The following is a 72,089-nucleotide window of genomic DNA, read 5'->3' on the forward strand; positions in this document are numbered from 1 at the left end:
CTAAACGCCTCCTAATTTCCACACCGCGAATTCTCTGCATAATATTTACATCACACACATTGCCCTTAGACACGACATCTCCACTGCCTCCAGCCACTTTTTTGCTGCAGCATTCACAACTCATGCTTCACACCCATATAAGAGTGTTGGTACCACTATACTCGCGTACATTCCCTTCTTTGCCTCCATGGATAACGTTTGTCTCCACAGCTACCTCAATGCACCACTCACCTTTTTTTCTTCAATTCTATGGTTAACCTCGTCTTTCATAAACCCCCACCTGCTGACATATCTACTCCCATATGCAGTGGAACCTCAGTTTTTGTCATTAATTTGTTCCAGAAAGTCTATCGAAAACCGAATTAAACGAAAACTGAAGTAATTTTTCCCATATGAAATAATATAAATCCAATTAATCCATTCCAGACACCCAAAAGTACGTATTAACAAAAAATACATTTTGTAGAGAATAAATATAGTTTTACATACAGAAAACAATGAGAAATAAATATAAAGGATTAATGAAATGGATAAATGAACATTTAACATCACTGTTACCTTTATTGATGACTCTTGTTGGCATATGGAAGACAGAGAAGAGGGGAAAGGGAGGAGAGTATCTCTACCACCCTCTACCACCATCACAACCACTACCACCCTTTACCACAATCACTACCACTAACCCTCTACTACAATCACTACCACCTTCTACTACCATCACAACCACCACCACCCTCTACCACCATCGCAACCACTACCACCTTCTACCAGCGTCACTACCACCCTCTACTGACAGAAACAAAGCCAGACTGACTCAGAATTCGTGGGATGCTTTGTGTAGGCATGGGTGGACATGTTCGGTATGGCGGACCAGTGTCAACTTGACTAAAACCGAGGTGATGAATGAAAACTGGGACAAATTTTGATGAAAAAAGGTGTTGAAAACCGAATTTGATGAAAACCAGGGCAAACAAAAACCAAGGTTCCACCTTATATGAAGACATCCACTTCTTCCATACTCTCTCCCTCCAATGTGATATCCAATTCTTCTTTACCTAACTTATTTGATACCCTCATCACCTTACTCTTATCTATGTTACTTGCAACTTGCTTTCTTTACACACTATTAGTTAAAGTACTATGTATTAAATGATTTTCATATAATAAATGTTTGGGGTCGATGAACAATCTGAAACTTCATGAAGGGGTCACTGAGCTGTAGAGTTTGGGGGACCCCTGGTATATACACAGTAATTACCTACATTATATAGTATGAATTTAATCGAACAATTGTGTATAGTTTAAAAAGCTCAGAAAGAAACTTGAAAGAATTTTTCAGCATGTGTAAAGCTCCATGGGTATGCAGCAAGTTTTTTATATAGGACTTCAAAAAAATTTGAAACTCTTATTATTATTATTATTATAATCAAAAAGAAGCGCTAAGCCACAAGTTGCTTTATATAGCAAATTAAATAAAATTCAATCTAGGATTTTAAACACAGTCAGTGTGACTCTTTTTACATTGGGGTCCTCATACTTTTTGATATTTTAAATGAAGGTTTTTTTTTTCAGAGGCAGAGAAGAATTTTTGGAAGAACTGATTGCTACTATCACAATCTTAAGTGCTAAACCCTGGGAGAACTGATGGAAAACTAAAAATGACTCGTGGCTGGCCACAGTATTCCTCTGGCAAAATCGAAATGCAAAAAAATTGCCATTATCTGAAGTTACTGGCAAAAAATGCTGTGTTTAAAATAATTTTTTTATAAGAGTGAAGTGGAAGGTGACACTGGTGGCATCTTATTGTTACTTCACGACCAATTGCAGCCAAGGTAGGTGAAGCTATATTTGTCAATTTTTTCTACTTTGTCAAATTCATTTATCTTTTTAATACAGTAATTTTATGAATGTGATGTGGGCTCATTTAGTGCAAATTAAAAAATTATTAATTTTTAGATGAATTTTATAATCAGTAATTTGCCATTTTTAATCACACTCATTTTGGTGCATGTTAATTTTATGCATGCATGGCCCACTTACAGTATGTGAAAATCAAGTACATTACAGTAATTTTGTTTTTTTTTAAGGAGATCCATAATGATTTTTTTTTAAGTTGTTTTCAGATGAAATACACTGAAATATGTTAACAAAATTACAAACTACATGTTCTATCCAGGTAATTAAACACATTTACCAGATAATTTTGTGCTGATCTGGAATTTTCCTTATCCAGAACATTTTTCCTTTCTTAGTTCAGTCATTACTGGTCACTGCACTATAGAAAAAAAAAAAAGCAATTATCAGAAGCCATTTGCCTGTCTAAATGAAAATAGTAGGCAACATTCTGTTCATCATGGGATAAATTTATTATCTTATTAAACTATATATTATTACAATCATAACTAAGCATTAAACTCATAAGGGTCATACAGTGCTGATTATTAAAGTATAAACTACATCCACAACTACTTGTGGAAGGGGGTTACTATGGAAATAAACAATTTACTTATTGCAGGATTTATTTGAGCAAGATCTGATGTATGTTACACCAGGTAAATATCTTCACTGGTACTGTATGTTAAACTTACATCCAGTTGAAAACCTGCATTGTACTTAACCAGAAATTTGCTTGTAAGAAAGTGGGCATCATAACAAGGAAGAAGAAATTTACAAGATAATACTGGTGTTATTGTGTAATACTGTATTATTCCAGGCAACTTTCATAGTGATACCAGTGATGATATTTACAGCATTTATTATGCTTTGAGGAAGTAAACAAAAAAGTAGACAAAAATTATAAAAGTAGCAGAAGCACATCTGAAAACTCCCAAAATGTGTGATAATGAGACATGGCTGGATCCTCCTGGGTGATGCAACGAAGTGCATATTGTGGCGATAAAATTGTGCACCCTCCAGGGTGACTTAAAAAAGTGCACATCATAGCAAGATTTGGTCAAATCCTATTAAGTGAAATAATGAAGTGCATACCATGAATGGACCCTCCCAAGTGATATAAGGAATTGCATAACAGCAAGCCATGGCTGGAGCCTCCTGGGTGATTAGTGAAGTGTCATAGCAAGACATGACTGGAACTTCCTGGGTTATGTAACAAAGTGCACATCATAGCACAATCATGTGTAGAAAACACAATAGTGAAAGTGATACCAGTGGTGATATATACAAATGTGATGGTCTGATGATGAATAACAAAATTGTGGGTAGTGTTAACAGTGTCACTCTGGATTATAATACATGTGGGCTGAAGTCTGCCTGCATGCCAACCAGTTCTCTAATATGGTAAGACAATATTTAATTGCTCCATACTTTTTGAAGAAAGTGTTGATCACATGGCATAAATTAAGGTGTTACAAATGCAGTTTGTTCTACAAATGAACAATAGGGATAATGTGCTTGACAGTGAGAGTGCAGTTTCTGTGTCACACTTTGCAAGTGGAGGTTAGTGTCTCTACCACTCCTTGCTCTGAATGACCCCACACAGGTATAATTTTTGCAATTTCACTGCAAAGGAACTGTGTGCATGTGTGTCTGTCTGTCTGTGCATGTGTGCTCTTAATGTTGCATCTTGAGTATCCCTGCAACGTAGTCACCCTCTGAATATACTGTAGGATCTTTATAAAAAAAAATAGTTTTCATAACTTGTATAACTTACGAATACTTAATTTATATAAAACGTCTGTATAAAATATTGTGCATTAACAAAGAATCCACGAAAGTTCAGTAGAATACAACTTTATTGTGATAATTAACCACAAAGTTTATTAACCAGGTATCATACTTCATAATTACTGTAGTTATATATATTCCTGTATCATCAAGGCTGATTTGTCTACTTTAGCTGTATTTCTACACCTGTTGAAGACATTAACGACTAATAATAGAATAAGTGTTTAACTGAGAATGTTAGTGTGGAGGTTAGCATGTCCTCACTGAGGCTCTGCCACGACACCAGCTAACTGCCCAAGCACACGACATATTCTTGAGATTCCTCACACTGTTATGCAAAGCATAGTAGTATTTATTTGGCTAATAAATTGAGGGAGGATGTACGAGCAAGTCTTTTGCCATTTACTTCCCTGTTGTATTATCACACAAGAGTAACTTTTTTTTTTTTTTCGAGGGAGTGGACGTGTGTTATTTTTCCTGCTGGCTCTGGCTTCAGCCTGGCCAAAGTGTGTGGTGTAACTGATTTATGAAACTTATAAATTACAGTGGAACCTCAAAAATCGAACTGCTCCCAACACAACCAATTTCTTTCAACACACTGGCCGTATCCCACCAAGGCGGGGTGGCCCAAAAGGAAAAAACGAAAGTTTCTCCTTTTACATTTAGTAATATATACAGGAGAAGGGGTTACTAGCCCCTTGCTCCTGGCATTTTAGTTGCCTTTTACAACACGCATGGCTTACGGAGGAAGAATTCTGTTCCACTTCCCCATGGAGAACACAACCAATTATGTAAGTGTATTTTTGTAAGTGCTTTTATAAGTGTATTTTTGAGGGTCTGAAATGGACTAATCTAATTTACATTATTCCTGATGGGAATAAATTCATTCAGTAAAGGCACTCGAACAGCCTTCTGGACTGAAGAAAGTTCGATATTTGAGGTTCCACTGTACTAAGTTAATGAATTATAAAGCTCCTAAGTTACAAAGCTCACAAATTTTGGAGTTTGAAATTCCTAAATAAGCAATTCCTTAGTCCTGCCAGGGTTCTTATGCTTAAAGTCTCTCTCCTGAAAATGTCTGATGGAATTTTATTTTTAAGCAAAATTATGAAAAGATGCGATTGATGTATTGTAATTAAAATATACACTGTTGTGGGCGCCTCTTTATTGACCGTGTAAAGATGATTTGGCAGATGTTACGTGCAAATGATTCTCAGTAACTATTAATTGTGTAGGACCATGAAAGATTATTTGTCCACAAGATTATATCCCCTTCCCAAACCACACACACTGTGCTAATTTAAAGTAATTTTGTAAATATTGCTAAATAAAGCCTGAGTCTTAAAACTCTTGAAACCAGTAAGTTGTAAAGCACTTTGGTTCCACAAACCATTTTAGAGCTTTGTTAACCCTTTGAGGGTCGGCAGGCCCTCTCCGAAACTCGTTCTCAGGGTCGGCCAAATTTAAAAAAAAAATAATAATAATTTTCTCTTATGAAAAGATAGAGAATATTTTCCCGATCATAAGGACACCAAAAGTTTGAAATTTGATGGAAAACTTACGGAATTATGCTCTCGCGAAGTTAGCGGTCTCAGCGATGTTTACGCATCGGCGATTTTGCCCACTTTGAGCCCCATTTTCGGCCAATTCCACTGTACTAGTCGACAAAAAACATGAATATTTCGCTAGAACTCCATTTTTTCTATCGAATGGGTGCAAGAAACCACCCATTTATGAAATTCAACTATCCAGTACAGTGGTCAGAATTTAGCAATTTTGCCAATTTCACACAAATTTCAAAAGACGCCAATTTCCGAATAGGGTCCAGAATAAACAAGACATTCCTGGCACTAAAATGACATTTCCTCTGGTCATTAGTCACGTCTCAAGGCCCCTCTTATATTCTTTTGCTTTCCACTTTGAATTTTTATTCTCACAAAAAATATAAGATTTACTGTTATGCAGACTACTGCATTAGTGTAAAAAATGGTATAAATATTATTGGCGCACTTGTGAAAGAATATTAGACTCACCAGTTGATGTGTATTGGACGCTTGGCACGATTTGTTTACTTTTGAAATTTGGTAAAAATCGAACATTTCTGCTACTTTGAGCTCAATTTCAAGGTACCTTTCATTGTAAAACCAGTCAAAATCATCTCAATTTCTGTAATATGTCTTCCATTCTATAAAATGAGACCAAGAAAACTAGAATACAACAATAAATACCATACGAAAATACAGTGCAAAGTCGCTGTTTTATTCCAAAAAAACGGTAAAAGTTTTTTTTTCTCATTATGCACTGTGTGCTGCAGGATTTTTTTTAGACTGTGCACACTGACCACATAGACCCATTCTTTCATATGAAGGCCTACCAGCTTTCTCCCACTAGATTTGAGGGCACTAGAATTTAGGCGTACTAGTACGTCAAAAACCCTGGGTCGTAAGCCGTACTAGTACGTCCGAAACCCTCAAAGGGTTAAAATACAAAAGCATAATATCTTAGCAGAGCATGGGGTTTTGTTTACATGCAAGGACCTAGTCACTTTGCTACTCAAGAACACAGGTCTTAACTCTGCACATTCATATAAAAAAAAATTTATTGCCGTATTGTACATAAAACACATTAGTTACACAATGCTTAAAAAGTAATTATAATAGCCAAGCAAAAAGAGTTGTACAGTGCCTGGGAAACAAGGGGTAATCAGAATTTGACCCATTGGAGAGATCAGTTGATTTCTCAGATAAAGAGCCTCTCACTAGCATCAAGGCACCCACTTTGAAGGGTCTAAAATAATAAGCATGAAGATCTATGAAATACACAGTATGAATACATTTCCTTGGAACTATCAATGCAGATGGTACATAACCTTGAGACCCCTCAAGCCTTGAAGGTGAAATGGAGTTTATAAAAAAATATATTCCATGCATTAAATGCAAGTTTATAATTAGCACTGAATTCACAAAAATTATTTTAAAGTCCTTAAATTATAATTTTTAGTCACGTAGAAATATCTTGGCAGAGGCATGTTGCAGGCCTCTTGCCTCCCTATCAAACCTGATCAATTACAGTTGATCAATACCTTTTATGCTGTATTAATAACTGCAACCTTACTTTGCCAAAATTACATCAAATGGTGATATACTGCAATATTTATAACTGAAAATAATCTTAGTAGTTATTTCAAAGTGTTGTCATTTGTTATGCCTATTTTATTAAATACTGCTTATAAATAATTTATTTTAATTTTACATAAAAATTTAATGTTTTCCATGTGATTTTAATATAAAAATAAGAAATAATAAGCATTCTTTTGTTTACACTATTGAAAACGTGTATTGTCAAGCCAAACAAAAATTATGAAGCCTCATTGAACTAAAATTTCCCAGATGACCAAAGTAGTCACACCCTAGTTTATTGGGATCAATGGGAGTTCAATGTACAGTATACTCTGTTTATATAATAACTTCTAAAATATTACCATTCTTATCCAAAAGAATTAAATCTGAATGTTTCATCAAATTATATCCCATTTCCAGGAAGTCTTTGCACAGACTCTCACAGTGTTCCAAGAAGGCAGGGACAGAAAACTAAATATCAATCCTGGGCCGGTAACAAAGCTTGAGAGGAGGACTGCGAAATCGCCATCGGGTAACCTGAACAAACTTAAGAGTGTGGTCCTTGCCTAACATCTCATCATTACACATGATGTCAATCTGAAAGAAAAAAGAAATGTTAATGAAAAAGCTGCAAAACTGGAATGAACTTTAGCTGTTTATCTAATGTCTCACAGCTCGCTAAGTTATACATGTATTACCTATAATACAAGCTGAGATTTAGACTAAATATGAAATTAAATATACACTGGGACCTCTACTTATGAGTTTAACCCATTCCGTGGCCTTGCTTGCATCTCGATTTGCTCATTTGTTTAGTCAGTTTTCCTCAATTAAATTAATTGAAATGGAATTAATCAGTTCCAGTGGAATTCCAGGCACGACAAAATACTTCAATATTTCCCTAATATCAACTCTACGGCTTATTTTTCTATCATAATTCATCTAATATGACATAATAAACAATACAGTGGACCCTCGGTATTCGATGGCATCGGTATTCGATAAATCCGGTATTCGATACATTATATCGCAAAAAAATTTCCTCAGTATTCGATTGAAAACCCGGTATTCGATACGATTCGTATGAGATGTGTCCACATGTGGCCTGAACTGCCCCATGTGTGCCAGTGTTTACAAGCCAGCCAGTGTGCGCGCATCTAAGGATACATTCGGTACATTCCATATCCATATTATCACTGTGTTTGGTGCTTGTTTCTGCAAAATAAGTCACCATGGACCCCAAGAAAGCTTCTAGTGCCAACCCTTCAAGAAAAAAGTCGCTAATGACTTATGAAATGAAGAAAGAGATAATTGCAAAGTACGAAAGTGGAGTGCGTGTGTCGGAGCTGGCTAGGTTGTATAATAAACTCCAATCAACCATCTCTACTATAGTGACCAGGAAAACGGCAATCAAGGAAGCTGTTCTTGCAAAAGGTGCAACTGTGATTACGAAACAGCGACCGCAAGTGTTAGAAAATGCTGAGAGATTGTTATTGGTGTGGATAAATGAAAAACAGATAGCAGGAGATAGCATCTCTCAAGCAATCATTTGTGAAAAGGCTAGGCAGTTGCATGACGATTTGGTAAAGAAATTGCCTGCAAATAGCGGTGATGCGAGTGAATTTAAGGCCAGCAAAGGTTGGTTTGAAAGATTTAAGAATCGTAGTGGCATACATAGTGTGATTAGGCATGGTGAGGCTGCTAGTTCGGACCAAAAAGCAGCTGAAAAATATGTGAAGGAATTCAAGGATTACATAGACAGTGAAGGACTGAAACCTGAACAAGTGTTTAATTGTGGCGAAACAGGCCTGTTTTGGAAGAAAATGCCAAGCAGGACCTACATTACTGAGGAGGAAAAGGCACTCTCAGGACATAAGCCTATGAAAGACAGGCTTACTCTGTTGACGTGTGCCAATGCTAGTGGTGATTGCAAAGTGAAGCCTTCATTGGTGTATCACTCTGAAACTCCCAGAGTGTTCAGGAAAAACAATGTCCTCAAGGCTAATTTGTGTGTGTTGTGGAGGGCAAACAGTAAGGCATGGGTCACTAGGGACTTTTTCTATGACTGGTTACACCAAACATTTGCCCCCACTGTGAAAAATTACCTAACTGAAAAGAAATTAGACCTTAAGTGCCTCCTGGTATTAGACATGCCCCTGGTCATCCTACAGACTTGTCAGAGCGACTTTCTGGGGACATGAGCTTCATTAAGGTCAAGTTTTTTGCCTCCTAATACCACTCCTCTCCTGCAGCCCATGGACCAGCAGGTCATTTCCAACTTCAAGAAACTGTACACAAAAGCTATGTTTCAAAAGTGCTTTATAGTGACCACAGAAACTCAACTGACTAAAAGAGTTTTGGAAGGATCACTTTAACCCTTTGACTGTCGCGGCCGTATATATACGTCTTATGAGGTACCGTGTTTGACATATATATACTCATAAATTCTAGCGGCTTCAAATCAAGCAGGAGAAAGCTGGTAGGCCCACATGTGAGAGAATGGGTCTGTGTGGTCAGTGTGCACCATATAAAAAAAATCCTGGAGCACGCAGTGCATAATGAGAAAAAAACAACTCCGACCGTTTTTTTAATTAAAATGCCGACTTTGTGGTCTATTTTCGTATAGTATTTATGGTTGTATTCTCGTTTTCTTGGTCTCATTTGATAGAATGGAAAACATATTATAGAAATAGAGGTGATTTTGATTGATTTTACTATAAAAAGAACCTAGAACTGGAGCTCAAAGTAGGGGAAATGTTTGATTTTTGCCAATGTTCAAAAGTAAACAAATGGTGCCATTGCCCAATAAATGTCCAATTAGCCATTCTAATATGCAGTCATGAATGGGTTGATGTTATTTATACAATTATTACAGTATTGCAGTAGTCTGCATAATAGTAAGTCTTCTATTTTTTGTTTGAACAAAAATTCAAAATAGAAAGCAAGAGTAATATCAGAGGGGCCTGGAGACATGACTGATGAGCAAAGAAAATGTTATTTTAGAGCCAGGAATGTCTGCATTGTTCATTGTAGACCTTATTTTGAAATTGTCATATTTTTTAGTTTTCGTGAAATTGGCCAAATTGCAAATTTCTGACCACATTATTAGGTAGTTGAAATCGGTAAATGGGCAGTTTCTTGTACTCAATCGATAGAAAAAAATGGAGTTCTAAAGAAATAGCTATGAGTTTGGGAGACTGGAACAATGGAATTAGCCGAAAATAGGGCTCAAAGTGGGCGAAATCGCCGATTTGTAAACAGCGCCGAGGTCGCTAACTTCGCGAGAGCATAATTCTGTCAGTTTTCCATCAAATTTCGTTTTTTTTGGTGTCATTACAATCGGGAAAAGATTCTCTATCATTTCATAAGAAAAAATAATTTTTTTTTTTAAATTTTGCGACACCAGGAAACACCTCAGGATTGGGGGTTGCGACAGTCAAAGGGTTAATATCCTCAATTGTATAAACCTGATAGGTACGGCTTGGGAGGGAGTGACTAAGAGGACCTTGAACTCTGCTTGGAAAAAAACTGTGGCCAGAATGTGTAGACAAAAGGGATTTTGAAGGATTTGAGGCTAACCCTGAGAATCCTATGCCAGTTGAGGAATCCATTGTGGCATTGGGGAAGTCCTTGGGGTTGGAGGTTAGTGGGGAGAATGTGGAAGAGTTGGTGGAGGAGGACAGTGAAGAACTAACCACTGATGAGCTGCTAGATCATCTTGAACAGCAAGAGGCCAGACCTGAGGAAACTGCTTCGGAGGAGGGGATAGAGAAATTGAAGAAGTTGCCTACTTCAAAGATTAAGGAAATGTGTGCAATGTGGCTTAAAGTGCAAACCTTTTTTGATGACAACCACCCTAACACAGCTATTGCAAGCCGTGCTGGTGACAGACTATTACACTAACAATGTTGTGAAACACTTTAGGGATGTCATAAAGGAACGGGAGGTACAGGCCACTATGGACAGATATGTGCGACAGAAATCCAGTGACTCTGAAGCTGGTCCTAGTGGCATTAAAAGAAGAAAGGAAGTAACCCCGGAAAAGGACTTGCTACCTCAAGTCCTAATGGAAGGGGATTCCCCTTCTAAACACTAACACCTCTCCCCTCCTCCCATCCCATCAATCATCACCAGATCTTCATTAAAGGTAAGTGTCAATTATTTTATTGTTATTATTCTATTGCATTAAACTTAATATTCCATGTAGTAAAAATTTGTTTTTTCATACTTTTGGGTGTCTTGCAAGGACTAATTTGGTTTCCATTATTTCTTATGAGGAAAATTGATTCGGTTTTCGATATTATCGGTATTCGATGAGCTCTCAGGAACGGATTAATATCGAATACTGGGGGTCCACTGTATTAATAACATAGAAACATGATATATACACTAGAATGAATATGTCATTACGTATGTGGCTAGTGATAGTGTGGCGATGGCTATTGTTGTTGGGGTGTACAGGGACACCACAGCGGCCATTCCTGCAACCCCCAATCCTGAAGTGTCTCCTGGTGTCGCAAAATCCCCCCCCCCCCCAAAAAAAAAAATTCTTATGAAATGATAGAGAATCTTTTCCCGATTGTAATGACACCAAAAAAACGAAATTTGATGGAAAACTGACGGAATTATGCTCTCGCGAAGTTAGTGACCTCGGCGCTGTTTACAAATCGGCGATTTCGCCCACTTTGAGCCCTATTTTCGGCTAATTCCATTGTTCCAGTCACCCAAACTCATAACAATTTCTTTAGAACTCTATTTTTTCTATCGATTGAGTACAAGAAACTGCCCATTTACCGATTTCAACTACCTAATAATGTGGTCAGAAATTTGCAATTTGGCCAATTTCACGAAAACTAAAAAATATGACAATTTCAAAATAAGGTCCAGAATGAACAATGCAGACATTCCTGGCTCTAAAATAACATTTTCTTTGCTCATCAGTCATGTCTTCAGGCCCCTCTGATATTACTCTTGCTTTCTATTTTGAATTTTTATTCAAACAAAAAATAGAAGACTTACTATTATGCAGACTACTGCAATACTGTAATAATTGTATAAATAACATCAACCCATTCATGACTGCATATTAGAATGGCTAGTTGGACATTTATTGGATAATGGCATCATTTGTTTACTTTTGAACATTGGCAAAAATCAAACATTTCCCCTACTTTGAGCTCCATTTCTAGGTTCTTTTTATAGTAAAATCAATCAAAATCACCTCTATTTCTATAATATGTTTTCCATTCTATCAAATGAGAACAAAAAAACGAGAATACAACCATAAATACTATATGAAAATAGACCACAAATTCGGCATTTTAATTAAAAAAAAACGTTCGGAGTTTTTTTTTTCTCATTATGCACTGTGTGCTCCAGGATTTTTTTTATATGGTGCACACTGACCACACAGACCCATTCTCTCACATGTGGGCCTACCAGCTTTCTTCTGCTTGATTTGAAGCCGCTAGAATTTATGAGTATATATACGTCAAACACGGTACCTCGTAAGACGTATATATATGGCCGCAACAGTCAAAGGGTTAAATTCCTTGTTCCTCTTACTTCTTGCTATAGAAATGTGAAGAGATTGGTTTGTGGCCTTACTAGGTCACAAATGTGAGGGGGGAGGGGGAGGAATTTCCTGTGGCCTGTTATCAGTCGATACCATAAGTGTCCCATACTCATGGTACGGGACACATCCACAAGGCAAATGAGAGTGTAGTTGCACATTTACATCAAGAAGCCAAACTGAGCCATGCCCTAAAGCAATTGCTGCTACCTAGGGAGGGAGGAGACACTGATTTAAAAGTCTTCCCCAACTCTAGTCAAATTAGCAAAGTTATAAATCTTACAAATAAATTGTAATATGAATCTTCTTTCAACAAACCAGCCATATCACACCGAGGCAGTGTGACCCAAAAAGAAAAACAAAAGTTTCTTTTTAAATTTAGTAACATATATAGCCAAAGGGGGTACTTGCCCCTTGCTCCTGGCATTTTAGTTATTTCTTACGACATGTATGGCTTACGGGGGAAGAATTCTGTTCCACTTTCCCATGGAAATAAGAGGAAAAACAAGAACTAGTAAGAAAATAGAAAAAACCCAAAGGGGTGTGTATACAGTGTCTCACCTAATGACGGAGCTCCATTCCTAAGACCACATCAGCAAACGAATTCATCGCTAAGCAAGGAGCATACTATAATGGTAGTGGGTTTGTATCAACCATTTTTGATATTGTTTTAACACCATCTTTGTACCATTTATAACATTTTGTCATATATTTTTAAATGTTTATACAGTAGTGTACCATATATTGTAATAAAAAGAACAGAGGAAATCAGCTCTAATATACATTATTTAGGTATGCATACTGGTCAGAGAGCCCATTGTAAGTCCAAGTCGTTGGTAAACGAGTATGTTGCTAAGTGAGGAGTGGCTGTATATATGCTTGTACATGCATGGTGTGGTGTGATCTAAGTGTAAGTAGAAGTAGCAAGACTTACTTGAAATCTTGCACGTTTATGAGACCAAAAAAAAAAAAAAAAAAAAAAAAAAAAAAGGCACCAGCAATCCTACCATTATGCAAGACAATTACAGGGTTCCACTTTACACTCACGTGGCAGGACAGTAGTACGTCCCTGGGTGGTTTCTGTCTACCAACCTACTATGTACCTATGTTGAATATGAATGTGGTACAGTATATCAAACACTAAACCAATACATGTAACCCAAGAGGTTTTACTGTAGTAGTCAAAAGCAAAATGGAGCTAAATCAAATTAAGATTTGAAAAAAAAAAAAAATATAGGCATCCTTCGTTCTATACAGATTTGGTAAAGGCCTGTTTGTTCTTATGTGATAACCGCATTTTTACCAATAATTCAGAATCTTTCTTTCTTTCAACACACCAGCCGTATCCCACTGAGGCGGGGTGGCCCAAAAGAAAAAACGAAAGTTTCACCTTTTAAATTTAGTAATATATACAGGAGAAAGGGTTACTAGCCCCTTGCTCCCGTCATTTTAGTCGCCTCTTACAACACACATGGCTTACGGAGGAAGAATTCTGTTCCACTTCCCCATGGAGAAAAGAGGAAATAGACAAGAACAAGAACTAGAAAGAAAATAGAAGAAAACCCAGAGGGGTATATATATATATATGCTTGTACATGTATGTGTAGTGTGACCTAAGTGTAAGTAGAAGTAGCAAGACATACTTGAAATCTTGCATGTTCATGAAACAGAAAAAAGGACACCAGCAATTCTACCATCATGTAAAACAATTACAAGCTTTCGTTTTACACTCACTTGGCAGAACGGTAGTACCTACTTGTTTTAATCCATATCTCTGGTTTATACTAGCATTCCTAAGAAAGAAGATAGAAAAAGAGAGGGATATATGTAGTCACAGGTTCATAACATGTACATCAACTTAAAGACAGGCTAGTTGGTGAAGAGAGGAGGGTGGGTGGTAATGAGGATTGACTGAATTCTTAATTAACCCTTAAACGGTCCAAACAAATCGGCGTTCAAATTCGTAGTGCTACAAAAGTAGATCTACTTTTTTTTTTACATACTTTCAACTGTAACAAAAAAAAATGTAGATAAAAGTTTTTTTTTTACACGTTTTCAAATGTAAAACAAAAAAAAAGATTACATTTTTTTACATACTTTCAGATGTTGAAAAAACGTATATATACGTTTGGACCATTTAAGGGTTAAATTTTATTCCTAGGTTTTTAATCGAATGCATTTAAACAGCATGCTCTTAATTTTTTTTTTAAACGTGTCACAAATGTTTCTTTATTCAATTTGGAATGTTAATTCTATGAAGATTATGACTGAATTTAGAAATTTCTCAATTTCTTTTTACCAAATCCATTTAATTTTCTTTGGGAATAAGTCTGCTGAGTATACCTGGTAAAGTGTATGGTAGAATTATTATTGAAAGAATTAAGAGTAAGATGGAGAGTAGGATAGCAGATGAACAAGGAGGCTTTAGGAAAGGTAGGGGGTGTGTGGACCAGGTGTTTACAGTGAAACATATAAGTGAACAGTACTTAGATAAGGGTAAAGTGGTTTTTGTGGCATTTATGGATTTGGAAAAGGTGTATGACAGGGTGAATAGGGAGGCAATGTGATAGATGTTGCAAATATATAGAATAGGAGGTAGGTTACTGAAAGAAGTAGAGTTTTTACAAGGATAGTGAGGCTCAAGTTAGAGTATGTAGGAGAGAGGGAGATTATTTCCCAGTAAAGTTGGCCTTAGACAAGGATGTGTGATGTCACCATGGTTGTTTAATATATTTATAGATGGGGTTGTACGAGAAGTGAATGCATGGATCTTGGCAAGAAATGGGGGGTTAAAAGAAAGAATCTAACACAATGTGGGAGTTGTCACAGTTACTCTTTGCTGATGACACAGTGCTTTTGGGAGATTCTGAAGAGAAGTTTCAAAGGTTGGTGGATAAGTTTGGTAGGGTTATGTAAAAGAAGAAAATTAAAAGTGAATATAGGGAAGAGTAAGGTGATGAGGATAACAAAAAAAATTAGGTGACAAATGATTGGATATCAAATTGGAGGGAGAGAGTATAGAGGAGGTGAATGTATTCAGATATTTAGGAGTGGACATATCAGTAGATGGGTCTATGAAAGATGAGATGAATCATAAAACTGATGAAGGAAAAAGGTGACTGGTACACTGAGGAGTCTGTGGAAACAAAGAACTTTGTCCATGGAAGCAAAAAGGGGAATATACAATGCTCGTCACGGCATTATGCCACGTGAGCACCCCTGCATAATGCCATGATGAAAATCAAAGGCCTACCATACAGGGGGGTCTTTTTTCATGAGTGCATTATGCCATTAGCATGATGTCATGGCCTGCCTCCATTCTCCACAGTGACTCCTCACTGCTCACGTGGCTGCCATGGTGAGAGGAAGTATTTTGTCTCATCCACCCCATCATTTGTCCGGTGTTCCCTTTGGTTTTGGGGCTATACACATTTGATTATGGGTAAAAGGGAGTCTTTAACACCTGAAACCATAGCTCAAATCATAGGGCTTCACCAAGCTGAGCACCAGATGAAAGAATACTGGAGAATGTTGGTGTGTATGAGAGTTCAGCGAGGAACTGGGTGCAGTGTTTCAAGGCTGGTGGCGGTGTCAAGATACCATCTGCTATACCTTGGCCTGGTCCCTCGAGGAAGACATCTGTTCGTACCTTAACTGTGTTAAAGAAGCAGTTAGAGAGTACAACTAAGGTAACTGTTAGAGAATTGAAAGAAAAGAACCCACATTTTCTCTCAGAGGTGTCTGTAAGAACTGTTAGCAGATGTGTGTCAGAACTGGGCTACAGTTGTCACCACCAGGTTAAGAAATCGATCCTCTCCAAGCCACAGAAATATCTTCACTGGAATCCTCAACAGTGGTCTGAAGTACTTTGGAGTGATGAAGCAACCTTCACTGTCACCTGTAACCGCTGTGAACACATGTACCGGCCCAGAGATAGTAACCCGTTAGACCCATGTTACACCTGTGAGACCACCAAATATCCAGACTCGTTCTTGGTTTGGGGGTGTTTCAGTGCTCAGAGTGTTGGTAAACTCTTTGTGCTTCCCAAAAACCAGTACATGAACCAGTATAATTACCTGGAGTTATTGTGTGACAATTTACCCAAGGTGTTTGACAAGTGTGGGGCTATGGTTCTTATGCAAGATGGTGCACCATGTCATACTGCCAAATCTGTAGCTCAGTGGCTTAAGAATTGTGAAGTGAGGTTCTTTAATAACTGGCCAGGCAATTCCCCAGACCTAAATCCTAGTGAGAACCTCTGGTCAATGCTGAAATGAAGTTTACTGGGCAAGGATATCAGTTCCATCCTGCAGCTGGATGCTGCTCTACACGAGGCATTGAATAATATACCTCCCCAAACCCTCAAGAATTTGTGTGAGAGTTCCTACACGGCTGAGGGATGTGATTAAGCACAAAGGATGCAGCACCAAGTATTAAAACCTCAGTAAGTGTGCAAATATATATATATTATAATCTTTAACAGTACGTGTTTGTGTTTTGGTACGTGTGTTGGGAAGGTGCGGCATAATGCCATGACAATCATTGTATAAGAGTACATATAGTTATACCACCACTCTTGTATGGGTGTGAAACATGGGTGGTGAATGTTGCAACAAGGAAAAGGCTGGAGGCAATGGAGATGCCATGTCTGAGAGCAATGTGTAGTGTAAATATATTGCAGAAAATTTGTAGTTTGGAAATTAGGTGATGGTGTGGGATTACCAAAACTATTATCCAGAGAGCTGAGGAGGGGCTGTTGAGGTGGTTTGGACATGTAGAGAGGAAGGAAGGAAATAGAATGATTCCGAGTGTATAAATCTGTAGTGGAGCGAAGGCGGGGTAGTGGTCGACCTAAGAAAGGTTGGAGGGAGGGGGTAAAGCAAGCATGCATAAGTGTGTTAGATAGGAGGGAATGGAAACAAATGGTTTTTAGGACTTGAAGTGCTGTTGGAGTGCGAGCAAGGTAACATTTATGAAGGGATTCAGGGAAACCGGCAGGCTGGACTTGAGTCCTGGAGATGGGAAGTACAGTATCTGCACTCTGAAGGAGGGGTGTTAATGTTGCAGTTTTATAACTGTAGCATAAGCCTGCCTCTGGCAAGACAGTGATGGGGTGAATGATGGTGAAAGTTTTTCTTTTTCGGACCCTGCCTTAGTGGGAGACAGCCAATGCGGTAATAAAATACAGCCTCTCCTCACTTAGCAACGTACTCGTTTACCAATGCACTGGACTTATGATGAGCTCTCTGACCAGTGTGCATACCTAATGTATATTAAAGCCGATTTCCTCTATTCTGTTTATTATACAGTGGTCCCTCGTTTTTCGTAATTAATCCGTTCCTGGAGCCGTTACTATAAACGAAATTTACGATTTACGAATCAATTTTCCCCATAAGAAATAATGTAAATACAATTAATCCGTTCCTGACACCCAGAAGTATTAAAAAAAAAAAATTTTTACATGAAATATACATGTAGTACATAAACAATACAATGGGAAATGATGAATGAAACATTAACAGCATAACACTTACCTTTATTGGAGATTCTTCTTAGTGTATGGGAGACTGGAGGAGGAGAGAGAGTGGATTGTTTATAGTTTGGAAGGGGAATCCCCTTCCATCAACACCTCAGGTACCAATTGCTTTTCTGGGGTTGCTTGTCTTCTCTGTTTCTTAATGCCACTAGGACCACCTTGAAAGTCACTGGAGTCCTGTCTCGCAAAATAACTGTGGAGAGAGCTCTGTTTCTGGCGTCTCTTTAATTATTTTTATTTTTTTTTTATCACAATGGCCGATTCCCACCAAGGCAGGGTGGCCCGAAAAAGAAAAACTTTCACCATCATTCACTCCATCACTGTCTTGCCAGAAGGGTGCTTTACACTACAGTTTAAACTGCAACATTAACACCCCTCCTTCAGAGTGCAGGCACTGTACTTCCCATCTCCAGGACTCAAGTCCGGCCTGCCGGTTTCCCTGAACCCCTTCATAAATGTTACTTTGCTCACACTCCAACAGCACGTCAAGTATTAAAAATCATTTGTCTCCATTCACTCCTATCAAACACGCTCACGCATGCCTGCTGGAAGTCCAAGCCCCTCGCACACAAACCTCCTTTACCCCCTCCCTCCAACCTTTCCTAGGCCGACCCCTACCCCGCCTTCCTTCCACTACAGACTGATACACTCTTGAAGTCACTCTGTTTCGCTCCATTCTCTCTACATGTCCGAACCACCTCAACAACCCTTCCTCAGCCCTCTGGACAACAGTTTTGGTAATCCCGCACCTCCTCCTAACTTCCAAACTACGAATTCTCTGCATTATATTCACACCACACATTGCCCTCAGACATGACATCTCCACTGCCTCCAGCCTCCGTCTCTTTAACACTTCCCTAAAATGGCCCAAGACTTTGTCACTGTACATGTTGCCAACCTGGCTTGCAACAACCTTGTTAGGGTGATGTTTCTCCATAAAGCTTTCCATCTTACCCCACATAGTAAAAATCTCTTTAATTTCTGAAGAAGGCACCTTCTTCCATCTCTCTTCCTCCTCCTCTGCAGCAAGATTCTGAGCTGCGATGTGTTGCTCTTCCTGCTGAAGCTCTTGCAGCTCCTCAGTGGTGAGCTCTTCGTTGTGGTCTTCCACCAATTCTTCCACATCCTCCAAACTCACATCCAACCCCATGGAACTCCCCAGTGCCACACTTGATTTTACAACAGACATAGGCTCATCAGGGTCAGTCCCAAATCCTTCAAAATCCCTCTTGTCGACACAATCTGGCCACAATTTTCTCCATGCAGAGTTCGAAGTCCTGGTAGTCACTCCCTCCCAAGCCATACCTATAAGGGTTATGCAATGGAGGATGCTGAAGTGTTCTCTCCAAAATTCCCTTAGGGTCAAGTGAGTGTCTGTGGTCACAGTCAAGCACCTGTGAAACATTGCTTTTGTGTAGAGTTTTTTAAAGTTTGCAATGACCTGCTGGTCCATGGGCTGGAGGAGAGGAGTGGTATTCAGGGGCAAGAACTTTACTGTGATGAACCCAAACTCCTCGAAAATTAGGTCATCCAAGTTTGGAGGATGAGCAGGTGCATTATCCATTACTAACAGGCACTTGAGATCCAATTTCTTTTCCAGGAGATACTCCTTCACACTAGGGCCAAACACTTCATTGAACCACTCAATGAAAATTTCCCTCGTGACCTCATGCCTTACTATTAGATTTCCAAAACACACACAATTTACTCTTCATAACATTGTTTTTCCTGAACACTCTGGGATTTTCAGAATGGTACACTAGTAATGGCTTCACTTTGAAATCCCCACTAGCACAGAACATTAGCGTCAGCCTGTCTTTCATAGGCTTGTGTCCTGGCATTGCCTTTTCCTATTGTGTAATGAAGGTCCTCTTTGGCATTTTCTTCCAAAAGAGGCCTGTTTCATCACAATTGAACACTTGTTCAGGTTTCAGTCCATCAGCCTCTATGTACTCCTGGAATTCATGCACATATTTTTCAGCCGCCTTGTAGCCCGAACTGGCAGCCTCACCATGCCTTACCACACTGTGTATGCCAGTACGGTTCTTAAATCTCTCAAACCAGCCTTTGCTGGCCTTAAATTCACCTACATCACCACTATTTGCAGGCAATTTCTTTACCAAATCTTCATGCAACTGCCTAGCCTTTTCACAAATAATCGAAGTCATAAGAGTATCTCCTGCTAATTGTTTCTCATTTATCCACACCAATAATAACTTCTCAACCTCTTCGAGTACTGGTGATCTCATTTTTGTCAGCATAGTTACCCCCTTTGCAACAACAGCATCCTTGATTTCCTTTTTCTTGGCCACTATGGAACATAAGGTTGTGTAGGGTTTCTTATACGTCCTGGACAGTTCGGCCACACTTGTACCACTTTCATATTGTTCAATGATGGTTTTCTTAAATTCAATCGTATTTCTCACCTTCTTTACCACAGGCTTGGCACTAGGAGCTTTCTTTGGAGCCATGGTAGCTTATTTAGTACTTGCAAGCACTAAAATAAATGGAATATTATGAAATATTTCGCTGGAGCACATGAGGGGACCTTCGCTCACTGGTAAACAATGCCAGACTGGCTGCCGCCCCAGCTCACACCGTGGGTATGTGTCCCGGACGAACTACGACTCGCGAGTCAACCTATGAAAAGCGAGTCCATGTTTATACGAAAATACCCCTATGATTGGCGAAATTTACGATTGCCGGGAACTACAAAAAGCGGGGGACCACTGTAATATACAGTACACTACTGTATAAACATTTAATAATATACCAGAAATGTTATAAATGGTGCAAAGGTGACATTAAAATAATATAAAAAATGGTTGACACAAATCCACTACTATTTTAGTATAGTCCTCACTTAGCAACAAATTTGTTTACTGACGTGGTCTTAGGAACAGAACTCCATCATTAAGTGAGGAGAGGCTGTAAATGTATTACTGTTTGGTAAATATGTGGTAAATTCTTTTTTTTTTTTTTTTTTGTAAACTACAGTGAAGAGATTTAAAATCTGCAATGCCTCAGAACATATCCCTTAACACATTCCAGTAAGTTTAGGTTATGCAACTATTGGATGGGCCATGGGCCTTCAACATATTAACACAAAGCAAGAGACACCTATATGTAAAAGTTAAGATACAGAAAACTGAGAAAGACAACAGTCATAATTAGAAATGCACAGGAATAAATACGCATGAAGGTCTAAATTTAGAGTACAGTGGACCCTCGGTTATCGGCTGTAATCTGTTCTAGAAGGTTGGCCTAAAACCGAAATAATACTTCCCATAAAAATGAATGTAAATACAATTAATCCGTTGCAGATACGCAAAAATATTAACAAAAAAATGCATTTTTTAAAGATTAATTATAGTTTTACATACACAAAACAATGAGAACTAAATAAAATAAATCAATAAACATTTAAATCACTATTATGTACCTTTACTGAAGACTCTTGTTGGCTTATGGAAGACAGGGAGGAGAGAGGGAGGACTGATTATTGTTTGGAAGGGGAATCCCCCTCCATAAGGACTTCAGGTATCAAAAGCCCTCTCTGGGGTTACTTCCCTCCCTGCCTGCTACACTCCCTGCCTTCCTCTTATACTCCCTGCTACACCCTGTCTCCCTACTACACTTCCTGCATGCCTGCTACACTCCCTCCCTACATGCTACACTTTCTGCCTCCCCGCTACACTCCCTGCCTCCCTTCCACAACATATATGTAAAGAACCTAGGATAACCCAAAAAAGTCAGACAGTGACTTATTTCCATTGGGGTCCTGCCTCCCTGCAACACTCCCTGCCTCCCTACTACACTCCCTGCCTCCCTACTACACTCCCTGCCTGCCTGCTACACTTCCTGCCTGCCTGCTACACTTCCTGCCTGCCTGCTACACTCCCTGCCTGCCTGCCTGCTACACTTCCTGCCTGCCTACTACACTCCCTGCCTGCCTGCCTGCTACACTCCCTGCCTGCCTGCCTGCTACACTCCCTGCCTGCCTGCTACACTCCCTGCCTGCCTGCCTGCTACACTCCCTGCCTGCCTGCTACACTCCCTGCCTGCCTGCCTGCTACACTCCCTGCCTGCCTGCTACACTCCCTGCCTGCCTGCTACACTCCCTGCCTGCCTGCTACACTCCCTGCCTTCCTCCTACACTCCCTGCTACACCATCCCTCCCAACTACACTCCCTGCTTCCCTGCTAAACTCCCTTTGCAACATTAGTTTCCTTGATTTCTACTTTCTTTGCCAGGATGGAAGTGATTGTTGATTTGGATTTCCCATACATCTTGGCAAGTTCTAGCACTCAAACACCACTCTCATACTTTTCAACAACTTCTTTCTTAAAAACTCCATCATGTTTCTCACTTAGGAGCTTTACTAGGACTTTCTTTGGGCCCATAGTTCCTTATTTCACAGTTGCACTCAATTAATAACCACAAAAAACAGTGGATTATAGTGAAATGTTTGGATGAATGAGCAGAAGTTTCCTCACTCGCCCAGACACACAACCAGACTGACTCATGAACACGCAAGCAGCTGGCAAGCAGGTGGGTGGAAGCATCCAATACGGCCGATAAGCAAAATAATAGCCGATAACTGGAATAAAATTTTGGCCAAAAAACCGGGCGATAACCAAGTTGGCCGATATAAGGAACGGCTGATAACCAAGGGGCCAATGTACTATGTAACATGTTTCATATATAATTTTGAAGAAAATATCCTAGATGGATTAATGAAAATGTTTATATTAACCTAAAATAAAACATTTAATGTTCTCAAGATTGATTTATTATACGTCCAATACGGCCAATCTCTGAAATAACGACCGATAACCGGGATAGAATTTCGGACAAAAAAGCAGGCGAAAACTGAATTGGCTGATATCTGGAACGGCTGATAACCGAGGGTCCACTGTATATACAAAAGAGGACAAATGAAGTTTATGAGAACCCAACACAAAACTGAAATGGGCACCACTGGATGAAACGAAAAAACAAAAAACAAAGACCAAATGAAATATCATCAGGTGTTGAAAAAGTTACAAGAATCTAAGAAGAAACAGACAAATCAGATGTATCAAATATCAATACTTCTGTACATGTATTAAAGATTCCAGGGACCATTGCTGTCACACCCCAGCCTTGGACCAGGCTTCCTAAATCTGAAAGGAAATATTACAGGTATGAGAAGTTTAAAGAATGTTGAATTTATCCAAGAGTTTGTCAAATTTCCCTATCATCTTACAGGTTCACAAGGCAAAGAAATGATCAGCACTCTTATGAGAGCAAAATGTTAAAGAGGCTTCCATTTCACACTCAAATGTCAGGATGGTAGTAACTCCTTTAATGGTTACTGTCTGCCAACCTTCTACCCACAGGCAAGTATGAATTAGCCAGAGCTTCAAAGGAATGAAACAGTACCTGGCTAGGTACTCTGTTGGACAGATAGCACATTGCCTTCTTTTACTATGTTAACCTACATTATTTTACATTCCTTAACCTTTTCAGGGATTCAGACATATTAGTACGGCTTACGCACCAGGGTTTTTGACGTACTAGTACGCCTATATTCTAGCGCCCTCAAATCTAGCGAGAGAAAGCTGGTAGGCCTACATATGAAAGAATGGGTCTATGTGGTCAGCTTGCGCAATATAAAAAAAATCCTGCAGCATACAGTGCGTAATGAGAAAAAAAAAAATTGACCGTGTTTTTGGATTAAAACAGCGACTCTGCACTGTATTTTCGTATGGTATTTATTGTTGTATTCTAGTTTTCCTGGTCTCATTTTATAGAATGGAAGACATATTACAGAAATTGAGATGATTTTGAATGGTTTTACAATGAAAAGTACCTTGAAACTGAGCTCAAAGTAGAAATGTTCGATTTTTACCAAAGTTCAAAAGTAAACAAATCATGCTAAGCGTCCAATACACATCAACAGGTGAGTCTAATATTCTTTCACAAGTGCGCTGATATTATTTATACCATTTCTACACTAATGCAGTAGTCTGCATAACAGTAAATCTTTCTATTTTTTGTGAGAATAAAAATTCAAAGTGGAAAGCAAAAGAATGTAAGAGGGGCATGGGGATGTGACTAATGAACAGAGGAAATGCTATTTTAGTGCCAGGAATGTCTTTCTTGTTTATTCTGGACCTTATTTGGAAATTGGCATCTTTTGAAATTTGTGTGAAATTGGCAAAATTGCTAAATTCTGACCACTGTATTGGATAGTTGAAATTGGTAAATGGGTGGTTTCTTGTACTCATTCAATAGAAAAAATGGAGTTCTAGCAAAATAGTTATGATTTTTGTCGACTAGTACACTGGAATTGGCCGAAAATAGGGCTCAAAGTGGGCAAAATCGCCAATGCATAAACATCATCGAGATTGCTAACTTTGCTAGAGCATAATTCCGTAAGTTTTCCATCAAATTTCATACTTTTGGTGTCATTATGATCGGGAAAAGATTCTCTATCTTTTCATAAGAAAAAAATAATTTTTTTTTGTGGAATTTGGGCAACCATGAGAACAAGTCTGGGAGAGGGCCTGGAGACTCTGAAAGGGTTAAATATCTTTGGTGCTATCTTCCTTATCACAATAACCAGTATGAAGAAGATATATTCTTGGGAAAGGCTAAACCCACAGGGGTCATACAGTACCCTGGAAACCAGTAGGTAATCTGATCTCATCCAAGGAAGACGGGGAGGGACAGGAATAACTCCAATTCCTTGGATCAAAAGTTTTTAATCAGAATAGAGATATTCTCCCTGAATGAGCAGAAGAGAGGTAAACTACAGATATCGATCAGAAAGCACAGTGCAGTACACATACGTATGTATAAGCAAAAATAACCAAGGCACACAGTGGTCAGCTTGTGGCTTGTAAACAAAGACTCCAAATTAAATAAATGGCTAGAGCTGCACACACACACACACACACACACACACACACACACACACACACACACACACACACACACACACACACACACACACACACACACACACACACACACAAAATCACACGCACACAAACAAAAAAAAATGCACAAAAAAATGCACTCAAAAAACATGCACACACAGAAAAACACTCACACACAAAAACACACATTAAAACACACACAAAAACACAAACAAAAAACAGAGTACCAGCTAAAAGTTGCAATTTCTGCTACCTGTGACATACCTGTGCCTGAGTAGCTTTATTATTACAGTTTGGTCTGAGGACAGGCTTCACTGGTACTCCCTGATCAACCAGACTGGTGCTGCCTGCACCCATAGGCCAAGTCTATGTTGATTAAATATGGGTAATATGTTTTGTAATTCCTAACTTATTATTTTTATTCAGCATAAAGAAATGAGTAAGGAAGAAGTTCTCCAAATAGCAGAGTTAGTGGCCTGGTGGCTAAAGCTCTCGCTTCACACACGGAGTGCCCGGGTTCGATTCCCGTCAGGTGGAAACATTTCGACACGTTTCCTTACACCTGTTGTCCTGTTCACCTAGCAGCAAATAGGTACCTGGGTGTTAGTCGACTGATGTGGGTCATATCCTGGGGGACAAGATTGAGGACCCCAATGGAAATAAGTTAGACAGTCCTCAATGATGCACTGACTCTCTTGGGTTATCCTAGGTTGCTAACCCTCCGGGTTAAAAATCCAAATGAAATCTTACCTTATCTTACAGAGGAGGATACTAGTTTCTATTTTTAATTTTTTTGAGAATGTAGAATAACAGTGAAAAAAAAAAAATTGCATTCTGCACAATTATGTGATCTTTCTTACCTCTCTATACTTCTGTGGTCCCTCAAGTACTTTAAGCGCCAGGAACTTTTTAAGATGTGTAATTGTAGCTTGTGCTGAGCACCGTATAAATCTTCGTTTAAGAGGAGCCAATGTCGGATATTTACATTCCAAACAGATGTTAACCTGGAAAATTGAAAGACAAATTGACATCACTACTACCATTACTTATAATACAGTTTAAGAGAGATGCACAATGTAAACTACATCAAATCTTAAAAGATAACAGAGGAACTTTAAACAATTTTCAGCTGTCTCCAGCAAAAACACTGCTTGCAAAACCTATTACCATTACTAAATTGTAACCTTGGATATATGTGACAGTGGCTTGGCAACATCCCCATTCATTTTTTTTTTTTTTTTTTGAGTATTATGGGATAAACTTCAAAATTCAGAATTTCTCTGTATAACAAAGCTGTTCATAACTGTATAGACACACACACACTACCATTATAGTATGTTCCTCACTTAGCGATGAATTTGTTTACTGATGTGTTCTTAGGAACAAAACTCCGTCGTTGAGCGAAGAGAAGCTGTACAGCAAACATCCAGTACACACCTGCCATCACAAATGTATACAAATAGCTAGTCTTCATTTAGGAAGTCCCATCTAATGAAATCCACTTTTACCAAAGTAATACATTAGAAACCAACATAAAAATGTAATAAACCTTTTAAATGACAAACCCTACTGGAGATACACAGGAAAAAAAAATAAATAAAAGGACAAGTACAGGTACTGCACATTTCAACCTCGTATGAAGGCCCTCTTCAACAGTATTAGTCTTTTCTCGTGTTTTTATGGATTGCAAACGAGTTCATTTCTGTGCCATTTGGAAACAAGTTCATGTAACAAATGTACACGTGATTAATCTATCAAATTTCTGATGTTATTTTCCTTGCTGCAGTGAAGGTAGTTCACACTAGTTTCTCTACTTTGTAATGTACTCACCCCCAAGTGTTTGGAAATGGCTGGCAGCTCAAATATTTAAGTGGTAACAAGTACAGTGGACCCCCGCATAACGATCACCTCCCAATGCGACCAATTATGTAAGTGTATTTATATAAGTGCGTTTGTACGTGTATGTTTGGGGGTCTGAAATGGACTAATCTACTTCACAATATTCCTTATGGGAACAAATTCAGTCACTACTGGCACCTGGACATACTTCTGGAATGAAAAAATATCGTTAACCGGGGGTCCACTGTATAATGTTGCTTTACTTTGCCAGCTTATATTATCATTTTATTATTGTCATAATATTAATGCTATTTATACTTCAAGTACAACAAGTGACTAAATCCAATCTAATTTTATATGTTCAATGTTCTTTTTTTTTTTTTTTTTTTTTTTGAATGCCAACCATCTCCCACCAGAAGACACTAGGCATTCAGCAAGTAAATGACTCAGAATGAGCCAACAACAACATGGAACACCGTAAAGAGGTGCTGTATATGTTAGGCCCTCCTGTACTTTAATGACAAGCAATGTAGGACTAAAATAGTAAAGAACTTTTATCTGGACAGTAAGGCTCAGGTTACGGTATGTAGGAGAAAGGGGGGGGGTATTTTCCTCTAAAAAGGTGGGAATTTGAATTTAGGATGATTCGTAAAAGAAGAAAATTAAAAATGAAACATAGGAAACAGCAAGGTGATGAGAGAAAAAAAAATTAAGCAATAAAAGACTGGATATCAGAGTGGAGGGAGGGAATATGAAGGGATTTAACATGTTCAGATATTTAGGAGTTGACTTATCAGCAGATGGATTTGTGAAAGACGAGGTGAACCACATAAATATGTGAAAATGGTGGGCAGTCCACCACGGCATCTATGGAAACAAAGAACTTTATCCATGGAAGGGGGGGAAAAAGTAGTCGGGGGAGTTACAGTAGGGCTCCGCTTTACGGTGCCTTGCCTTACGGTGTTCCACTAATACGGCAATTTCAAATTATGACCAAAACTTGCTATACGGCTCCCCGTCTTTCTAATACAGTGTGCCCCACCCGGTTTGGTTACATTCTCCATGAGCACATCTCTATTATGTCTGGAAACTTTCCAAAATTTCAAGTGTTTCAAAGTTATTGCATATTTTATATGTACAGTAGACCGTCATTTAACACGGTAGTTACGTTCGTGAAAACGCTGAGTTAGGCAGAAAACTGTGTTAGATGAATTGAAGAACTTATGGGAAAAATAGGGTTACGTTCCTGGAAGCCTCAAGAAAGCCAAACAACTTTTTTTGGCCCAACAGATCTTAGAAAAATAAAAGTGCATATGTAACTGTAGTTCACTGTCATGATATATTACTGCTTAAGACTACAAATGCAATAGAAATAATAGTATTTCTTACCATAAATTGTGGGTAATGGTGTTTGTGGATGATTGCAATGAGAGTGGGTATGCATGGTGTGGCCCTACTGGGCTGAGGTGGATGGTTGTTGGTTGTCGGCAGAAGTGGATGGTAGAGGTTCTGGCACTAAAGTCGATGGATGTATTGGAGTGTGCATAAATTCTGTAATGGATCTCTGGGTTCTTTTACCCTACAGTACATTATACAGCTGACGGTAAAGCATCATCAGCTGGTCTAGACCCCATTTCAAAGCACTGCTTCTAGATTTGTCAGGGTCCTCTTCAGTGAAAAAGTCTGTAACTTTACTAATACAGTGGACCCCCGGTTAACAAACTTTTTTCATTCCAGTAGTATGTTCAGGTGCCAGTACTGACCGAATTTTTTCCCATAAGGAATATTGTGAAGTAGATTAGTCCATTTCAGACCCCCAAACATACACGTACAAACGCACTTACATAAATACACTTACATAATTGGTCGCATTTGGAGGTGATCGTTAAGCGGGGGTCCACTGTATTATGGAACTGCTCATGTAACTGCTGCAATGTTAACTGTTTTTCTTCAGGTTCTTCATCTTCTTCTGTTATCTGGCTCCCTTGTATCTGTGAATCGAGCCCTGCCAACATTTCCTCTGGACTCCTGTCTGCTTCTTCATCATCCTCTTCTAAGAGCTCATTCACATCTTCATTCATATCTTCAAAACCATCACCTGGTAATCTCCTTGCCAGCTGAACAATTTCTTGAACCTAACTCCCAATCTCCTTGCCAGCTGAACAATTTCTTGAACCTAACTCCCAAGCAAGAGAAAAACCAGTCAAAGAATTAAATACAGAAGGCCATAACTTTCCCCAGCCTACATTTAATGTTGACTGGGGAACTTCATTCCATGCACTTCTAGCATAGCTGATGGCATCTGCAATATTAAATTTATTCCACAAACTTGGTACTGCCAGGTTGGAGTCAGAGTCCCTTGATGCAACTAGTTTTTTCATAACTTTTTTTGTGTAGTTACACTTGAATGACTTAACTCCATGATCCATTGGTTGAATTAGGGATGTTGTATTTCGAGGTAAAAATACAACTTTTACATGTGGGGTTGCATCCAGCAATCATAGCACCTACTGGGTGTCATGATTGCTTGGCAGATTTAAGATATGGCAATTAAAATATGTATCTAAACAAACACAGCGAGCCCCTAGCAGAGGTTCGTCCAACACATGCATGAACCAGGCTGGGAGGGTGGCGAGGGATGGAGACCGTGCACTCAAATTTTTCCCCCCCTCCCGCAGACTGAACAATGTTAAATTAATTTTACGAAATGTTGTATAAAATTGTGCCACAATTCTTCAATCATGCTATATCCAAAATGTGCCAAATAAACTCTTGTTAAATGATGGTCTACTGTAATCTGATAATTATAATTATGTGCACCTGTACCTAAATATACTTACACACTGGGCTGGCATGCAGGTACACATTACCATCACTAGTCTTTCTCTACTCTTGACGCCATATTAATAATATGTAATACGTAATCTCTTGGGCACATCAATTGTCGTATACTGCGATATTTTTTTCAAAATTATATAATAAACATGCTACGTAACATATAAACATGATAAATACACCCCACAGTAGAATAAATTAACAAATATGAGATGTGGTAACCAGACGACTTATAGGAGTGACGGCAAGAATAACGTTTTCTCTGGTTCAACATCAGAGAATATTTATTCTACTGTATCAATGTGGATACAACTTGTACACAATGTAAAGTGTTTGTATTATGATATTATGTATTATGAACGAAAACCAGACGCATTCACATGGTTTGTTTACATTACGTGTCTCTGCCCTGGCTGACTACCATACTTCCCAAACCTGACTTCTTACAAATAAAACTCGCTTCTCACCCTACATTAAGTCTACAAATATTTTAAGGTAAGTGGGTGTACTCTATTTTACTTTTTGTTGCTTTTAATGCCTAGTTCAACTGCTAACTTAATACAGTGGAACCTCAAATATCGAACTTTCTTCGGTCCAGAAGGCAGTTCGAGTGCCTTTACCGAATGAATTTATTCCCATCAGGAATAATGTAAACTAGATTAGTCCATTTCAGACCCTCAAAAATGCCCTTATAAAAGCACTTACAAAAATACATTTACATAATTGGTCGTGTTGGGAGCAGTTCGATTTTTGAGGTTCCACTGTATATGTTAGTGTAACCTTGTTATCTGGCATTCATATCCATTTATAAGTGGAAGAAATGGCGTTCTGCTTTCCAGCGATGTCTGCTTCTTGACACTAACCTGCCGTATAAGTGGGGGCCCTACTGTATACCAGAGTACAGTGGTACCATCACTGTTGTATGGGTGTGAGGCATGGATTTTCAACATAGCAGAGAGGAAGGGGGCTGAGGCAATGGAGATGTCAAGTTTGAGGGTAATGTGTGGTGTTAATGTTATGTAGAGAATTCAGAGCTTGGAGATTAGAAGCTGTTGGGTTATTAAAATTATTATTCAGAAAGATTAGGAGTGCTTGTTGAGATGGTTGGGACATTTAGAGAGGATGGAGAAAAATAGGGAATGACTAGGAGGAGGGAAAGAGAGGAAGGAGTCATCTAAGGAAAAGTTGGGCAGAGACTAGAGGGAGTCTTGAGTCTAGGGGCTTGAACATCCAACAAGGTTGTGTGAGCACATGTGTGAGGCAAGTTGTTTTCATAACTTAACATGTTGTTGGGATGTGAGCAGGGTAATATTTGTGAAGGAATTCAGGGAAACTGGTAAGCCAGATGTGGGTCCTGAAGATAGGAAGCACAGTGCCTGCACCCAAAAGGATGGGCAAGGATGCTGCAATTTGGATTGTGATGTCAGCATGCTTAAAAAAAAAAAAATGTGGAGAGTGACAATTAAGCTGAAAAAGTCTAGGGAACAAATGGTCTTGGCAGTTAAAAATGAAAAAGGCAAGATATTTGAAAGGGAGGTCAAGGTATTAGAAAAATGGAGAGAATATTCTGAAGAGTCATTGAACACTGAAGATGAAAGGGAAGCAGCAATATAGAGCAAGAGGAATATGATTTGTTAATTAAACATGCAAATAACAAAAAGGGAAGGTATTTATGAATCAGCAGAGGGCATGTACATCTTTAGATAAGAAAAAAAAAATAGGACAGGAGACTAAGAATTATATTGCCATTGTTGCATTTATGGATTCAGAAATGACTTATGAATGGGAGGATAGGGAATAAATGTGTCAGGTGTTGCAAATTTAAGGAATAGGTGGTAAGTTATTAAAAGCTGTAGAGAGGTTTTATGAAAAGGCACAAGTTAGGATATGCAAGAGAAAAGTGAACTAAATGTAGGCCTTAGAAATGTGGGATGTTATCATTGTTTAATATATACATATACAAATGTGGTAGTAAAATAAGTTAAATGTTAGTGGGGAGGGAGGGGGTTAGGGAAGTGTGGGCTTTAAAAAAAATATGAGAGATGGTAAGTGTCGCAGTTATTTTGTTAAAAAGGGCTTATGGGAGCTTTACAGAAAACTAAAATAGTTGGTAGAGAATTTAGAAGGATGTGTAAAAAATAAAGTGAAAGGTGTAGAAAAGATCAAAGTGATAAGAGTATGAAAAAATATAGACAAAGATAGATTCAGCATCACATTAGATTAGAGGGAGAGCATATATAGGAAGTGAATGCTTCCAGTCATTTGGGAGTGGATGATGGGGTAAATCAGATTAGAAGTGGGGTGGAGTGTCGAGGCATCTATGGAAAGAAGGAAAGAAAGCTTATTAATGGAAGTATAATGCAGAATGTACCAGAACTTTTGTGCACTGTTATGTATGGTCCTTGAATGTTGCAGCAAGAAGACAGCTGAAGACAGTGATGTCATGCTTGAAATCAATGTGGGGTGTACATATTATGCAGAGTGCAAAACAACCATTGTGAAAGAATAGTGAAATTCCAGGTACCTTTATGACTTCTCACATTATCAAGGAACTATAAAAAACAATACATCAAAGGAAGGCATATAAAGGGTCGAGACCACACCTCACCATCACATCCCACAACAAAGCAACACCTGACATGCGTCGACACCCAACTCATAAGAAAGAAGGAACACTGCAGCAGGCCTGTTGGCCCAGCTAGACAGGTCCTTCATGACATCCCACTAACAAAATATTTACCCAAAATATTTGTGTTGGTATAAATAGTATAACTCAAGAGTAAAGGAGGGGTTTTTGAGATGGTTTGGTCATTTAGAAAGGATAGAGCAGATAATGGTGATTAAGAGGATTATAAATCTAGGGTTGACAGAATAGGTAACATTCCAGAGTCATGGAAGAAGGAACTGAGAGAGATTTTGAGTAGGAGCTTGAGTAACTAGCAGGCATGCATAAGCATTTTTAGATTGGAATGGAAAAAAAAAAAAAGGGATTTGACATGCTATTAGAGTGTGAGAAAAGTAACATTTATGAAGAGATTTGGGGAAACTGGTTATACCAACTGTACTCTGAAGGATGGGTGGGGATGTTGCAGAATGTATTGTCATTTGAACTGTGGCCAATTTTCTGGCAAGATAGCTATTAAATGAGTGATGATAAATGTGTTTCTTTCTTGGGTCACCACCTTGGCAAAAAATGGCAATTGTGTTAAGTCATAATGAGGTAAATAGTATAAACATAACAGAACTACTATGTATAACTCTAGCCTGCTTATCCACATATCTAATGCATGTATGTTAATTGAAAGTTACCACAATTAAAAAACCTACAATAGTAAACAATATGCAAATAACTAACCTGTTCATCGAGCCGGTGATAGTCTGTATCATTAACTGCCTTGTCATCTTGCTGAAGTTCCTCTTCATTTGCTTGTGGTAGATCTTTCGGACAAACTTCTCCTCGTGCACGGTAGAACTCTCTTTCACGTTTTAATTCATCTGAAATTTTTTTTTGCTATCTAGGTATTTTCTTCACCTAAGGAGTATTCATTTCCACTTAAATTCTGAGCAATGCATATGTATACCATAAATGTAGCATTAGCTCTTATAATTTCTCTATTTACAAAGCTTAGACAAGCCATTGGCTTAATGCACATACACAGTAGGGCTCCAATTAAAGACTTGGATGCAGTCCAGAAAAGTTTTTCATACTGACAGTGTTTGGATCTCTATTTTCCCACAGACAGCCATGTTGTAATTGGATACACATTCCTGAGCCATAAATATTTATTCAGTTTATTCAGTATTGTTTGTTTTCTCATACAATTAGCATTAAGCATTGTTTAATAAATGTTTACAAGTTAATTACATAGGACAGTATACAATACTGTGCACACATGAAGGGGCAGGCAACAGTGCTGCTAGACTAAGATGGGAGGAATGAGAAAAGGTCAGGAGGGAAAAGAGGGGGGGGAAGTTTGAAGAAAAAGGTAGGGGTCAGGATGGGGAGAGAGAATAAGGAGGGAGGGCAGTAGAGAAAGAGGGAAAGCATGCAGTGTGGAAAGATAGTCGTGAGTAGAAGAAGGTGTGGAGTGAGGTCCCATGTTTCCCCACTGAACATGTACAGCATGCAGGAGCAGCAGTGGCAACTACCATAACTCAACCAAACAACCTAATTGTTTCATCTACACTTCCTAACCAGTCTCAAAAATCCACATATATAACAATGCATTCAAAATAGCAAAGCATTTGGTGAACTAAGAAAAATACATTAAAAATTCTTAAATATTTAATCTAAAGTGCTTGACCAATCTATTGAATAAATATGAGCTTTCTATACATGCATAAAATGAATATACACAAAGTGTGAATGCATTTGATAAAAAATAAGAAAAAATATTTAAAAATATTTGACATTTGAAAGTAATTACAGCCTCTCCTCACTTAATGACGGAGTTCCATTCCTAAGACCACGTCATTAAACAAATTCCTCGCTAAGTGAGGAGCATACTATAATGGTAGTGGGTTTGTGTCAACCATCTCTGATGTTGTTTTAATGTCACCTTTGCACCATTTATAACATTTCTGGTTTATACAGTAGTGTACTCTACATTTAAATAAACAGAATAGAGGAAATCAGCTCTAATATATATTATTTAGGTATAAATACTGGTCAGAGAGCCTGTCATAAGTCTGAGGTGTCGGTAAACGAGTATGTCGCTAAGTAAGGAGAGGTTGTAATTGGTTCCAAAGTGATAATATCGTAAATGCCTTGTTTTCTCCGTGACAGCTGTGTAGAGATGAGCAATACCTGGATTCTCCCCTCTTCTCACTTTACTATTCATTCCTACATTCTCTTGCATCATAACTAACTCAAAGCTCTTTATACATGCTCACTACTCCCTTACTTATGGTAAAGGTATTAGGTGCCTGGATATATATAAAGGAGGAAGGCATAGCAGAGAGGATAACTGAGGATGTGGTGTGAGAGTGCATGCATGCACACACAAGAAACTAACTGAGGTTTTAACCTATTTCTTGGCTAATAAAATACATGGTTTAGGCCATCCCAATAATTGATGAAGACCTAGTGAAAACCCATAACACAGACTGGAGGGGGAAAGGAGCAGTAACAGGTCCCCCTACCTTTCATTAGGAAAAAAAAAAAAAAAAAAATCTACCACTTTGAGGCCTATTTCAAGCCACTTCTGGCCAGAAAATAACCAAAATTATCCCTATTTCACTAGCATGTCTTTAATTTTATCAATTTAACTGAGGAACAGTCAATAAAACCATGAAAACCACCCTAAACCATGCCTCAAGTTGCTGTTTAAAACCTAACCTAAGGCCAGGGGTTAGCTGTTCCCATTATGCACTATGCTGAGTAGGATTTTTTTATACGAACACACCCACTGAACTGACCCAGTCTCTCATGTTTAGGTTAAAAGATACTGCTCATCATACTTGAGGACACTATGATTAAGACCTAGATCTATGCAAGTCCCACAGACCTCAATAGCAGATCTACGTGAGACAGTGACAGCGTTAAAATACTTGCAATGAATATAACTTCAGGGACATACTGTGTATTTGTTGTGTAAAAAGGAATAGTTCAGAGAACTGAGGGGTTGTTGAGACAGTTTGGGCAGTTAGAGAGGATGGACAGGGATAGGTTGACAAAGGGAGTGTATAAATCTAGAGCAGAAGGTAGAAGGGGAATGAGTCATCCCAGGAATGGCTGGAGGGAGGAGATACAAGATGCTTTGAGTTTCAAGGGGCAAGTTTATTTAGATACATATACACAATTACAGTTACACAAATTATCATACAAAGTAACATGTGAAAATTACCTAGGATAACCCAAAAAATTCAGACAAAGTGATTTATTTCCATTGGGGCTTGAAGATCCAGAGCGTGTTGGATGGGAGTGAATAGAGACATATGTTTTTTTAATTGATGTGTTGCTGTAGTGTGAGCAGGGTAACTTTTATGAAGTGATTCAAGGAAACCAGTTAGCCAGACTTGAGTCCTGAGGTGGGAGGGGCTCTCAGAGCCTGCCCTCTAGAGGGGTAAGATGTTGAAATTGGATGGTTAAGTTGAATGTGATGTCAGCACACTATTGGAAAGACTGATCAAGTTTTAAAAAATATATACAGTAGGGCCCCAACAATGTCATTTTAAGCCAATCTTTCAGTACTGGGAACCTATTTTTCCATACGAAATAATGTAAAACAAATTAATGCATTCTAGTGTTATAATATTCCCCATCTAATTTCAGTTAATTATTTTCCAACGAATTTTTATCCAATATTTTACAATCAGTAGTTTCTTCACTTACATACAGAGGGTTAAAGTGGGTGTATCTGATTCTGGATGGTATGGGGATGAGTGGTGTGGGTGCAAGTGGGTAAGTGAGAGGGCTGGTGGTGTGGGTGTAAGGGTTGGTGGTGCAAATGTGACTGGTGGTGTGTTTTTGATGGGTAGATGAGTAAGGGGTGGGTGTGAAGGTGGTGTGTGATGGGTGGTGTGAGTGTGAGGGAGTGTTAGCAGTGTAGTGTCCCATCTTAGTCCAACTGTTTATGGAACATATCCACAATAGCTAGACTCCTTCCAGGCCCACAGTCAACCCACCCACCTCCTTGCCACACTAACCTCCACCAGTCCTCCCTCACCACCAACCAGTGATATGCTAACACAAAGTCAAGATTAAATTTTTACTTCCTGACTAATCTTCACCAAACAAATGCGAGTTCCCCATAAATGCATAGTCTGAATGAATTTGGTAAAAACTAGCCAAGAAAAATATATTATAATTCATTATTAAGAAAACAACAATAGCTGTCCTTATGTCAGAATAGCGAGTCATTATTCACAAGTAATTAACTGGTCCCAAAATCCCAATGTAATAAGTGTAAAACCTCACAAGTTAGGGCCCTATTATATGTTCTGTACAATACAAACAATAATTCAAATTTATATTTGGTGCTTACCTTCTTGAAGTAAAGGTACAAGCTTGCATACAATATCCTGCATGGTTCGATCGAATGAAATGTAGTTTAAAGGGTGCGACTGATGAATGACAATGTCGCAAGTTGGACAAGTATTGCGCTCTTCCAGGTGTTTTACCAGACATGATTTGCAAACTGTGGAGAACAAAGGATAATAAGACAAATACTTTTAAAACAAAAATATTTGGGCAAGTAAAGCAAGGGTAATAATTAAAGGGCATTCAACTAATCAAAGTCTAAATTACCTTTATTTTACCCAACATGAGTGAGAAAATTTAGCCACATATAACTGCATAACTAGTTAATTTATTTTAACACTGGCTGTCTCCCAACAAGGTACAGAAAAAAAAAAAAAAAAAAAAAAAATAGGGTGACCCATTTTTTTGGATCACCCTACCTCAGTGGGAGATGGCCAGAGTTAAAAAATGTATAAATAATTACATGAGGCTAGGCACATTCATTTTAACTACCATTAAATTAAAACTATTTTAAAAACTGCATTAACCCACATTCACCAAATGAGAAACTGTTTTTGACAGTAACATACAAAAAAGAATCTGGTTTTCTTATCCAGAATGGCTGCAGTAAGACAGGTTGATGCAGGTGTGTAAACCTGAAGTGGATGGGGAAGTGTAACTTGTCAAATTATACCATTTAAAGCAAGCTTCTCCTCTGTATTAGTGCAAATAAAATTACATTATCATCTGCTTAAAATGTACTTTTTCATCCCCACTACAACACTATTCCACTTCCATGGGATGGATGGCACCTAAAAAATTGAATAAATTAAATTATAGAGATACATGGTGATGCCCATCCTTAAATATGCAAGCACGTGCATGCACACACATGCACGCACACGCATGCACACACACACACGCATGCACACACACACACATGCATGCACACACACACACGCATGCACACACACGCATGCACACACACATGGTACGTAATGATGTATCACAGTGGGCACCTGTGACGAGCGGGGTCCCACAGGGGTCGGTCCTAGGACCAGTGCTATTTTTGGTATATGTGAACGACATGACGGAAGGGTTAGACTCAGAAGTGTCCCTGTTTGCAGATGATGTGAAGTTAATGAGGAGAATTAAATCTGATGAGGACCAGGCAGGACTTCAAAGAGACCTGGACAGACTGGACACCTGGTTCAGCAAATGGCTTCTCGAATTTAATCCTGCCAAATGCAAAGTCATGAAGATGGGGGAGGGGCACAGAAGACCACAGACAGAGTATAGGCTAGGTGGCCAAAGACTGCAAACCTCACTCAAGGAGAAAGATCTTGGGGTGAGTATAACACCGAGCATGTCTCCGGAAGCACACATCAATCAGATAACTGCTGCAGCACATGGGCGCCTGGCAAACCTGAGAACAGCATTCCGATACCTTAGTAAGGAATCATTCAAGACACTGTACACCGTGTATGTCAGGCCCATACTGGAGTATGCAGCACCTGTTTGGAACCCGCACTTGATAAAGCACGTCAAGAAACTAGAGAAAGTACAAAGGTTTGCGACAAGGTTAGTTCCAGAGCTAAGGGGAATGTCCTATTAGGAAAGATTAAGGGAAATCGGCCTGACCACACTGGAGGACAGGAGGGTCAGGGGAGACATGATAACGACATATAAAATACTGCGTGGAATAGACAAGGTGGACAAAGACAGGATGTTCCAGGGAGGGGACACAGAAACAAGAGGCCACAATTGGAAGTTGAAGACACAAATGAGTCAGAGAGATAGTAGGAAGTATTTCTTCAGTCATAGAGTTGTAAGGCAGTGGAATAGCCTAGAAAATGACGTAGTGGAGGCAGGAACCATACACAGTTTTAAGACGAGGTTTGATAAAGCTCATGGAGCGGGGAGAGAGAGGGCCTAGTAGCAACCGGTGAAGAGGCGGGGCCAGGAGCTAGGACTCGACCCCTGCAACCACAAATAGGTGAGTACAAATAGGTGAGTACACACACACACACACACACACACACACACACACACACACACACACACACACACACACACACACACACACAAGCACTGAGGTAACTGATAATACAATTACTACATTAAGAGCAGTATTTCGAGTGTCAAAATATATAGTATTAAAAACTATACCACTGGCGGGAATTGAACTTATGGTGAGCGAGTCGCAAAACTCCAGGCCAGCGAGTAAACCACTTGACCAGCTGGCTACAATCCCTGCCCATGGCATGGTTTGTTTGCAAGCGTGTCATTACGATTTTGAGAGTTATATAGTATTCACTGACTACTAGCAAACTATCATTATCTAATCCTGTTTCTTGCCATGTCTTGTGAATTGCTCATATGCATAAAATCACTATCATCCCATGCAGTGCAGCAAACTTTCACATGTATCAGGGCCACAGACAATGTGGCATAATTTTTTCTTTTTTGTCCAAAGATACTAAAAATGAAAATCTAAGAAAAGCACTTAAGGAAAAATTTGCAAGACAAAACCGAAGTACAGTACAAAACAAAGAAAAATACAGTAATGTGTCGCTTAACAACGGGTATACGTTCTGAGAAATGCATCATTAGGCAATTTCGTCATTGTGCGAACATCATAGTGTACACTTACACCTAGATGGTATATCCTATTACACATCTAGGCTATATGGTTTGTTTTTCATTACAGATTTGCTTGCAAGCAGATAATACACCATGAAAATTCCTCTCTATTACTGAAAATCTTTTTGTGTTAAGGTCTCTGTTTTCAAACTTTTGAAGGAGCTTATCTAAGTCTGCAAAAGCTTTTGCTAAACCCTTTACTGTAAATTTTCTTTGGGGGTTCTCTCTTCTCCTGCATGAACCATGATTAACAAAGCAGTACAAGATTAAATCAAGCACAAGGGAAAATGATGCTATGAAGACACAAAGTAAACACAAGATGTATGAGGCTACTGCCAGAGTAACATGGCATACTGTTTTACATTAATTTTTCTTTTTACAAGTGGAGAGAGTACACTCTAGAATAATGATAAAAAGTACAGTATAGTAAATACATAAACCAGTAACATAGTGGTTTATTGTAATTTTCAAATATGTTCTGTGCATAATTGTATGTGCTATACTTTCATATGACCAGCAATGCAGTAGGCTTGTTTACACCAGTCATGTGGTCCATCGTTGACCAAAAACGTTATGCAGCACATGAGTGTATTATTGATTAATTTGTTATTATTCTTTTGTAAAATTCAGTATTGTATATGTAAAGAGAGCAAGTCTTGTTAGGCAATGCAAAATACTGGCGTTAAGCACCAAAAATTCCTCCGTGAAAACTATAAAGTAAACTCCACTGCCACTCCATACTGTCAGGTATACCTAAATAAAGGCATTTTATTGCGTTAGTATTTATGGGCCTTATCAAACACCGTCACGCAAATCTCATTAGGCAAGACTGAGGCAAAATATCAAGTTAAAAACTGAAATTTCCATAAAAAAAATGTATTGATTCTGCATTGTCTGGTAAACCAACTTCAACAGTCATGTGCTTCATCATGCACCAGCATATTGTATACCCAAGGTTTATAGTTATAAATATTGTCATAATTATATTTCACAACTGTATGTTGAATGAAGGAAATTAAATCACTTGCAAGAAAAAAAAAACTCTTAACAAATAAGGCATCATTTGTTTTCTGCCCCAACATGCAGGTGACAGGTGGTGGCTGCAGGGGCCACACCAGTGGTAGTGGAAACCATTGCCACAACCATGAAAACTAGAATGATCTTTCGTGAAATATAAAGAAAGTTTCCTATATATGTAACTTCAATTTTTGCACTCCTTCCATAAAATTTTATTATAGGTAGACAGCTGACAATGAACTTGTCCTGCACCCTCCTCCTCTTCACCTTTTACCTTCCTCCTCCCCCTCCATCACAGCACAGACAAGGTTTACTACTTGTTAACACACATTTCCTCTAAATGCTAACACATACAGCATTTTATATTGCTGGAAATACTGGCTACAAACTTCAGCAAATGTTCAATATGACTAAAAAAGTTTCTTTAATATTAAAGGTGAGGGTGAGGTAACTTTTAGCAGTTCAAGTTACTGTGGCTAGCAATCCTTGCTTTGTGAGATGGATCCATTTCTGACCCATGGAGCATAAAGCAAAATCACAAAGCAAACCCCATTTAACATACATAACATAGGGATATATTCAGAGACCTAAGCTGTACTGGACTCAAACCCTATCTATGTATGTTGAATGTGTAATTAAGTGGTACTGGTTTTCACCAACAGTAGAAGACAAGAACAGGGGTATGTGGTGGAAGGTGGCAATGAAGGCTTAGATGTGGTGAAAACAAGGATGGTGCGAGGTCAATTCCACATCACCAGCAGTGAGCTAAAGAGTTGCAGCCACTTTAAGTGGCAAGTGGTTCACAGTTCAGGAAGAAGGAAGATAAGGAAGGTTAATAGAGAAGATGTGAAGGTAGGAAATCGATTCTCTGTTCTCCAGGACGAGTGTACTTCAGTGGTTAATGAGGTTAAAGGTACCACTGACTCCTCTGCTATTCAAAGTAAGAATATTCTAATTGTAGGAGATTTTCAGGTAAGATATATGGACTGTCAGTGGTCCTATAAACCCCAACAACAGTAATAACATTGGAGGAGCTCATTTCGTTTTGTTCTTTTTCTATCGCTTAACTTACTTGCTACACTCTGAATGTTACACTTTATCACTGAACTTAGTTGCAAATAATTTTTTTTTTTTTATTTTTTCACTTCACTTTTCATTGATTTTTGGCTTTTTCTCCATGCTTTTCACACTTTCATCTGCAGCATTTCAATAAAAACCTGTCCAAGGAGGTTTGTTTCATCCTCCCTTTCAGAATGTTTCAGAAACGAGTTAGGCAAGTGTCATTACATAGCTCCAATGCACAACCAGTTGCAACTTTCTCTGGGTGTTTCCTTTCAATAAAGTCTGAAAGTCTCTCCCAGATTCCCAACATTTCCTTTATCTCACTTGTAAAGATAACCTCCTCCGCATCTGGTGCCTCCTCAGTACAAACGTCCTGCAAAACCTCCTGATGCTGCTGCATATGCAGTTCATCTAACTCCTCTGTTGTCAGCTCCTCGGAGTGCTCCTCGATGAGATCATTCACGTCTTCATCCACCTCCATGCCCATGGACTTTGTGAGGGACACAATCTCCTCCACCACTGCCGCTTCGGGTTCGAATCCTTCAAAGTCCTTTTCGGACACAACCTCTGGCCATGGCTTCTTCCACGCAGAGGCCAAGGTCCTCCTTGTAACACCCTGCCAAGCCATATTTATAATTCTGAGGCATATCACGATGTTATAGTGGTCCTTCCAGAACTCTTGAAGGGTCAAGTTTGTGCTCTCTGCCATGTCAAAGCAGTGGTAGAACAGGTGCTCGGTGAAGAGCTTCTTGAAATTAGAAATCACCTGCTAGTCCATGGGCTGCAGGATAGGGGTGGTGTTGGGTGGAAGGTAGAGAACCTTTATAAACTTGAACTCTTCAAGGATGTCATCTTTGAGGTTCGGTGGGTGAGCAGGTGCATTGTCCAGGACGAGAAGAGCTTGCAGAGGTAGGTTATTTTCTTGGAGATAAGTCTTAACAGCAGGACCAAAGACCAGGTTTACCCACTCCACAAAGAACCGCCTGGTGACCCATGCCTTCAGGTTTGCCCTCCACATAACCTGCAGTTTTTCTTTTAGAATCTAATGTGACTTAAAGGCTCTGGGGCTTTCCGAATGATATACATGTACAAGCAGCAGCTTAATCTTGCAGTCGCCACTCACATTGGTGCACAGTGCAAGGGTTAACGTGTCTTCATGGGTTTGTGGCCTTGCATCATCATCTCTGCATTTATGCAAGTCCTCCTTGGCATCTTCCAGAAGAGCCCTGTCTCATCACAATTGAAGACTTGCTGAGGGATGTATCCTTCAGCTATCACTTCTACAAAAGTTTTGAGAAAATCCTTGGCTGCCTTCACATCAGAGCTCGCTCCCTCACCATGCCTGACAACAGAGTGAATGCCAGTCCTCCTTTTAAACTTTTCGAACCAGCCCTGACTGGCTTTAACCCTTTCAGGGTCGACAGGCCCTCTCCCAGACTTGTTCTCAGGGTCGAAAAATTCTCAAAAAAAAAAAAATTCTTATGAAAAGACAGTTTTTTTTTTTAAATCTTACAGGCTAAACAAAAATTTTTTACCATCAATACTTACCAAGATATGGAGGCGTGAAGTTGACAGAAAATGACCTGCATACAGCAACATCGCCGACTGCTGGTCACCCGGTTTTAGTTTTAGTTTTTTCGGTATTATTTTCTATTATTATTTTTTTTTTTCAAGTAACCTTTATGGCCTGTGAGACCAATATGATCACTATTTTGTAAGTTTTTTCTCTTTAATTACTACACAATAACTGCACAAACACTGTTGTCACTATATTGTTTATAAAAGCTGTTTACACACACAAACGATATAAAATGTTGTTTATTACTATTTTTCTATATTTTATATACACATATACAGGCAGAGGGAATGTTTCTAGAAATTCTGCAGCCTGTGGAACTCTTTGAAATATGGTGTCATACACAGTGGTGTTTTACACTCCTCACACATAAAACTAGTGTCTCTGCATTGTTGTGGGCGTTTTTTTGTATGTGCACAGACGTAACACCTCTTCTGAGTCTTTTTCTTGAAAGCAGTAGCAGGCAGTTGTATCAGGAAGTGATCACAATGCTCCAGGCGAGAAGGTAGTTGTTGATAATTTAGTGGGCAGTTTTCTATTGCAGGTGTTGCTCTTCGGTACTTGAATACTATTTGTCTGATGACAGACAAACAAAATTCGCCATATGGTGGTTTGTTTCTGGTCCTCATCTCATACATATTATAAGCATTGAGCATGGAAATGTCCAGAAGATGGAAAAAGAGTTTTATGTACCACTTATAACTCTTGTGAACACAATCAGCAAACCCAATCTGCATGTCACATTTGTCCACTGAGCACATATTGAAGGTGTAATCAATCACAGCTGCAGGTTTTAGAATGGGTTCATTGCTCTCTCTATGCTGCCTGCCAGTGTTTGTCATTTTGTTAGGGTGAAATGATGACAACAGTGTGACATCATACCACCGAAATGCCATGATATCATTGGCAATAAACGCCTGCACCTCACCTCTACGAGTGCCAGCGTCAAACCTGGGCATATGTTTACGATTTGCATGCACTGTGCCAAACACATGTCATGTTCACTCGCAAAAAATCACTGAGTGAGGGGCTTGTGTACCAGTTATCAGTATATAACATATGCCCCTTACCAAGGTATGGTTCTATCATTGTTCTAACCACATCACCAGAGATGCCCAATAACTTCCTGGTATTTTGCAATGTATAACTTCCAGTGTACACAATAATATCCAATACAAGACCACTGTAGCAATCATAAAGCACAAACAACTTTATACCAAAGTGTTTCCTCTTGCTTGGTATGTACTGCTTGAATGAGAGTCTTCCTTTGAACAGAATCAAAGACTCATCAATAACAAGCTTCTTGAAGGGATAAAAATACATATTGAATTTCTCTTTCAGATACACAAACACAATCCTAATCTTATATAACCTGTCATTTCTGTCAGGCCTGGTTTTGTCTGAGAAGTGAAGCATACATAATAGTAGCACAAATCGATTCACTCACATTATATCACTGAAACCTGGGGTTGCAATCAGGTGATCTGTTGACCAGTATGATTTCACAGTGTGCTTATACACATGTGGCATAAGCATTATTGTGGCAAAGAAAAGATACATCTCAGCCACAGTTGTTTCCTTCCACTAGTGTAGACGTGATTTTGGTGAAAGTATTGTGTTTGCCATGGTGTAATCGAAGTATCTGTTGCTTTCCCTGACAATAATTTCCATCAGGGGTTCGTCAAAGAATAACTCGAAACATTCCAGTTCACTAGCATTGTTCCCAAGTGCACAAGATGGCTGTATTCCACTTTGCCTTTCATCAAACTGATGGGGATTTGGAACAAAACTGGCAGCTTCCTGCCAATCCCAGGTGCAGTCTGCTGGTGGGTACTGGATATTGACAGGTGGTTGTGGGTGTGGAGTTTGTGGGTGTGGAGTTTGTGGTTGTGGAGGCTGTGGTTGTAGAGGCTGGTGTGGTGGGTGGGTGGAGGATGGTGGCCTTTGTTGTAGATCAGCTGAGGCAGCGGCGAGGGTGGCAGCATGGCCCATTGCTGGTGCCTCACGGCTGGCACCACCACCACTACCACCATGCACATTTTCCATCCAAATTGCAACACTATCATCTTCATTTTCACTATCTGTTCCTGTTGTACAGCCATGGGATGTACTCCGAGATGTACTCCTTCCCCTTGGAATAGCATATGGCACACTACCAGAGCGCATATAGCGTCGTATATACTGACGCTTCACTGGACAATATTCCACTTCACTATCACTACTGGAACTGTTTTCAAGAGCTTGGAGTTCATATTCACTATCACTATCATCAATGCTGACATCTGGGTCCGGGATATGGGAAAATAGGAGTTTCGTCTTTGGTTCTGGTACAACTGAGCGTGAACAAGATGGCCCAGCACCAGAGGTGGGAGGCTGAGGGTCATCTGGGTTTTCCTCACTATTACCAGTACAGTGGACCCCTGGTTCACGATATTAATCCGTTCCTGACAGCTCGTCAATTCCAAAATTATCGGAAAGCGAATCAATTTTCCCCATAAGAAATAATGGAAATCAAATTAATCCGTGCAAGACACCCAAAAGTATGAAAAAAAAACTTTTTACCACATGAAATATTAAGTTTAATGCAATATAATAATTACAATAACAATAATAACAATAGAATAATCACAATAGAATAATTGACACTTACCTTTAACGAAGATCTGGTGATGATTGATGGGATGGGAGGAGGGGAGAGTGTCGAAGTTTTTAATGTTTAGAAGGGGAATCCCCCTCCATTAGGACTTGAGGTAGCAAGTCCTTTTCTGGGGTTACTTCCCTTCTTCTTTTAATGCCACTAGGACCAGCTTGAGAGTCACCGGACCTCTGTTGCGCAACATATCTGTCCATAGAGGCCTGTACCTCTCGTTCCTTTATGACTTTCCTAAAGTGGTTCACAACATTGTCAGTGTACAGGTTGCCAACACGGCTTGCAGTAGCTGTGTCAGGGTGATTTTCATCATACTATGTATGCCACACTATGTATGCCACTACGATTCTTAAATCTTTCAAACCAACCTTTGCTGGCCTTAAATTCACTCACATCACCACTAGTTGCAGGCATTTTTCTAATTAAATCCTCATGCGACTGCCTAGCCTTTTCACAAATGATCGCTTGAGAGATGCTATCTCCTGCTATTTGTTTTTCATTTATCCACACCAATAACAGTCTCTCGCCGGGTCACCATCTGGAGAAGACCCGGGCCGGAAGTACCGGCAAATCATCAAGAAGAATAACAGTCTCTCAACATTTTCTAACACTTGCAGTCGCTGTTTCGCAATCACAGTTGCACCTTTTGCAAGAACAGTTTCCTTGATTGCCGTTTTCCTGCTCACTATAGTAGAGATGGTTGACTGGGGTTTACTATACAACTTGGCCAGCTCCGACACACGCACTCCGCTTTCATACTTTGCAATTATCTCTTTCTTCATTTCAATAGTCATTAGCACCCTTGGTCTCAATGGGTTGGCACTAGAAGCTTTCTTGGGGCCCATGGTGACTTATTTTGCAGAAACAAGCACCAAAAACAGTGATAATATGGATAATATGGAATGTACCGAATGTATCCTTAGATGCGCGCACACTGGCTGGCTTGTAAACACTGGCACACACGGGGCAGTTCAGGCCATATGTGGACACGTCTCGTACGAATCGTATCGCATACCGGGTTTTGTAACGGGAACCGAGGCAAATTTTTTGCGATATAATGCTTTGGATACCGGAGTTATCGGATACCGATGGCTTCGCGAACCGGGGGTCCACTGTATTATGATCATTAGTGTTGGTCACAACCTCATCAAAACCTTGAAACTCATCTTCACTGGCACTTCCATCTGTATTAGAACTGTCACTGGGGAACAAAAGTGTCCCAATTCGCCAAGGAGTGAGGAGTTTCTTACCGCGAGGCATGGTGAGCAAGGTGTACTAAAATGGCGTTTCCAAAGTGTGCCACTGGGTCCAAGAATTTTTTCCTACCATGCACACTCACCACACAGACCCATTCTCTCACATCTAGGCCTACCAGCTGTTTCCCACTTGACTTGAAGGCGCTAGAATTTATGCATACTAGTACGTCAATAACCCTGGTGCGTAAGCCGTACTAGTACGTCGGAAACCCTGAAAGGGTTAAACGACTTTTCCAATGCCTCATCCGTTGAAGTGCCTGGGGTCTTCTGCAGAAAATCAGCGTAAATGCCTCGTGCCTTCTCGCAGACAATACCCTTAGTCATGGTATCTCCTGTGAGCTGCTTCTCCGTCAACCACATCAACAGCAGCTTCTCCATCTTTTCATGGATGATATAGCCTTTATAGACTCCTCCTACTTTAGTATTGTACATATAGTAGAAGTGCTACCTGGTACTCCCTGGCCAAGTCCACAATCCGCACACCTCGCTTGTATTCATCTATGATTTCATGCTGTACTTCCATGGATATCATCCTCTTTTTCTTCTCAGCACTGTCCTTTGCACTTACTTTCTTAGGACCCATGGTTAGAAAAAAGAAATTTGGCAAAATAACTGCACAAAACGTATGCAAAACGTGAGAAATCCTTGCACCCAGCATTAAGCACATGCACTGGTGATGGTGAACGTTGTTGTGGTATTCATTGTGCCATCTAGTGGCGGCATTCTGAAGCTCATTTGTTATTATTATAATTATTATAGTTTAGGTAGTAGGTTGGTAGACAGCAACCGCCCAGGGAGGTACTACCGTCCTGCCAAGTGAGTGTAAAACGAAAGCCTGTAATTGTTTTACATGATGGTAGGATTGCTGGTGTCCTTTTTTCTGTCTCTTAAACATGCAAGATTTCAGGTACATCTTGCTACTTCTACTTACACTTAGGTCACACTGCACATACATGTACAAGGATATATGTACATACCCCTCTGGGTTTTCTTCTATTTTCTTTCTAGTTCTTGTTCTTGTTTATTTCCTCTTATCTCCATGGGGAAGTGGAACAGAATTCTTCCTCCGTAAGCCATGCATGTCGTAAGAGGCGACTAAAATGCTGGGAGCAAGGGGCTAGTAACCCCTTCTCCTGTATACATTACTAAATTTGAAAGGAGATACTTTAATTTTTCCTTTTGGGCCACCCCCACCTCAGTGGGATATGTCTGGTACGTTGAAAAAAAAAATTATTATAGTACATACATGTATTATTATTATTATTATGGGGAAGTGCTAAACCTGTAGGATTATACAGCGCCTGTGGGGGGGAGAGGGGATGGAAGGTATTCGGGCTTAATTTAGGGAACTGGAGCAGAGATACAATTCCCTAGATCATGAGCCCCTCACCAGTGTCAAGGAACCTCCCTTGAGAGGGAAGCTTGCAACCTGAATTTTGGCTCATATCAAGGAGCAAAAAATCAACCGAGCAACGGCTTGTATCCTGAAAAACTTGCATGGTGGGGCACTCGTAAGCAGAGGTTCCACTGTACTATGTACAGTGATAAAAAGACAATGCAATGTTCAATAATAAAACTTAGTTAACTAATTAAAACTTACAAGTATGAAGACATTCAGTGACTGTAGTGGCATCAACCAGGTAGCCAGAACAAATAGCACAAACAATGTGCTCATTTAAAGTCCTCAGCTTAATTCTTCTCTCCATTCCCTTATTACCCCAGATGAGGAATGCGTGTTGCTGAAAAAAAGTTGCACCCTATTTTATTTAAAGGAAAAAAGTAAAGATTTAAATTTTATTATAATGCAGCAGCAATAGAATTACTGAAAATTTGCACCCCCATGGAAAACATACCATAATTGGCACTAAATTTCTTAAGTACAGTTAACCTACAATATAACAGACTTAAAATGATGGGCAAAATTCACTGATTAAATTGTACTTTTACCTTCTTTTGGGAAATTGTGTTTAGATTACTATATGAGGTATACAGTAGAGTACTCAAGTGTTTTTTTTTTTCAGCATTCTGATTTAATGAACATTTGAACAACACCCTCTTCCCCCCATCAGTCTGTTATATCAAGGTTTATGTTAGGGTAATTTATAGTATATAAATATTAGCAAGGTTAAGTTCAGTTGCTATGTAGTTTAAGTTTCTAAATTAACAATTTGTCTTAATACTGTAACCCCTGTACATAAACAATAGAGGTGACAATCCAAAAGTCCATTAAATCAGAATGTTTAAAAAATAAATAAAAAAAAAAACACTTATGAACTTTACCACTCTACTGTATACTAAATATAATACTGTACACACTCAATTTACAGTTATACAGGCATAACATTAATTTCCAGCACCTCTGGTTCTTAGGCCTTGCCAGAATACCGATTTTGCCGAACCAAATGAGGACACATAATGAGAATTTATCACACCTCTAACCCACCATGGTCTCCTGGAGACTTACATTAAACATTAGTATAAATGGAAGAGGTTTATTAATTACTACATTTAAAAAGAATGTTGCAGTACCACCACTCCCAAAGTAGTCAATTTTAGAATTTTACTGGAACAGTGGCGCTCATCACAAAGGTCTGGAAGTCGAAGGTTGTCAGGATTACTGTCTGTTTCACAGTTAACAGTTTCATCATGGATTTGTTATGTTACAGGGAGGACATCTGAGGTAGCTGAAGCTAAAGCCAAAGGATTTTCAGATGGATTACTATGACACATGTGCCTGGCTATCTTTTTAAATATTTCATCTAAGAAAGGTTATTTCATGTGCTTTGATCTTTCCCTGTGTAATTTTTCATTCATCAAATAGAAATTCGTTAGCTCTTGGCCTGTCACAAAGAAACATTATTCTAGCCCTTTGATTCACCTGACAACTCAATCAACTTGTCAATAGCCATAGCAATCGACAATTTACAGGAGGGCCCCGCTTTACAGCGCATTGTTTTACACAGTTTCACTATTGCAGCAATTTTCAATTACAGTGGAACCTCGGTTTTTGTTTGCCCTGGTTTTCGGTGCATTTGGTTTTCGATGACTTTTTTTTGTCAAAATTTTGTCCCAGTTTTCATTCATCACCTTGGATTTCGTCGAGTTGACAGTGGTCCGCTGTACTAAATGTGTCTGCCTGCACCCACAAAAAGCATCCCACGCATTCTGAGTCAGTCTAGCATTGTTTCTCTTCGGTAGAGAGTGGTAGTGATGGTGGTAGTGGTAGTCATAGAGGGTGGTAGTGGTAGTCATAGAGGGTGGTAGTGATGGTGGTAGAGGGTCGTAGTAGTACTGATGGTGGTAAAGATAACCTCTCTCCCTCTCCCCTCCTTGCCGTCTTCCATACGCCAACAAGAGTCTTCAGTAAAGGTAAAGTGATGTTAAATGTTCATTTTTCCATTTCATTAGTCCTTTATATTTATTTCTCATTATTTTCTGTATGTAAAACTATTGTTATTCTCTATAAAATGTATTTTTTGTTAATACTTTTGAGTGGAACGGATTAATTGGATTTACATTATTACTTTTGGGAAATATTGCTTCAGTTTCCGTCAAATTCGGTTCTCGTCAGACTTTCTGGAACGAATTAATGAAAAAAACCAAGGTTCCACTGTATACCCATTCTTCATTGAATCAGACTTCCTACAATAAATATATTCACCACTTACTGTAAGCTAAGGACAAAAATATTTTAAGATAACTAATGTGTGTCTTATGTAGTAGGATGGTAAACAGGAACCACCCAGGGAGATATTACCATCCTGCCAAGCGAGTGGAAAATGGAAACCTGTATTTGTTTTACATGATGGCAGGATTGCTGGTGTATTTTTTCTGACTCATAAAAATGAAAGGTTTCAGGTATGTCTTGGTACTTCTATTTACATTTAGGTCACACTACACATGCATGTACAAGCATACGTATATATACACACCCCTCTGGATTTTCTTTATTTTCTTACTGGTTCTTGTTCTTGTTTATTTCCTCTAATCTCCATTGGGAAATGGAACAGAATTCTTCCTCTGTAAGCCAAGCATGTCGTAGAAGGCCACTGAAATGCTGAGAGCAAGGTGCTAGTAACCCTTTCTTCTGTATACATTACTAAATTTAAAAGGAGAAATTTTCGTTTTTCCTTTTGGGCCACCCTGCCAAGGTGGGATATGGCCAGTTTGTTGAAAGAACTAATGTGTGTACTGTATATGCAGTTTTAAGGCCTAGCTCTATTGCTCTCTTAATATATGATAGTGTAAACATTTTATCAGGCTTGTACAGTATATGCATTTGATAGTGAGAAAAGGATGTTTACTGTAAATATTACAAGTGCATGCTACACACAAAATCTGTGACTCCTCAGTAAACTAGTCTGGCCAAAAAACTAATTTCGTAATTTTGATTATTTGATTATCCTGGGCTAAATCAACTTAATGTTTTTATATGTCTATAACATCTATGTACCCTCAAGACCACTGTGAAAAATTAGCATTTTATGTACACTAAGTTTACACAAAACTTGCTTTCTTAAAAGCTGGACCAATTGATTTTTTTTAGGGGGGAAGAAAACGGAGAATTTTAAATATTGCACTGTACATATTTCCTGCAATAATTTCTGAGTGCCACACCTCATCTGTGCTGATTACTTGATAGTGCGACATTCGAGCACCTTCAAGCTTAACCCCTTGACTGTCGCAACCCCCAATCTTGAGGTGTCTCCTGGTGTCGCAAAATTTCAACAAAAAAAAATTCTTTTTTCTTATGAAATGATAGAGAATCTTTTCCCGATTGTAATGACACCAAAAAAAAACGAAATTTGATGGAAAACTGACGGAATTATGCTCTCGCGAAGTTAGCGACCTCGGCGATATTTACAAATCGGCGATTTCCCCTACTTTGAGCCCTATTTTCGGCTAATTCCATTGTTCCAGTCGACAAAACTCATAGCTATTTCTTTAGAACTCCGTTTTTTCTATCGATTGAGTACAAGAAACTGCCCATTTACTTATTTCAACTACCCAATAACGTGGTCAGAAATTTGCAATTTGGCCAATTTCACGAAAATTAAAAAATATGACAATTTCAAAATAAGGTCTACAATGAACAATGCAGACATTTCTGGCTCTAAAATAAGATTTTCTTTGTTCATCAGTCATGTCTCCAGGCCCCTCTGATATTACTCTTGCTTTCTATTTTGAATTTTTATTCAAACAAAAAATAGAAGATTTACTATTATGCAGACTACTGCAATACTGTAATAATTGTGTAAATAACATCAACCCATTCATGACTGCATATTAGAATGGCTAGTTGGACATTTATTGGACAATGACATCATTTGTTTACTTTTGAACATCGGCAAAAATCGAACATTTCCCCTACATTGAGCTCCATTTCCAGGTTCTTTTTATAGTAAAATTAATCGAAATCACCTCTATTTCTATAATATGTTTTCCATTCTAGCAAATGAGACCAAGAAAGCGAGAATACAACCATAAATACTATACGAAAATAGATCACAAAGTCGGCATTTTAGTTAAAAAAAACGGTCAGTTTTTTTTTTCTCATTATGCACTGCGTGCTCCAGGATTTTTTTTATATGGTGCACACTGACCACACAGACCCATTCTCTCACATGTGGGCCTACCAGCTTTCTCCTCCTTGATTTGAAGCTGCTAGAATTTATGAGTATATATACGTCAAACACGGTACCTCGTAAGACATATATATACGGCCGCAACAGTCAAAGGGTTAATATGCTTATTTATTTTAGGATATTCATCTCTTTGGTCCCTGTGAAAAATCTGAATTAGACTTGGTCTGCATATCCTAAATTTTCATTAAAGAAATTTGGATATTAGTTACCATAAGATGACTTTTGTCTCATCTGATTCCCTTCAGTTTAAGACGCATTCTGTAATATTCCAAACATGTACACTGAGGCAAGGGGGAGCGAGAGCTATGGAATACAGGAACACATTTCACGGATTGCACAGCAACCAAAAAAAAAGTCTAGGGTCCACTGGGGTTCTTTGATCCTCTCTCCACTCAATAATCCACTAAGGAATAAGTACCTACTTACTGCTAGCTGAATGAGAGCAACAGGTGAAAGCAAACATGCCCACCATTTCTACTTTCTACTCGTGCCAAGGCTGAATCCAGGTCTTTCAGATGCGAGCTAAAGGCATTACAATAAATGAAAAAAAAAAAAATTCCACTTTAGATGTTGATATTATTTCCTCTATCACAAGTGCCCTAGCCATAACTTTCACTACTACTATTGCACCATACTTGACCATGTGTATGGCACTGTGGATGATGCATTTCTCTCATTTTTCGTAAGTTGTCAGGATCACAGTAAGTTGGTGTTTTTTAACAGTAACTTTTAAATGGTTGGCAGACAGGAAGCCTCTGGAATCTTCAGGCAAAGATTTCCTGAATTTTGGTCCTTTTATACATATTGAGTTTTTACACAGGTAGAGTTGGACATGTGGAATAACAGAGGTATTTGTGTCTGGTATTATGCCTATTACTTCTGTTAAGATAAGATAAGATTTCGTTCGGATTTTTAACCCCGGAGGGTTAGCCACCCAGGATAACCCAAGAAAGTCAGTGCGTCATCGAGGACTGTCTAACTTATTTCCATTGGGGTCCTTAATCTTGTCCTCCAGGATGCAACCCACACCAGTCGACTAACACCCAGGTACCTATTTGCTGCTAGGTGAACAGGACAATAGGTGTAAGGAAACGTGTCGAAATGTTTCCACCTGCCGGGAATTGAACCCGGGCCCTCCGTGTGTGAAGCGGGAGCTTTAGCCACCAGGCCACCGGGCCACCGCTGCCATCAAGAACGAATTTCAGAGCAGGCCTGATATTACAATTGACTGTCCTGTATATGTTGTATGCAAAGTAGTACAATTGAATTTTGTGTATATTAACCCTTAAACTGTCCAAACATAGATCTATGTTTTTTCAACATTTGAAAGTATGTGCAAGAAAGGTATAAAATACCGACAATATGAAAGTTAAGACACATGTGCGACATCTGGATATCTTTATTGTAGACGTTTCGCCATCCAGTGGCTTTATCAATACAGATTCTAGGACATAATAGGAAGACAGTAGAACTATATACAAAAGATGAGGTAATCAGTCCCTCAGCCTTGGAGTTAGTGTTCACAGCATCGTGGTGGAGGAGAATCTGGAGCAAAGGCAAGAAGACTGGCGGTTACATAGGCGTCAGTGGATAGGGACGGGCAGCAGACGAGGGCATAGTCACTGGTAGGCGGGATTCCCCAGTGGAAGTAGGTCCTTCCCAAAGAGATGGGTTAGTTGCAGCAGCCGTGAAGAAGGTCTTGTAGATGTCCTCTGAACCAAGATTCCATGATGTTGCAGTGTCTGACAAGTTGTGCTGCAACTAACCCATCTCTTTGGGAAGGACCTACTTCCACTGGGGAATCCCGCCTACCAGTGACTATGCCCTCGTCTGCTGCCCGTCCCTATCCACTGACGCCTGTATAACCGCCAGTCTTCTTGCCTTTGCTCCAGATTCTCCTCCACCACGATGCTGTGAACACTAACTCCAAGGCCGAGGGACTGATTACCTCATCTTTTGTATATAGTTCTACTGTCTTCCTATTATGTCCTAGAATCTGTATTGATAAAGCCACTGGATGGCGAAACGTCTACAATAAAGATATCCAGATGTTGCACATGTGTCTTAACTTTCATATTGTCGGTATCTTATACCTTTCTTGCACAACTTGTCAGACACTGCAACATCATGGAATCTTGGTTCAGAGGACATCTACAAGACCTTCTTCACGGCTGCTGCAACTAACCCATCTCTTTGGGAAGGACCTACTTCCACTGGGGAATCCCGCCTACCAGTAACTGCCCTCGTCTGCTGCCCGTCCCTATCCACTGACGCCTATATAACCGCCAGTCTTCTTGCCTTTGCTCCAGATTCTCCTCCACCACGATGCTGTGAACACTAACTCCAAGGCTGAGAGACTGATTACCTCATCTTTTGTATATAGTTCTACTGTCTTCCTATTATGTCCTAGAATCTGTATTGATAAAGCCACTGGATGGCGAAACGTCTACAATAAAGATATCCAGATGTTGCACATGTGTCTTAACTTTCATTTGAAAGTATGTAAAAAAAAGTAATTTTTTTTTTTTTACATTTGAAAACATGTAAAAAACTGATCCACTTTTTTTTTTTGGTTATACAGTGGACCCCCGGTTTACGATCAGCTCCCAATGCGACCAATTATGTAAGTGTATTTATGTAAGTGCGTTTGTATGTGTATGTTTGGGGGTCTGAAATGGACTAATCTAATTCACAATATTCCTTATGGGAACAAATTCGGTCAGTACTGGCACCTGAACATACTTCTGGAATGAAATAATATAATAAACCAGGGGTCCACTGTACAGTGGACCCTCGACTAACGCTATTAATCCGTTCCTGAGAGCTCATCGTTAGTCAAAATTATCGTTAGTCAAGTTAACTTTCCCCATAAGAAATAATGGAAATCAAATTAATCCGTGTAGGACACCCCAAAGTATGAAAAAAAAATTGTTTTTACCACATGAAATATTAATTTTAATACACACAAACTGAAGAAGACATGCACAGTTACATGACACTTACCTTTATTGAAGATCAGGTGATGACTGATGGGATGGGAGGAGGGGAGTGTGTTGATGGTCTAGTGTTTAGAAGGGGAATCCCCTTCCATTAGGACTTGAGGTGGCAAGTCCTTTTCTGGGGTTACTTCCCTTCCCTTTAAATCTCTCAAACCAACCTTTGCTGGCCTTAAATTCACTCACATCACCACTAGTTGCTGGCATTTTTTTAATTAAATCGTCATGCAACTTCCTAGCCTTTTCACATATGATCGCTTGAGAGATGCTATCTCCTGCTATCTGTTTTTCGTTTATCCACACCAATAACAGTCTCTCAACATCTTCGAGTACTTGCGATCTCAGTTTCGAAAACATAGTTGCACCTTTGGCAAGAACAGCTTCCTTGATTGCCGTTTTCTTGCCCACAATAGTAGCAATGGTTGATTGGGGTTTTGTGTACAACCTGGCCAGCTAGGAGACACGCACTCCACTTTCATACTTAGCAATGATCTCTTTCTTCATATCCATAGTAATTCTCACCCTTTTTGCTGTAGGGTTGGCACTAGAAGCTTTCTTGGGGCCCATGGTGACTTATTTTGCAGGTGCAATCACTAAAAAGGCTGTGATAATATGAAATGTTCCGATTGTATGCTTGGAAGCGACCGCAGTGGCTGGCTGGCTCGTAAACACTGGCCAGAAGTGGACGCGTCTCAGACAAAACGAATAGTGTTGGTCGAGTTTTTTAGTGCTAGTTGAGGCAAAATTTTTGCATTAAAATGTATCGCTAGTCGGATTTATCGTTAATCGATGCCATCGTTGGTCGAGGGTCCACTGTATTTGAAAATATGTAAAAAAACGTAGATCTACTTTTGGAGCACTATGCATGTGAACGTAGATCTGCTTGGACAGTTTAAGGGTTAAGCAAGTTTAGACTTTTGCAGAGTGGAGAAGTGCACTGTCTGGCACTAGATTCAGTGATCATCTGTACAGCTGCCTTATTTGCAGTTATTAATGGCTTTAGGTTATTAGTGTAGTGGATCTCCAGACAAACAGCATAGGTGAGGTAGGGATAGATTAAAGAGTAGTATAATGTAAGTAATGCTGTTTGAGGTACAGAGCAACATATCTTAGAGAGGATGCCTACTAATTTGGACAATTTTCTTTTTATGTGCTTAATGTGGGTGTTGAATTTCAAGTTGCTGTCAAGGAATAGACCTTCATTGTGTCTTGCAGTGGGAGAACCATTGATCATAACATTTGTTTTACATATGTAACTCTGTTCCCAAACATCTTGTAAAGGTCTTATCAATGTTAAGAGCAAGTTTGTTGGTAGTCATCCCAGTAGATACATCTTTAAGAGCTCCTCATTAACAATGTTATTGAGAGGGTTTGGATTTCGGTGGGAGATGAAAAAAAAAAAGTTTTGTTGTCTGCAAACAGAACAGGTCTAAGTTGTCGAGGTGAATTTAGAAGATCATTGATGTATACGAGGAAAAGCAGAAGGCCAAGTACACTCACTGCCTTGGGGCACCCCAATGTTGATAGGTCACATTTATGGAGACACTAAATTTTGTTAAGGTAAGGCTTATAAATGCCAGTGCATGACCTCCGTCTGATACTATAATGTTCAAGTTTAAGGTGCAGAATGAGTGGTGTACAGTATCAAATGCTTTCCTAAGGTCTAAAATGATTATTATTGTTACAATCAAAACTAAGCACTAAACCCACAAGGGACAGTCTATATAGAGACCTACCTGATATTCACTGTTCTCAAGAGCTGCATAAATGAAGTTTAGCATATTTATAATTGCATTTTTATAATTGTTCATAGAGAAGCTCTAAATTTGTAGGGGTTATACAGCATCTGGGAAATGGGAGGCAACTGGTAAGGTTTTATTTATTATTATAATCAAAAAGAAGCGCTAAGCCACAAGGGCTATACAGCAAGGTTTTATTTAGGTTTTGTGTACATACCATGCATTTTTATTTCAATGGCCCTGAGGGCACACAGGTGTTATGGACATATGTCGACTTAAATTGAAATAATGCAAGTCACACAATGTGAATTTTTCATTGGGAACACTGAAAGAGTGAATAGCCTCCAGTTCCTTGGCTTAAAGCACCCACTTGATGGTTGGTTAATAGGGTTCAAGTCCTATCGAATACACTAGGGTCATTAAGGCTGTGATTAACTTTTCATCGCAAGAAAAAAGTTTAGTCACTAAAATAGAGATTAAACTCTCAGCATATATACACTAAGAGAAATAAACACGTGTAAATATCCAGTAAATATATGGTGATAGGTCTGGCCTTGGCTCTGTCAGCCTTCATACAGTAGTCTCGTAGCTTCTTGTACCATGTACCAGTGTACCATACTAGTATATTATATCCATGTTTCCCTGGCTATGACCCCAGTTTCCTGGTAATAGTCCTAATGCTACATACATACAGCTTTGTCTAGTATTGCCTCGACACATCTACATTCTCGTTCTAGTTTACCAGAGAACAAGAAGACTGATGTTCCCTCGTAGAGCACAACAGTAATCCCTCACATGTCTATACAACCTACTATATATACTCGAAGAGATTCCTGTGAATACCTCAACAACACCAGAAGTATTCTTGAAGACACTGGAGAGTGTAGTGAAGGTATTGAGTGTAGCAGTGTGTGGCGTCACCAGCGGCCACTCACCTCCTCTTCCTCCATCAACAACACTAATACACTCAACAAATATTTTTAACAAAGGTTTGGTTATACAAACATTTATTTAGATTGTTATGATGGTCTTGGCTGGCACACATTCGTTAATGTAGGGGGAGGTAAAACTTATTGACTACACTAGGGTAATTAAGGGTGCACAATAAGTTTATTTTGGTACAGGTACACATAAACAAAATTACACAAATTATCGTACATAGTAACATAGGTGTAAATTACCTAGGATAACCCCAAAAACAGTCACACTAAGTGACTTATTTCCACTGGTGTCCTTGATATCCGTTGGGGTCCTTTTCACCACCAGACAGCAATATTTTAACCCTTAAAATAGTGATTAAACTCATAGTATATATACACCCAGAAAAATACACCTCTGGGTGTATATATTCTGTGGCGCACAATGTCACGGGTGCACATTTAAAGTACATTATGTACATTTATTGGGTTATCGCAGGTTAATTTCGATTTAATTATGGGAAGCCCTAAACCCGTAGGGTTTACCTAACGCCTGGGAAATAGGAGGCAGTCAGGTTCGATCAAGAGCCCCTCGCCGGCATCAAGGCCCTTGTCCCTGAGGAGTTATCGTACGTTAAATTCTGCACAATTTAAAACCTTAAACCACTGTAGAAGTTTAAAATTATGTATGAGGCCAACAAAAACTTTCTCACGTTGACTATTATTGGGTTAACCAAAGCTAGGAGGAAATGATATGGTAATACTGACAAGATGTAGGAAAAGACACAAAGTTGCAGGTATACAGAAGTAAGATCAGGGACAAGATAGGCCCACTCAAAAGTTCCTCGGGTCAGCTCACTATCAGTGATAAGGAAATGTGTAGACGTTTTAACACATACTTCCTCTCAGTTTTTACACAGGAGGATACCAGCGATATTCCAGAAATGATAAATTATGTGGAACAGGACGATAATAAACTGTGCACGATTAGGGTCACAAATGACATGGTCCTTAGGCAAATAGATAAATTAAAACCTAACAAATCCCCAGGCCCTGATGAACTGTATGCAAGGGTTCTAAAGGAATGTAAAGAGGAGCTTAGCAAACCTTTGGCTAATCTTTTCAACATATCACTACAAACTGGCATGGTGCCAGATAAGTGGAAAATGGCAAATGTGATACCTATTTTCAAAGCAGGTGACAGGTCCTTAGCTTCGAACTATAGACCAATAAGCCTAACCTCCATAGTGGGAAAAATTATGGAATCAATAATTGCCAAGGCAGTTCGTAGCCACCTTGAAAAGCATAAATTATTCAACGAATCTCAGCGTGGTTTTACAAAGGGGCGTTCCTGCCTTACGAATTTATTAACTTTTTTCACTAAGGTATTTGAGGAGGTAGATCATGGTAATGAATATGATATTGTGTATATGGACTTCAGTAAGCCTTTTGACAGGGTCCCACATCAGAGACTATTGAGGAAAATTAAGGCACATGGAATAGGAGGAGAAATTTTTTCCTGGATAGAGGCATGGTTGACAAATAGGCAGCAGAGAGTTTGCATAAATGGGAAGAAATCAGAGTGGGGAAGCGTCACGAGTGGTGTTCCACAGGGGTCAGTGTTGGGCCCCCTGTTGTTCACAATCTACATAAACGACATTGATGAGGGCATAAAGAGCGACATCAGCAAGTTTGCCGATGACACCAAAATAGGCCGTCGAATTCATTCTGACGAGGACATTAGAGCACACCAGGAAGATTTGAGTAGACTGATGCAGTGGTCGGAGATGTGGAAGATGCAGTTTAATATAGACAAATGCAAAGTTCTAAATGTTGGACAGGACAATAACCATGCCACATATAAACTAAATAATATAATCTTAATATTACGATTGCGAAAAAGATTTAGGAGTTCTGATTAGCAGTAATTTGAAACCAAGACAACAGTGCATAAGTGTTCGCAATAAAGCTAATAGAATCCTTGGCTTCATATCAAGAAGCATAAATAATAGGAGTCCTCAGGTTGTTCTTCAACTCTATACATCCTTGTGCAAGAATGGTATATAATACCGACAAGATGAAATTAAGACAAATGTGCAACATCTGGGTATCTTTGTGCAATAATGGTATATAATACCGACAAGATGAAATTAAGACACATGTGCAACATCTGGGTATCTTTATTGTAGACGTTTCGCCATCCAGTGGCTTTATCAATACAAATTCTAGGACATAACTTGAAGACAGTAGGACTATGTACAGAAGATGAGGTAATCAGTCCCTCAACCTTGGAGTAGGTGCGAAGAGCACCGTAGTCGTGGAGATTCTGAAGCAGAAGCAAGGAGCCTGGCGCTTATATAGTAACGTCAGGTGTAAACCATAAACCATACCCCCGGCCGGGGTTGAACCCGCGGTCATAGAGTCTCAAAACTCCAGCCCGTCGCGTTAGCCACTAGACCAGCTAGCCACAATAAGATTCATCCAACTAGGTATATTTCTAAACCATAGGAAGGTGTAGCAGACGAAGGCATAGTCACTGGTAGGCGGGATTCCCCAGTGGAAGTAGGTCCTTCCCAAAGAGATGGGTTAGTTGTAGTAGTAGTTGTCGTAATCGTGAAGGTTATGTACATGTCCTCAGAATCAAGATTCCATGATGTTGCACATGTACAGAATCAAACAATTTTTGTCTCCCCGGTTACATGGTTTCATGCATGGAAGGAGCGTGCATCATTGCATAGCCACCTTTCTCACCCTGCACACTGACAGCTCATACACTACCTTCCTTGACCTTAAATCCGCTTTCGATGTAGCCAACCGACATGTAATCATTAGTGAACTTGCCAGAATGGATGTTGTGTAAGAATGATATATAATACCGACAAGATGAAATTAAGACACATGTGCAACATCTGGGTATCTTTATTGTAGACGTTTCGCCATCCAGTGGCTTTATCCTCCTTCCTAAACCCAAAAAAGACCACTCTGATCCTAGAAACTATCGCCCTATCAGCCTTCTCGAAACTTTAGGTAAACTCTTTGAAAAACTCATCAACCATCGCCTTCGCAGATACCTGGAACACAACTTTCTACTTTCTGATGGTCAGTTTGGCTTCAGAACACACAGATCCACACAAGATGCCATTAACATCATTCTCAACTACATCCACATAAACACAGAACAAAGAAACAGGACAGCCCTGGTTGCAAAAGACGTTGAAAAAGCTTTTGACACTGTCTGGCACCAAGGGCTCAAGTACAAACTCTGCACTAACTTTAACCTGCCTCTCACTACTCGTAAACTCCTCTGCAACTTCCTAGACGGCCGTACCATGAGAATCAAATTCCAAGGCTGTTACTCTGACTACTTCACACTAAATGCTGGAGTACCCCAGGGATCTGTCCTCTCCCCTACCCTCTACATTTTATACACTAACGACATTCCAACACCTGTATACCAAAACTCCATCACACTAGCCTATGCAGATGACATTACACAACTTATCACTCATGCCAATATAGATACACTCACACACAAAACACAAAATGAGGTCGACAGGATAGCCATCTGGGAACAAAAATGGAGGATCAAAACCAATGCAGCTAAATCCAGCATTACATATTTTAACTACAGAAAACGTGATCCTCCATTACCTGTCGAGCTCAGAACAGCTGACACCCGCACTTACATCCCCATGACACAATCTGTCACTGTCCTTGGCGTTAATCTTGACTACCTTCTACGCTTACACGGACACATTCACTCAAGGCATGCAATAGCTAGTAAGGCCCTTGCGGGCCTCTGCAAGCTGAAACATGCCTCTCAACGCACCAAACTACACCTCTATAAATCCCTTATACGTCCTCTGATAACTTACTCTCCTCTAGCCCTCTCTCTTGCAGCAAAAACAAACTTACTTAAACTGCAGCGTGTCCAGAACAAGGTGTTGCGCTGGGTGCTTGATGTCACATGGGAGGACTTCGCCACATGCGAGTCTCTACATGCCCAGTTAGACATCCCTGCGCTGAATCTGTACTGGAAGACGCTCTGTGACAGACAGATTGACAAACTTGTGACACGACATGACTACTGGACCTCTCTCCTTGACGAAGACATTCGCAGACCCACAAACCAACACAACCTTTTCTACTCCTTGCATGATCCTGCTCCTAACCCTATTTACAAATAACCTTGGATTCTCCGAGAGGTACCTTCTATGACAGGTACCATTCTCTGATCCACGTTCGCCTTACCCTTTGGGTTAAGACATGGCTCAGTTCTACACTCCTCTCTAGCTCTAAACGTCGCATGTCCCTTCCTTCCCGCTCACCCCACCGGAGTCCCAACAGAAGAGCCTGAATTTCTCTTCTCAATATCTGTCCCACGATCGCCTCGCTGCTGGGTTAAGCCCTGGCTCTATTTCTACGACTAAGAACACTCCTCTCCAGCACTGTTCTTCGTCTGTCCCGTCTTCCCCGCTCATCCCATTTGGGATCTTACCTGAACTTTCGTTCGTTCGTTCGTTCCTATGCTGTACATTCTACAAGATTGATGGACTGAACACATCGACTCCAGGCTGAGGGACTGATTACCTCATACTCCTCCTCTCCTTACGCCTTCCTCTTTGTATTGGACTGATGAAGCCACTGTGTGGCGAAACGTTTCCTGAATAAAGATTCCCATATGCTGCATAAGTGTCTCAATCTTCAACTTGTCGGTTTTTCAAACCATTCATCACAACTGTCAGACACTGCAGCATCATGGGATCTTGTTACAAAGAATTCTTCAACACTTGTTCAACCTTTGGACGAAGACCTACTTCGACTAGTGGATGGTACCACTATGACCCCGCCTCCGCCTGCTTCACCTCACCTCACTACAGTATATAAGCCACGTCTACGCCCTATGCTGTACATTCTACAAGATTGATGGACTGAACGCATCGACTCCAGGTTGAGGGACTGATTACCTCATACTCCTCCTCTCCTTACGCCTTCCTCTTTGTATTGGACTGATGAAGCCACTGTGTGGCGAAACGTTTCCTGAATAAAGATTCCCATATGCTGCATAAGTGTCTCAATCTTCAACTTGTCGGTTTTTCAAACCATTCATCACAATGTAGTAATTCTAGGAGACTTTAACTTTAGTCATATTGATTGGAATTTCTTGACTGGGAATTTAGAATCATACGACTTCTTGTGCAAGACTGGTATACAATACCGACAAGATGAAAGTTAAGACACTTGTGCAACATCTGGTTATCTTTATTGTAGACGTTTCGCCATCCAGTGGCTTTATCAATACAAATTCTTGGACATAATAAGAAAAACGAAGAACTATATACAAAAGATGAGGTAATTAGTCCCTCGGCCTTGGAGGTGGTGTTTAGAGCACCGTGGTTGTAGAGATTCTGGCGCTTATATAGGCGTCAGTGAAAGGGACGTGTAGCAGACGAGGGCATAGTCACTGGTAGGCGGGATTCCCCAGTGGAAGTAGGTCCTTCCCAAATTGATGGGCTAGTTGTAGAAGTCTTGTGACCAGGCCTCCTGGTGGATCAGAGCCTGATCAACCAGGCTGTTACTGCTGGCTGCACGCAAACCAACGTACGAGCCACAGCCCGGCTGATCAGGAACCGACTTTAGGTGCTTGTCCAGTGCCAGATTGAAGACTGCCAGGGGTCTGTTGGTAATCCCCCTTATGTATGCTGGGAGGCAGTTGAACAGTCTCGGGCCCCTGACACTTATTGTATGGTCTCTTAACGTGCTAGTGACACCCCTGCTTTTCATTGGGGGGATGTTGCATCGTCTGCCAAGTCTTTTGCTTTCGTAGTGAGTGATTTTCGTGTGCTGATTACATCGTCTTCACATCTCTACTGTTCCTGCCTACTTTCTGTATTCAACTGAAGAAGCCTACTGTGTAGGCGAAACGTTTCGGAATAAAGCTGTCTAACTGTTGCATATGTGTCTTACCTAACAACCTGTCGGTATTGTATACCATTTTGATGTTCATCAAAACAACCTCTACCTATGATGAGGACGGGTAGACGATGAAATCATGTGACTCCTGTGTTGTTGGGTTGGTGCTGCTTAAGTATCATGTATGCCAATGTTTTTTAAATTTTGTAGTTTCCAGTGTTGCGTTCTATAGTGTCGGTGACGGTGATTAGTGAGGCTTCTAGGCACCGTCGGCGTCTGAGGTCTGGTTCGGTGAGAACGAGTTGTGCCTCATTCCAGTTCATCAAATGCCCCGTGGAGTCTCTGTGGAGGACACAGGCGTACCTTACATCGTCTCTGTTAGAGGCATTTCGATGCTCATTCAGGCGGACTGCAAGATCTCTGCCTGTCTCGCCTACATATTTCTTGGGACAGAACCCACAGGGGATAGTGTAGACGCCTGCTGTAGAAGTTAAAAGTGTGGGACTGCGTTTCGTAGTGAGGTCTTTGATAGATGATGTGTTTATGGTGGAAACGTTGATGTTGCTCATAGCAAGTGCCCGGCGAGTATTCGTGGCAACATCGCCACATGGGAGTACTATGAACTGTTTAGGGGGCTGTTCCATGGGCGGTTTGTTGAGGATAGCTTGTGCCCTTGAGTCTGCAATCTCGGATGAAGAAAGATGGGAACTGAAGACGTGTAAAGGCTTGTGTTATGTAAGTGCATTCTTCCATTCTTCTTCTAGAAAACAAGGGCTGGAGATGCGAAGAGCTCTCAAGAAGAAGCCATTGAGGACTCCTCTCTTAGTGCGGGTGTCTTGGTGTGAATAAAAGTGTATAAGTTCGTCCTTGTTGGTAGGTTTTCTATACACTTTGAAGAGAAGTTTGTCACTGTCGGAAGATCTGCACAGTAGAACGTCGAGGAAAGGAAGTTTGCCATCATTTTCGAATTCAAGTGTAAACTTTATTGATGGTTCAACTGCATTGATCTTGTTGAGAAGGGCCTGGATATTGAGACGTCTCGGATAGAAAACCAATATATCATCAACGTATCTTAGCCAGGTAACGGTGTTGGGAATGAGGGTGCTGAATTTCTCTGTCTCCAGGTTTTCCATGAAGAGGTTGGCAAGCACAGCACTGAGCGGGCTGCCCATTGCCATCCCAAAGCACTGTTTGTAACAGTTGTCCTGATACTTGAAGAGCTATACGCTCGCTCATTGACTACGGTGCACCGGCGTTAGCTCATCTCTTCCCGCAGAGCAGGCAAAGGGTGGAGGTCGTACAAAATCAGGCGATAAGAACTATGCATGGGGCCCCCATCTGGACCAACACAGTATGTCTCAGATCTGAGGCCCGGCTTCCTTCCTTGGCTGACAGAGTAAGATACATAAACGCCTGCAAAGTGGCCACGATTCTGCACAGGCAGCAAGGTACCCCACTAAGGAGACGGATATTGACAACCATGGCACAAGATCCCACACTCTTCACTGACTACTCCTTGATTCGTTCGTTTTGTGCTGCTGGGCGGAAGCTGCTGCCTATACAACTACTCCTTGAGAAGAGTTGTGACCTTCCTGTTGCTGGGTACCATCCACCACCTCCCTGGCGCCCAGATCCAGCCGATGTTTGCATCATGCAGCTACCCATCTCTAAGCGTCTCTGCAGTCAAGACACCCTCAGCAATCATGCTGAGACAAGCATGGCACTGGCAGAGGGAGGCACATGTGCAGTGTATTTCACAGATGGTTCTGTCGACCCTGACAGGAAGAGAGCAGAAGCTTGACTGTACCACAATGGTCACACACAAGGCTGGCGACTCCCTGACCACTGCACGATCCTTCAAGCTGAGCTGGTGGCGATTCAGCAGGCATTGTCACATGCCCTACGACATCGACTCCGACCTGTCATACATGTTGATTCCACCTCTGCAATCAATGCCCTCTCCCATCCTCAACCACAGGACAATGTTCACCTCATCACATCGATCCTGAGCATAATGACAGCCTTAGAAGTTCAGGGTAACAGATCGACATTGAACTGGATCCCCAGCCATGCTGGCATCCGGGGAAATGAGGCGGCAGATGATGCAGCCAAGGCAGCAACAGACTATCCACATGTTGGGATTACTGTCCCAATCAGCCTACGACAGACCAAACTGGTGGCTGCCAGAGCCATGAAACTTATGGGGGAGGTCTTAGGTGATACCCCATCTCAACAGTGGTACCGAGCAGCGACTCAGGGAGAATCCCCTCCATATGATAGAAGCTGGTCCAGAGCGCAGTGTACCGCCATCCATCGGCTTCATTTGGGCTTTCCCACAGCCAAGATGATGGTAGACAAGGCTGAGGAGGAGATGTGCCAGTACTGTCAGCACGTTGTCCAGCGGCCCCTAACACACTATCTTCTGGAGTGCGAAGTTACTGAGACACTCCGCAGGCAACTAGGAGTGATATTCCCTCCCGAAGAGGAACCAGAGATGACTGCGGCCACACTAGTGTACCATGGAGTCAACGAACCAGACAAGCTGTTACCTGTGATAACGACATATCCTCCTCCTCGCTAGTGTCCATAGTTAGGAGTACATACGGTGTTGTCGCTTATGAGATGCACCAGTTGAACTGACCAGAAGAGTGCTTGAACAACATATGTCGCATCATTGTAGAAACCTTTCTCCCTCGGGAGCCAGAGACGGGTCATCGCAAGATTGAGACCCGTGCCAGGACTATGGTCTTGACGAACATTATGCACACACATACACACTTCAACTCCATATTGTTTCAGACTATGGAACAATGCTCTTCTCCAGACTGAGGGACTGAACACCTCAAAACTTTAAGGGTGATGGACTGATCACATCGTCTTCAAGTCTCTTCTGCTTCTATCAACTTTTCTGTACTCGACTGAAGAAGCCTACTGTGTAGGCGAAACGTTTCGAAATAAAGATATCTAACTGTTGCCTATGTGTCTTACCTAACAACCTGTCGGTATTTTATACCATTTTAATGTTCAATCTGTCAGACACTGCAACACAAGGATATCTTGGTACAGACCTGAAATCAACTTCGACAACCTCTACTAGTGAGAACGGCTGGATTTGAGAGGGACCTGACCTCCCAACATCTGCGTTCTACTAGTGACCTACGTCTCACCTCCTGGCGCTATATAAGGCTCCATCCTGTCACTTCAACTCACCAGTCCAGTGTCAGGACACCATGCCCAGCCCTTCTAGGGCAGGGTAGGTGCCTGAGCCAGAGCTTTCAGCTCACAAGACTGTCATTCCCATTAGCCCCCTTGGGGCGGGGATGGCAGACCAGAGAGGCCTAGCTTCTCCCCACGAGCCCCGTGAGGGCGGGGAATATGGCTAGGCCTGGGGACAGTTGATCCCGAAGATGAGGGGTAAGATCGACACCATGCCCAGCCCTTCTAGGGCAGGGTTGGTGCCTGAGCCCGAGCATGTAGCTCACAAGACGAGGGGGTACTTGTGCCTCCTTCCATGGAAGACTTAGGTCTCAGACAGTGCCGGGCCACCACTTGGAAAAGGCCCGGGCCGGGAGAATACCGGCGAATCTTTAACAACAACTTCAACTCACAAACGTCACATCCTTTTCACAATGCTGTCGAATCATGTGAAAATCAAGCCTGTGAATGATGCAATAAATGACTCCTCGAAGTTAGCTTTAGCTACCGTCATTAAGACCCCCTACAGGTCAAATTTACGGCAATCCACTCTCTGAAGGACTCCTTCATTGTCGTCTGCACAGACGACACGGAAGCATCAAAACTTATGGACGACTCTTCAATCAGGACCCTACAAACACAACAATTCACTCTATCCCCGTCTCCATTCTTGAAGTCGAAACGTTCGGTCTTTGTGAAAAGACTGGACAATATGGTCACCTCTCTCTCTACTGAAGCACTGAAGACATCTATTGAGGAACAAAACACCTGGGCCTCGGTAGACAGCATCTACAAGATCCCTAACGCCTCATCTATGCTAAAGATTACATTTTCAGACATCTCCATGGCTGCCCAAGCTCTCTCTGACGGTCTGGCCATCTCATATTACCACATTCACCCTAGTCATATAGAACAAGAACGTTTCACATACATCTCCCACTGCTGGACCTCCTACTCCTATAAACACACCACCAAGGACTGCCCCATCAAGGATAAGAAGTTTTGTTCAAAATGTGGGAATGATGGACACGATTTCAGATCTTGCACCATTACTACAGCACCAACTTGTCTTAACTGCAAGGGTAATCATCATACCCTTGCAGCTAAGTGCCCACTCAGGAAAGACATCGTATTGAAGAAAACTAAAGTTCTGAAGAACACCTCCAATTCACCGACATATGCTGCAATAACCAAACCACAAACTGACACCACCAAGACTCTACACGCACCATCGCCCAGCAACTCCCTCTCTCCACTCCCTGACGGAGATTCCTCCAAGGTGCTGTACTGCATGGTGTACGCACACCTTGCAAACGCAGCAAACCCCGGCACTTTCAACACCACTATTAACGAACTATTCCGTCTGAACAACATGTCTGCCTTCAATTTTCCGGACTCCACACCTTCAGCAGACATCCTCAAGATCCTTCCTAACGTCCTGAACTTTACTGCACCTGCAGACCTGTCTCCTGCCCAAGCAACTGCTCCTGTAACTTCTATAACCACTTCCACAACTGACAACGTTGATCATGTTGCCTCAACCACCGTCTCCCACCTCTCCCAGCCTGCTGTTACACAACCATTACACCTTACAGCTGCTCCTGTTGACCCTTAGTCACCTGCTATCACCATTGTAGATTCGCCCAATGAATCCACTCCAGAAGAGGAAGATAACGACGACTCCAGTAAACCCTCATGGGAAAACCTTACCTTTTACACTTCTCCTTCAAATACTGACACCATGACCTGTACTGAACTCTACAAAAGCCTCGGTGCTGGAACAGTCAAGTATGCATGTGAATCACCGCTTCACTTCACACTCACCCAAGTTCTTGAGTTCATCAAGCCTCTACGTTTCACATTCAGTAACAAGGCTAAACTATACCACCTATCTAGGAGCAGCTTCAAAAAATTCGTAAATGGCTCCATTGCTAACCTGCCTCCTCAGTTACTCCTATAATTCCCAGGTGTTCTACCTCTGATGTGACCTAGCCTGCTGCCAGCTACTCAAGATTCAAGACTTCAACTACCACAAGTTCTATGCAACAGTCCCTGCTATTCCTGTTCTCAAGTCTGCCCCACGATCGCCTTAGCTGCTGGGTTAAGCCCTGGCTCTGTTTCTCTGATTAAGAACACTCCTCTCCAGAGCTATTCTTCATCTGTCCCATCTTCCCCGCTCATCCCATTGGGATCTTACCTGAACTTGTTTGCTTTTTTGCTTTACTTCAACTCCATATTGTTTCAGACTATGGAACAATGCTCTTCTCCAGACTGAGGGACTGACCACCTCAAAACTTTAAGGGTGATGGACTGATCACATCGTCTTCAAGGCTCTTCTGCTTCTATCAACTTTTCTGTACTCGACTGAAGAAGCCTACTGTGTAGGCGAAACGTTTCGAAATAAAGATACCTAATTGTTGAGGATAGCTTGTGCCTTGAGTCTGCAATCTCGGATGAAGAAAGATGGGAACTGAAGATTGCAGACTCAAGGCACAAGCTATCCTCAATAAACCGCCCATGGAACAGCCCCCTAAGCAGTTCATAGTACTCCCATGTGGTGATGTTGCCATGAATACTCGCCGGGCACTTGCTATGAGTAACATCAACGTTTCCACCATAAACACATCATCTATCAAAGACCTCACTACGAAACGCAGCCCCACACCTCTAACTTCTACAGCAGGCGTCTACACTATTCCCTGTGGGTTCTGTCCCAAGAAATATGTAGGCGAGACAGGCAGAGATCTTGCAGTCCGCCTGAATGAGCATCGAAATGCCTCTAACAGAGACGATGTAAGGTACGCCTGTGTCCTCCACAGAGACTCCACGGGGCATTTGATGAACTGGAATGAGGCACAACTCGTTCTCACCGAACCAGATCTCAGACGCCGACGGTGCCTAGAAGCCTCACTAATCGCCGTCACCGACACTAGAACACTCCTCTCCAGCACTATTCTTCGTCTGTCCCGTCTTCCCCGCTCATCCCATTTGGGATCTTCAAATTCAAATTCAAATTCAAAGTTTATTCTCTATAAGGATTACAATGCTGAGTTTACAGAAATTTGGTCATTGTTTGGTTTACATGTAGTAAAATTGAGATTACTGAGTGTACCACTAGAACGCTTAGCATGGCTAGGCATTTCGGGCATACTTAGTTTTATTCTTAATTGTAAAATATTACAAATTATGAGGTAAGTTGGTATTATGGCTAAGTGACTAAATACTAGTTTGTGAGTTTAGCAATGTGAATGCTTTTGTTTTGGCACAGTACATAGTTTCAGTATTGGAGTATCACAGGATTCATTATTTTAAGACTGAGATTAATATTTCTGTTTATGGTCAAATGAGTGAGTGAGTGTGTGAACCACCAGGTGGTATTCGTATAGTTAGTTGACGGGGTGTATCAGGGAGATAAGATGTTTTCTAATGGTAGTTTTGAAGGTGATGAATGTGTCTGCAGTTCTCAGGTAGGGTATTCCAGATTTTAGGGCCTTTGACATACATTGAATTTTTGTAAAGGTTTAGTCGGACACGGGGAATGTCGTAGAGATGTTTATGTCTGGTGTTATGCCTGTGGGTTCTGTCACAACTATCAAGAAAGCATTTTAGGTCAAGGTTGATATTAGAGTTTAAGGCCCTGTAGATGTAGATTGCACAGTAGTAAGTGTGGATGTACTGAACTGGGAGTAAGTTTAGATCTATGAAGAGTGGGGGGGGGGGGGGGGTGTTGCCAGGGATGGGATTTAGTGATTATTCTTACTGCAGCTTTTTGTTGGGTTATTATTGGCTTTAGGTGTGTTGCTGCAGTTGATCCCCAAGCACAAATAGCATAGGTGAGGTATGGATAAATGAGTGGTATAGTGTGAGAAGGGCATTTTGCGGCACGTAGTATCGTATCTTGGAGAGGATCCCAACCGTTTTGGATACTTTTTTGGCTATATGCTGGATATGGGTGCTGAAATTCAGGTTGTTGTCAAGGTATAAGCCTAGGAATTTTCCCCCATTATTTCTGGTAATTAGAGTGTTGTCAATCTTAATGTTAATTTGTGCATCTCCTGCTCTGCTACCAAACATAATATAGTAGGTTTTGTCAGTGTTAAGCGTAAGTTTATTGGCTGTCATCCAAGTCGATATTTTAATCAGCTCCTCATTCACAATGGTGTTTGAGGGTGGCAAGATTAGGGTGAGAGATGACATAAGTCGTGTCATCAGCAAAGAGAATGGGTTTCAGGTGTTGGGATACGTTTGGAAGGTCATTGATGTATATGAGGAAGAGCAGGGGACCAAGGACACTTCCCTGCGGAACTCCAGTATCAAGTGGCCGTGTTGCTGATGCTGTGCCTTTAATGGTGACGTACTGATACCTATTAGTAATGTAAGATTTGAAATAAGCAAGCGCATGGCCTCTTATACCGTAGTGATCAAGTTTGTGGAGTAGGATGTCGTGGTCTACTGTGTCAAAACTTTTCTTAGGTCAATAAAAATTCCTAGTGGATATTCCTTATTTTCCAATGCTGTGTAAAGCAGATCTAGCATTTTTATGATTGCATCATTAGTGCTTTTATTTTTCCTGAATCCAAACTGGCAGGGGTTGAGTATGTTTTGAGCCGTTATAAATGAATACAGTCTCCTGTGCACGAGTTTCTCAAAGATTTTGGATAGCAATGGTAAGTTAGATATTGGCCTATAGTTGTTTAAGTCTGTAGGGTCACCACCTTTATGTATTGGTGTAACCCTTGCCATCTTGAGTAGTTTCGGGAAGGTGCTAGTCTCTATTGACTTGTTAAAAAGTAATGAAATAGCATGCGAAAGGACATGGGCCGCTCACTTGTACAGTAATGGTGGGACATGAGACAGATTCCCCGAGTTATTTTTAAGTGACTTTGTGATCTCAATGACTTCCGTGGACTCAGTTGGTGCAAGATAGAAGGAATTAGGGAAATTTCCATCTAGGTAGTCCCCGGCATGGGCATTGGTATGTGGGATTTTACTGGCGAGATTAGATCCT

General features: G+C 40.3%; 1 protein-coding gene across 4 annotated transcripts; it reads right to left on the reverse strand.

Annotated features, from left to right (window-relative positions):
• Window positions 1–2,501: 2,501 nt before the first annotated feature.
• On the reverse strand, window positions 2,502–58,260 carry l(3)73Ah (lethal (3) 73Ah). Of its 4 annotated transcripts, none has more exons than XM_070083719.1 (6): window positions 58,238–58,260; window positions 48,277–48,415; window positions 36,498–36,650; window positions 32,867–33,006; window positions 25,698–25,841; window positions 2,502–7,400 (listed from the first exon to the last, which is right to left on the reverse strand). In XM_070083719.1, the coding sequence occupies exons 2-6, from the start codon at window positions 48,380–48,382 to the stop codon at window positions 7,275–7,277; spliced, it is 669 nt and encodes a 222-aa protein (XP_069939820.1). In that variant the 5' UTR covers window positions 48,383–48,415; window positions 58,238–58,260; the 3' UTR covers window positions 2,502–7,274. The 4 variants fall into 4 exon arrangements, with proteins under 4 accessions (XP_069939820.1, XP_069939819.1, XP_069939821.1 ...); XM_070083718.1 differs by lacking the exon at window positions 58,238–58,260 and adding an exon at window positions 57,900–58,030; XM_070083720.1 differs by lacking the exon at window positions 58,238–58,260 and adding an exon at window positions 57,799–57,820.
• Between the last annotated feature and the right edge of the window lie 13,829 nt (window positions 58,261–72,089).

This window comes from Cherax quadricarinatus, chromosome 10 (genome assembly GCF_038502225.1).
Source record: "Cherax quadricarinatus isolate ZL_2023a chromosome 10, ASM3850222v1, whole genome shotgun sequence".
Lineage (NCBI taxonomy): Eukaryota > Metazoa > Arthropoda > Malacostraca > Decapoda > Parastacidae > Cherax > Cherax quadricarinatus.